Raw genomic sequence first — 64,955 nt, 5'->3', positions numbered from 1 at the left:
TATTGCAAGTAGGGTTTTCATAATTTAGGGTGTCAGGTGTGTGTATATTTGAAAAGTTCTTGTTTCACTCTATTAATTTTTTAATAATTGTTTAAAGTGATTGTGAGTATAGGAGATTGAAAAGATAATGATAAAAGATATTAACAAGTATAATTTAATTAAAAATGATAGAGAATGTGTGAATGCTCTATATAACAAAACACTACACTCCCGTACAATTATCCACATATCTTATACATAGTTATATTTATAAAGCGTCACATTGTGACAAATTAGATTTTAAAACTTCTAGTTAACAAAAATCAAGTTGTTTGGAAAACCGTTTTGAGATAACTTTTACATCCATCCATTCGTGTCCCCTTTCTGATCAAAAGATTTAAAGCATCAGTCTGAAATTCGAAAAAAAAAAACTTAAATAACAGTTAAGTTTTATTAACGGGATTCCAATTAAAACAAATAGTATGAAAGTGTGAATCCAGTAGCAACATTTTTTTCCTGAGAGAAGATTATTATCGCTCAACCTAATAAAGATGGGATCAACAACTTCCAGTTTTCCTTTTCTTATCTTTTTTTCGTTGTTCCTTACAAACATTCACAACACAGTAAAAATAAGCAACCAGTCCCTGAATGTGGGGAAAGAAAAGTGACCCCTAAATTTCATCCAAATTTTGAGAAATATCTTAGTGTAGGAATAAAAATGTTATATATTGTTTCTTCAGGTATAAATATATAGTATTATATGGGAAATGAGATGTGGATTCTTGCAATTTATAGAATCATGCATCTGTTTTATAACAAGTCATATTTATTAAAATGTCACCTCACGTCAAATAATATTCTAATTAATAAAAATATGTTAAAAATTTATGATTACAATTATTTACGTATAATAATATTTTTTGAAAAAAAGAGTATTTTTACATGTACAAAACGCGATCTAGAAAAAAATTTTAGAGTATCTCAATTGTTTTTTCTTTTTTCAATATAAAAGAAAGATTTTCAACTGTTATATGAATACGACGGATCTTAAACTTTTTGGGGAAATGATACATAAAATTGCATTTCGTCAAGGAAATTGAATGTATCACGAGCACACGTGGCCCCCATATAGATCTGCCATTGTACACGGCCACACATATCATATATATTGACCGTACTAACTTATGCAGAATACACAACTGTCGCATATGGCAATTAAAGTCACATCACACACGATTGCATAACATTTTTCACATATCATACATGCTCGTATTCACATATCATACAGGCTCATATAATATTTTCCACACATCATATAAGCTCGTATAAAACCGTATTTTAATTTTATATAGGCCCATATAACATTTTTTTTTCAAACATCATACATGTTGTATAAGGTTAAACGATGTGTATAATATATGCAAAATGCCATAACGACTCATATAACTTGTTTTTACTGCCCAGAACCAGGGAAGGATCAATAGGGTCCATTACCAAAAGTAGAAAAAACCTTCTGATGACCCTCTCACTAAAGATTCTGATTCCGTCATGTAGTTAATTGAATACTATGTTGGAAGTTTTAAGTGTGTGAATGAAGGAAGTGGTAAATGTTTGTCCCACATCGGATTAAGAACAAAATAATGAATGGTTTATAAGGTAGTGATCTTACACCCATTTGAATTATTTATGACATGTTTTAACCACAAGTTCTACCGCGCAGCGCAGGGGAGGTGCAAATTTGGGTTTCTGGACTAGAAATCCATCGAACTCGTGCGTGCCCGCACGTCCCGCGGACACGAATGCAACTCCGAAAACCCGAGCCCGCGTGAGACAGTTTTTGAATTTTGAATTCGTTTTTGAAATTCAAATTGGTTGTCTGGTCAATACTATTATTATTATTAAGTTTCAATTCTGAAATAATGGTGGTCATTAGATGAATATTATTATTCTTTAATGGTCATAAACTCTAAATTGATTACATGTTTATGACTCATGGTTATAAATAGGATGACCATTCTTTAGTCAAGACACACCAACGAAAATCATCTTCTTCCTACTGCAACAATATTATTTCGTTTTCAGGCAAGTGATCGAGTCTCGGCAGAGCAACGATTCTGTTTCAAACCGGAGTTACCCTGGGAACAGACCAGAGAATCTGTTTAAGGGAATTGTGTTAAAACACAAGCCCGGTTTACCGTGTCGATTATTTCTTATTTCTTTATATTTCTGATTATTATTAATACAAGATTTCCACATACTACTAGTCATACAAAAGTACCTTAATTCTGGAGGATATTGAGGGCCATTGATTATCATACTCTATGGTCTCTTCATCCATCTAGCTCATGCGAAACCGGCATCACAACGGGTGCATCCACGGTGAAATCAAACACTTCTCTCCAGTCTCTAACATCTTAGTATGCTCAGTATCATAATATCCAAACGGATTCTTCTCACCTCTTTTCACCTGCCTCTTGTCCTCAGTCGGCTGTAAAAAACCTCTTAGCAGCCAACTGTATCTTTTCGCGGCTCTCGATTGGAACCCCGTGGTTGATCACTTGGAAAAAAACCCCAGTTTTTGCATGCATCACGGATTTGATCAACCAGATCATGTATTGCTTCAGGGTTTGTGTTTGGAGATGAGGTTATGTAAGGTGAGAGGTCGATTTGTGGGATACCATCGGCTTCGATGACTGCGGGTTTAGGACGGTGTTCGGGTTCTTGGATGAAGGCTGGATCAAAGTCTCCCATGGCTGATGGTTGTTGATGAGATGATTGGAAATTTGTGAGTTAAAAAGGATGCTAATTGTCTGAATTTGGCTGCACTTGATGTTATGAATCTGCACGTCTTTTTGTGCTGTGTACGTTGATGATTATCGGGTTGTTTCGAAATGTGACTGATAATAATTGTATATAATTATAACTACAATAAAATAGTTAATATCGGATGTATAAGTCAGGGTGAATGTTAACAAAATTGATTACAATCGAGTGGTTTTCACTATGAATATTATAGGGATTATCAACTTTTCTTAGTAACGTTATAATAATCGCCGAATACGAATGTGTCCAATTAATAAAAAGTCTTTGTCAAATGGTATCATCTTTTAAGGTTACAAGCAACAGTACAAATCCATGTAATAAGAAAAACACAGGATAAATTTGTAGTCCCCGAACTAATATGAAAAACTATTGTAAATAATTAGGGGTGGCAATCTTTATCCAACACCATTTTAAAATAGTTAATTTGGGTTATTTTAAAAATTATATGGTTAGGTTTGGGTTATTAGATTTTATCTAAATGAGTCAAAACGGGTCGTTTGAAATTTCATGCACTTTCTTATTTTCGGGTCAAAATGTGTCGACAATTTTAAATAAATTGGCCGATATGGGTTAGTGTCGTAAGAAAAAGTTGTGGGTTCGGGTCAATACGGGCTTTGGATTGGAACGAGTTCGGTTTAGGTTTTGACTCGGATCAGGTTTCAAGCCGACACGAACTTTCGCACTGGACGGATTGGGTTGGTTTCATCTGTTTCGTTTTGGTCGATTTCCGGATTCGTTTTCAGTTTTTTGCTTTCATTTTCGTCGACTTTTCAGTTTCGGTTCATTTCTCAGGGTTTTTTTTGTGAACGGGGACAACAGAGGAAACATTTTAAATTATTTACCATTTTTTGTTTTCCATTTTTATTTTGAGTTATGATTTTTTTTTTATTTTTTTGAATTTTTATGGGGTTTTTGATCTTAATAAGAGCCCCTAAAGAATTAAAAATAATCATAACCCAAAATATAAATAAAAAAAAGTAAAGCAAAACAAAAATGTTTTCTTCGTTATCCTCGTTCAACAAAAAGAAAAAAAATGGCCCAAAACCCGTTTTGACCCGTACCGACCCCAAAGTTGTTGACCCTAACTCGTTCCAACCGGAACCAAAACAACTTTTTTAATGAACTCGTTCGACCACTAACTCGTTTCAACCTAACACAATCCATTTGTCACCCCTGTTATATATATACAACACACGAATTACAAAAATATAAGAGTCAGGTTTACTTAAACAGCATGCATTGAAGTAGAAAAGGATAACATACGCCAAGAAATGTAAACAGTAAACCATCCTAAATTTTACCCACGTTGTGGTCTGATTCACATGCAAATCCTCAGAAAAAAGAGTTGACTTTATCTTGAATTGACTTTTCTAACAAAACCTTAGAAGAATCAGATTTGATGGCTGATGCATAAGCTTTTGCTACATCTAATATGCATGTTTATCATATTCATATTTAGACTTAAACTACACCTGAAAAATAAAAGTTAAAACCTTGTGGAGCATAAAACAAATAATAAAACATCTTTTTATTAATGACCCAAATCTTGGATCCTAAACAACTTGTGTCATTACAACACCACATGGTCCACGACAGCTAATTTACAACAAGATAGCACAAACTTTTCTTACTTATACAACATTCTCGATACAAAAAACAACATTAAACAACATCCTTGATCTTCCGCTCATACCGGTTTTTTTAAAATGATAAATCTGTAAGTTTTCAACATCAAGTTTCTTGAAATTACTATACTTCCTTGCCACAAAGAACTTGCCGCGGTTATAAGCCTTGTATTTGGCCGGACTTTGCTCATATCGTCAACTCCGCTAGTGGCTCCACCATCGTATAGTGTGCAGGATTCATAAAAAAAAGGGATTGAAAATCTTTCTCTGGTGGAGTTAACTCTCACCCTATGCTCAACACTCTCATATGCATCGTTGCTCCCCATACCTACAAAACAAGAAGATCACAAATCTTTAGTTGCTCCATACCTACAAAACAAGAAGATCACAAATCTTTAATGCTGACCGACAAAAAAGTTAGCCGAGCATAGTTAACAGAAAGGGATCATGAACACAATCCGAACGTAATCGCATTCAGGTGAGTTTCTAGCCCCTTTCCTTTTAAACGTTTTGGGGTTGTATACATATTCGTAAGTAAAAAGGTTAATATACATGCTTTAGCATAGCATATGGTATGGGAATCTTTTATATAGTATTATATATTAAGTGTTTGTATAATGTATGTATGTTAGGGTGGCAGACCCTTATAATATCTATGAAGGTTATGGTGGCAGACCCCTTATAATATTTATGACGGATAGGATGGCAGACCCTTATAAGTTCTTTGAAAGATATGGTAACAAACCCTTATAATATATGTGAAGGTTATAGTGTGGCAGACCTTATAAAAATCTGTGAATGTTAAGGTGACAGACACTTATAAAATATGATGTACATAGAAATAACATTTTTTCGGCATCAAATAATCTCTAAAAACTGCAATTTCTATCTAATAACATAGCATAAAAGACTACTTATCATAATAAAACATAATTTCAGGTGAAACCAAGCCTCAAACGAAGAAACAAGCAAAAAGACGAAGAAAAACAGAAGAAAACACAATAAAACAAAGAAACAACGCCCCCATCGCTTCTGAAACAAGAAAAACAAAATCTGAAAGCAAAAGCATGGGGCCGTGCTCAGCATGCACGGGGCCGTAGATGGGAATGCAGAAAAAGACAAAGAAGAATTGAGCGCATGTCACTAAACAACACGGGGCTGTGCCTGCTAACCACGGGGCCGTTGCCACCACCCTCACACAAAAAACAAAACAAATCTGGCACATGTCATAAAAATACACGGGGCCGTGCCCTCATCTTCCAGATTTCCTATAAATAGTTGCTCATGTTGCATTCATCAAGTGTGCCTTGAAAAGAGTTCTCTCTGGTTTTCACTTATAAAAACACACACTAACACTCACTTTGAAGATCTAGTGAAGAGTTTGAAGGCTTGGAGGTCATTACCACTAATCATCATCATCAACCATCATTACCATCATTAAGAAGAATGGATTCATCTACACTTGGTTAGATTGTTCTAAGTTTAATCATGTATTTGTTGTTATCAATTATCTTAATGTCTATCACTATGCTCATTATGAGCTAAACTCCTTTTATCATCTAAAATCTATGAAGAAGCTTTGTTTTACTTGATAATTAATCAAGACATGTGATGTAGTCTAGTAAAGTACATGGTTATATTACAATTATCTTTTGATGAGAAATGTTTCACCATCTTAAGATCACTAAATTCAAAGTTGGTGGTTGTCAATATCATTGGCAATCGTTCATGATCGATTCATGTTCTTGAAAGATAAAATACTTTGATACATTATCGAAACACGGATCCTTATATTTTACTTAGAAATGATGAGATATAAGTTATGGTGAATTTTTCTAAACCTTGGTAATACCGAAAATGGGCTTTGCTTAGGATATCAAATTAGTCAAGGAAACCATATGTTAACGGAATGTGTAAATTATAACCTACATAAATCAACCAAGGGGGAGGTTGTGTGATGAACTACAACCACCCAAAGTTGTTAGAATTGGTATTTGAGAAATCGAAATCAATCCTAATCTTTCTACCTTTACGAAACTACTTGTCAACTCAAATCGACATCATTGAGATGGTATGACATTAGGAAAGGGGTGGACTTTAAAATGCGCATACCATCTCCTTGGTGCCGAAGATGCTCACTTAAGGTTTAAGAAGCTATCTATCATATATTGCTACGGCAAGTCTATCACATGTCTACATATTAATTATCAATGCTAAAAATGGAGTGGATTCTTGATCTTAGATGGTAACATTCGCATAATTGAACAACCCGTTTAGAATCTCTTGTCTTCGCGTCACCTATATTATATATATATATATATATAAGTATTTTATATTTTATAAAAAGCTCAAAAAAATTATTAACCCCCCAAAATGATTAAAACATCCGATTAAAGTAAAACAACGATTTAATATTAGAAACCTTTCTGTCCACGGATCGATATTGGTTCTTACCAATATTATTCTACATATACGATAGGTACACTTGCCTATTTGGTGTGTGTTTAGTCTTTGTAGAAATCACCTTTATAAATTTAAAACACGATCTTGTGCAAAAGCTAGATATCCAATCCATCATATTTTTACAAGTCGAGCACACAGCACATCAAAGTTTTTGGCGCCGCTGCCGGGGACACGTTACGTTTCTAAGAACGATCCAAGTTTTAATTTAATCATTGTCTATAATTGTACAAATTTTTAACTTCTATTTTATCTTATATTTAATTTTATTAAATATTAAACTATATAATTTTACGGCTAGCCTAATTTTTAACCTTTATTTACCTTACTTTTGAAATAGTTTAACTAACTTAGACATTAGTTTAGTTTAAAATAGCTTAACTTATAGTTCAACCTAGACTAACTTTAACTAACTTTTACTTTAGTGTAATTTTGATTTAGCCTCATGTATGTCCTCTACTTTTGAGCGTGAGCTTGTTTCTCCAATTTCTGAACTGGAACGACTCTTTCGTCGACGAACTCGTACAACGGGCTACAGAAACCGCAGAAGCAATAAAAGGCTAATCAGTGGACGCCCACCACATCAGAGAAAATCAACCCGAAGAAATGATGGCGGCCCAGAACAATGAGCCGAACATGAGCCAGTATGCCAAGCCGACTCTCGAAGGCTACGACAATGGATTGGCTCCTCCCGAAATCACCGAAAATTTCGAAATCAAATCTAGCACCATTAATTTGGTAGAAAATTCAGTTCAATTTCATGGTCTCATTCGATGAAGACCCTCTTTCTCACATATCTCGATTTCTACGAATTTGCGGAACCTTTAAAATTCAAAACTATTCAGAAGATCAAATCAAGCTTAAACTCTTTCCTTTCTCTCTAAGGGGCCAAGAGCTAGAATGGATAGAATCTCTTTCCTCTGGGTTCCATCACCACTTGGGACCAGATGGTTGAACAGTTTCTCCTCAAATATTTTCCGCCCGATAAAACTGCCAAATATCGAGCCAACATTACCGGATTCCGGACCGATGATGATGAATCGTTACACGCAGCATGGGAAAGATACAAAAGTCTTCTAAGAAGATGCCCACATCATGGACTGAGCGTATGGTTACAAGTCCAAACTTTCTTTGACGCACAATCCAGTCAAAACAAACAGGCCATCGACCAGATCGCTGGTGGAGACCTGGGATCCAAATCACCTAACGAAGCATTTGAAGTCCTGGAGAAGGCCACAAAGAAGAGTTTCCGCTTACAACCCACCAAGATCTACACCTACCCATAAGGGAATACACCACGTTGACTCCAACACTCTTGTCACAACCCAGCTTGAAGCCCTTTCTAAAAAATTTGAACAACTTCAAGCCGAACTATCAAAAACCAGACTTACCTGTGACACTTGTGGAGGAAGTCACGAGACGAGTGATTGTAAACAAGTCGTTATGGCCATGGAAGAAGTCGATTTCATTGCTCGACCAGAACAACGCTTTCAGCAATAACTACAATCCAGGATGGAGAAACCACCCGAATTTCAGCTGGAAAGACGGAGGTAACACTCAACCTTTATCCGGATTTGAGAAAAGACCAATGAATCAACCATTCCAACCTAAACCTCAATTTCAAGATCAAAGTTCTAATAGCCATCAAAACCCAAACTACTTGAAGATTGAAGAAATGTTAATCCAATTAATGACCAAAACAAATGAAGCCTAGAAGAAAGCCGACTCAAGAGCTGTTGATGTCAGCGGAGTATTACTGAAGCATGAGGCCGATCTCAAAAGTCAACAAGCATCACTTCAGAACCTAGAAACCCAAATCGGGCAAATTGCTCGACAATTATCCGAAAGACCACCTGGCACTCTTCCAAGCAATACAATCACCAATCCGAATGCAACAGCTAACGCCGTTACACTCAGGAGTGGTACAACCACTGTTGTTTCACCAACTTTGGAGAAAAAGTCTCCTGATGAAATGCTGGAAAGGCTGACCCCAACAAGCACAGTACTAGCCTAAGGGAGCTAGTTCGAACCTATGTTCCACCTATTCCATACCCTGGAAGACTGAAGTAGGAACGATTGGAAGCCCAGTATGGGAATTTTCTAGAACTCTTTAAGGCAACTCCATATCAACATCCCTTTTGTCGAAGCTATCGCTCAAATGCCGAAATACGCCAAGTTTCTCAAAGAAGTACTGACCAACAAGAGGAAGCTGAGAGGAGCTCTCACATGTCACCTTGAGTGAAGAATGTTCAGCTGTTCTCCAAAGCAAGCTACCAACAAAAATGACCGATCCAGGGAGCTTTACTATCCCTTGTCTCATAGGAAATTTATCTGTTAGCAATGCCCTAGCTGACCTAGGAGCTAGTATTAATTTAATGCCTTATGCGGTTTGAAAACTAGGGATAGGAGAACCAAAACCCCCACCCCCGCATGAGCATTCAGTTAGCTGACCGACTCCATTAAATATCCTCAGGGGCATTGTTGAAAACATGATTGTCAAAATTGACAAGTTCGTTTTTCCCAGTAGATTTTGTGATTCTAGACATAGAGGAAGACAAAAGCGTACCTCTAATTTTTGGAAGACCCTTTTTTAGCCACTGCAAAGCCTATCATTGATGTTTGCACCGACAAACTCACTCTTAGGGTCAATGACGAGGCAATCACTTTTGATATAGGGAAATCTATGCAATATCCGCAACAACACGATGACACTTTTATACTGTGTTGACATCATAGATTCCATCGTAAGTTGCTATATGTGAGATTCCTCCATTAATACTCCCCTTAGAAACACAAGTCTTAGACAAAATACTCAACAAACCCATCATAGAGAATGAAAATTTCAATAACAACTACCACGAAGAATTAGAAACAGCATGCGAAGCCATTGAAAACAATGAAAAATCAAAAACATCAATCGAAGAACCACCTGTAACATCCCGAAATTTCCAAAATGAATATTAATTATATTACTTAATAATAGAGGGAAAGTTGACTCGGGTTCGGGAAATAAATAATAGAGTAGGAGTTGCTATGAGTCGGGCTAGTGTCGGGTAATGGACGTTGGTTATGGATTTGGATTAATTGAGATGGGTAAATGAAAATGGGATTTCAGGGATATAAATACCCCCAAAATCCCAAAAATATCTTCATTTACATCTATTTCTTCACACACTCAAAACACACACATTCTAACCCGATCAAAATTCGAAGCCGAGACCCGAGATTTTGTTGATGGATCTGAGTTGGTAAGGTAAGAACAAATCCTCCAAAGCTTATATTACTGAATATGGTTAGGATTGGATGGGTTAACCGGACCCCGAAACCCAAACTGCCCAAAATCGGACCCCTAAAACGTCGATTTTAGGCCGATTTGATGGTTGGGATTTGTAGGCGCCGATCATACTCTACGATTCCGTGGGTACCAAAATCGAGTTATTTGGCTAAGAAACGAAGGAGTTATGGGCAAACAGATCTGCAGCGCGATAACTTCGCCTGCAAGATTAAGTTCGCCTGATGAACTTCGCCTTCAAGCGTAACTTCGCCTTCAAGCGTAACTTCGCCTAAGGATAACTTCGCCTACGGCCAAGTTCGCCTAAGGATAACTTCGCCTGAAGCTAAGTTCGCCTAAGGTTTAACTTCGCCTGAAGCCAAGTTCGCCTAAGGTTTAACTTCGCCTGAAGCCAAGTTCGCCTAAGGTTTAACTTCGCCTGAAGCCAAGTTCGCCTAAGGTTTAACTCCGCCTGAAGCCAAGTTCGCCCGAGGGTTAACTTCGCCTAAAGCCAAGTTTGATTAGAAAATAAATTATAAAGCGATAAGTTAAAGTAAGCTAATACTAGGCCACCAGATTAGATCAGGCGAGTATTGATTCGTGTAACTTGTACAGTCAGCCGAGCTCAAATAGAGAAGGGATTTACAGCTATCAGAAAAAGAAGCAGAGTTCAGGTGAGTTTCTAGCCCCATTTATGTGTTATGTTTTCGGGGCTGTGTGCATACTCAATATGTTTGTTAATACGCTTATCCTAAGAGATAAGTGTATGCCTTATGTGAATGATATGATATGTATGTATGATTGCTTGATGGTACGTGAACGATCTTCGGATATTGCACGTACTGTCAGGTTGTAACGCTATGTGTAAGGTAACTATGATATGTATGTCTATGTGTATGAACGTGATAAAGATAATAAAAGAAAGAAATGATAATGTATGGTTGTATGGTTACGGAAAGGGTACCGAGCCCTAATAATACTCGAGGTATGATGTATGGTTGTATGGTAACGAAGAGGGAATTGAACCCTACTAATATTCGAGAACTAGGGAACCGAACCCTACTAAAATTTGAGGAAAGAGGGTACCGAGCCCTAATAATACTCGAGAAAAGAGGGTACCGAGCCCTAATAATACTCGAGGTATGATGTATGGTTGTATGGTAACGAAGAGGGAATCGAACCCTACTAATATTCGAGAACTAGGGAACCGAACCCTACTAATATTCGAGGAAAGAGGGTACCGAGCCCTAATAATACTCGAGGAAAGAGGGTACCGAGCCCTAATAATACTCGAGGTATGATGTATGGTTGTATGGTAACGAAGAGGGAATCGAACCCTACTAATATTCGAGAACTAGGGAACCGAACCCTACTAATATTCGAGGAAAGAGGGTACCGAGCCATAATAATACTCGAGGAAGGAGGGTACCGAGCCCTAATAATACTCGAGGAAAGAGGGTACCGAGCCCTAATAATACTCGAGGAAAGAGGGTACCGAGCCCTAATAATACTCGAGGAAAGAGGGTACCGAGCCCTAATAATACTCGAGGAATGTAGGGCGGAATGCTCTTTATAACGTAAGATATGAAAGTAAGTTAATACAAAAGAAAGTAAGAAAGTATGAATGTAAGAAAGTATGAAAGTATGAAAGTATAAAAGTATGAATGAAAGAATATAATGTTATGTGAATGGTATGATTATGTGATTAACTAGAACTCACTCAGCGTAGCTGACTTTTAGTATGCACGCAGGTGAGCTGATTACAGAGCTAGCATGAGGATGACACACGGCATGGATTGAACGGCTGGCATCTGCAGAAAGAAGTAAAGATGTTTTAAATATAAGTTTGTGTTATGGTATCAAAAAAAAGATTTAATGTTTTGTAACAAATGATTGATGTTTTATATTCCGCGAAAAGTTTTAATAAACTCTGATTTGAAGAACTGTGTTTATGAGTAAATCCGACGCTAAAGTAGGGCTACCGGTTCGGGGCCTTACAAGTTGGTATCAGAGCATAAGTTCGAGAGATTTAAGCATCCTACATGCTTAGACTCGAACAGAGAATGGGATTTAGGTAAGAAAAGAAAGAAGATGCCAGTTCAAGAATGCCATGTGTCGCTCAAGCAAGATCAGTAAAGGTAAAGTGTATGATTAAATGATATATGTTAATGAGAAAGAAAAGATATGTGAACGATAGGGATAGGAATAATTGATTGTTTGATTTGACTAATTGCTTAAGTAGAACCAGCACAAATAGACTCATAAAGGGGAGTGTATAGGACACGGGAAGCAATGTGATCAGCTAGTCACAGCTGGCCACTGTTATTACCTGTTAGCCTTGCTATCCTTGTACTAAATAGTTCCTTGAGTGAGGATGTTTGTGTTTTCCCTTTTAGAATACTAATGGCTGGAGCAAAAAGGTTTGTTGGTAAGGGAGGTCACACTGGACGTCCTCTTGGAATACGCGTTGTCCGAGAACCTTCTGAAGAACTAGTTACTACCACGAAAAAGGATAAAAGTGAAACCTTGCAAGGACCAAGCAGTAATGAAGGGTATCAGCTGGATCCTGTTACTCAATTTGCCATTTCTTACGCTGTAGCTGCTGCAGAGAAGAAATTTCGTACTGATAAGTCTGCCGAAAACCATGCAAGGGCCACTGAGAAGGCAGGAGGAGACGAGAAGAAGGGTGATGATGATAAGGGAGGAGCGAAAGGAACCAAAGGATCTGTAGATGTCGTGGAGTATGCGGGGAAGAAGATACCAAAGGTCACGGGAAAGGAAACATGCAAAGTGTGCGGGAAGATGCACCTAGGAGAATGCAAGGCTGGTCCAAATCAGTGCTACCGATGTGGGAAGAAGGGACACATAACTCGTGATTGCACCGAGGACCAGAAATGTTATAAGTGTGGTAAGTCGGGTCACTTAGCTAGGGATTGTGGGGGAGCAAGAACGGTGGGGGAAAAGAAGGAAAGGAACCCAACCCCAGAACCAGAGGAAGCCAATGAGGTGGATCCACGCAAAAAGAAGGCAAGGCAAGAGGGGTTCACTGCTTGTGAAAAATGTGGGAAGAGACACCCCGGAGAGTGCAGAAAGGGATTAGGTGTTTGCTACAGGTGTGGAAGAGCAGGACATTCCTCTTGGGAATGTGATGATTACCATAGGTGTCACAACTGTGGAGGACGTGGGCACCTAGCAAGGGATTGCAAGAAGCCAAAGGGAGGACATGAAGGAGAAAAGAGTGCTTGAGGTTTAACAGATTCCTCCGTATGCTTAGGGAAGACATTCAAGAAGGCTAGATGCTAGCCATAAGTATTAAATCTATGTGTAACTTATTGATGACTCGATGCGTGTTGTTTTATGTTGAAATTTAGACTGGTGTTTATTAATTATGGTACGAATTGTCTGAATGCATGTTAGTCATGATAAATTGACGTGTTGTGATAGAGTGTCGACTTAGGCTTTGGCATTAATATGATATAAGACAAAGCCTCTTAAAGATCGAAACGAGACTTGGTACATCGAGGGCCTCATGGACAAGCTACCTTAAATAGCTAATACACATGACCACCATTCGATGACTGCAAAACCGGAAGTAAGAAGGGTAACATAGAAAACGAAGGCGATTCAATAAAGAGTGTAAATATAAGAAGTTTTCCTTTTTATAGGGAATAAGTTAGGTTTCGGGGACGAAACCTCTTTAAGGAGGGAAGACTTGTAACATCCCGAAATTTCCAAAATGATATTAATTATATTACTTAATAATAGAGGGAAAGTTGACTCGGGTTCGGGAAATAAATAATAGAGTAGGAGTTGCTATGAGTCGGGCTAGTGTCGGGTAATGGACGTTGGTTATGGATCTGGATTAATTGAGATGGGTTAAATGAAAATGGGATTTCAGGGATATAAATACCCCCAAAATCCCAAAAACATCTTCATTTACATCTATTTCTTCACACACTCAAAACACACACATTCTAACCGATCAAGATTCGAAGCCGAGACCCGAGATTTTGTTGATAGATCTGAGTTGGTAAGGTAAGAACAAATCCTCCAAAGCTTATATTACTGAATATGGTTAGGATTGGATGGGTTAACCGGACCCGAAACCCAAACTGCCCAAATCGGACCCCTAAAACGTCGATTTTAGGCCGATTTGATGGTTGGGATTTGTAGGCGCCGATCATACGATTCCGTGGGTACCAAAATCGAGTTATTTGGCTAAGAAACGAAGGAGTTATGGGCAAACAGATCTGCAGCGCGATAACTTCGCCTGCAAGATTAAGTTCGCCTGATGAACTTCGCCTTCAAGCGTAACTTCGCCTAAGGATAACTTCGCCTACGGCCAAGTTCGCCTAAGGATAACTTCGCCTGAAGCTAAGTTCGCCTAAGGTTTAACTTCGCCTGAAGCCAAGTTCGCCTAAGGTTTAACTTCGCCTGAAGCCAAGTTCGCCTAAGGTTTAACTTCGCCTGAAGCCAAGTTCGCCTAAGGTTTAACTTCGCCTGAAGCCAAGTTCGCCTAAGGTTTAACTTCGCCTGAAGCTAAGTTCGCCCGAGGGTTAACTTCGCCTAAAGCCAAGTTTGATTAGAAAATAAATTATAAAGCGATAAGTTAAAGTAAGCTAATACTAGGCCACCAGATTAGATCAGGCGAGTATTGATTCGTGTAACTTGTACAGTCAGCCGAGCTCAAATAGAGAAGGGATTTACAGCTATCAGAAAAAGAAGCAGAGTTCAGATGAGTTTCTAGCCCCATTTATGTGTTATGTTTTCGGGGCTGTGTGCATACTCAATATGTTTGTTAATACGCTTATCCTAAGAGATAAGTGTATGCCTTATGTGAATGATATGATATGTATGAATGATTGCTTGATGGTACGTGAACGATCTTCGGATATTGCACGTACTGTCAGGTTGTAACGCTATGTGTAAGGTAACTATGATATGTATGTCTATGTGTATGAACGTGATAAAGATAATAAAAGAAAGAAATGATAATGTATGGTTGTATGGTTACGGAAAGGGTACCGAGCCCTAATAATACTCGAGGTATGATGTATGGTTGTATGGTAACGAAGAGGGAATCGAACCCTACTAATATTCGAGAACTAGGGAACCGAACCCTACTAATATTCGAGGAAAGAGGGTACCGAGCCCTAATAATACTCGAGGAAAGAGGGTACCGAGCCCTAATAATACTCGAGGTATGATGTATGGTTGTATGGTAACGAAGAGGGAATCGAACCCTACTAATATTCGAGAACTAGGGAACCGAACCCTACTAATATTCGAGGAAAGAGGGTACCGAGCCCTAATAATACTCGAGGAAAGAGGGTACCGAGCCCTAATAATACTCGAGGTATGATGTATGGTTGTATGGTAACGAAGAGGGAATCGAACCCTACTAATATTCGAGAACTAGGGAACCGAACCCTACTAATATTCGAGGAAAGAGGGTACCGAGCCCTAATAATACTCGAGGAAGGAGGGTACCGAGCCCTAATAATACTCGAGGAAAGAGGGTACCGAGCCCTAATAATACTCGAGGAAAGAGGGTACCGAGCCCTAATAATACTCGAGGAATGTAGGGCGGAATGCTCTTTATAACGTAAGATATGAAAGTAAGTTAATACAAAAGAAAGTAAGAAAGTATGAATGTAAGAAAGTATGAAAGTATGAAAGTATAAAAGTATGAATGAAAGAATATAATGTTATGTGAATGGTATGATTATGTGATTAACTAGAACTCACTCAGCGTAGCTGACTTTTAGTATGCACGCAGGTGAGCTGATTACAGAGCTAGCATGAGGATGACACACGGCATGGATTGAACGGCTGGCATCTGCAGAAAGAAGTAAAGATGTTTTAAATATAAGTTTGTGTTATGGTATCAAAGAAAAGATTTAATGTTTTGTAACAAATGATTGATGTTTTATATTCCGCGAAAAGTTTTAATAAACTCTGATTTGAAGAACTGTGTTTATGAGTAAATCCGACGCTAAAGTAGGGCTACCGGGTTCGGGGCCTTACACCACCAGCCTTGGAATTAAAAGAACTACCAAAACATCTCGAATATGCCTTTCTAGAGAAAGATTCTCAACTCCCAGTAATTATTTCATCTCACCTTTCTAAAGAAGAGAAAGACGAACTCCTTAAGGTTCTCAAAAACCATAAGAAGGCTATCGCGTGAAGATCATGGATATCAAGGGCATTAGTCCCTCCTTTTGTACTCACAAAATCCTCATGGAAGAAGAATACAAACTCGTGGTCCAACATCAAAGACGTCTCAACCCCAACATGCAAGATGTGGTGAAGAAGGAAGTAATCAAACTGCTTGACGCCGGATTAATCTACCCGATCTCAGATTCACCTTGGGTAAGTCCCGCTCAAGTAGTACCCAAGAAGGGAGGAATGACAGCCGTAATGAACGAGAATGACGAGCTGATACCAATGAGGACCATCACAGGCTGGCGAGTTTGCATCGATTACCGGAAACTTAATAATGCCACAAGAAAAGATCATTTTCCACTTGCTTTCATAGATCAAATGCTTGAACGATTATCTGGAAAAATGTTTGATGTGGTCTAAAATATGCATAATATTATATTAATATTTCCTATACTTTTAAGTACTTTTGAGCCATGTTTTTATTAAATATATTTCTATTTGACTTATATTTGATTTTAAAGGTTTCAAGAAACAACGAGCTTAATAGAGTGTCCACATTTTAGTTAGACAAAGCGTATCTACTAATAATATAATAGTTATTAATAAATTTTAATGATGATTTAAATAATCAATTCTCTCTACTATATGTTAAATTAACAATGCATGCCTTAACAAACGTTTTATTGGTCTTGGCAGCGAATAAAGGGATCCTTAGGTGGGCCATCCATCATTTGATATTATTTAAAAGTTTCATGGAAAAATCCACTAATGAAGACCGCTCACGATTTTACAAAAGAAAATCGTAAATGGATTATTCAACATAATAATATTGTTATTGAGATTAAAAGGTATAAAGAAGGTGGGCTTATTTAAAATCATGGTGAGAATTAATAATTGAGTTACGTGGGCTTCAACAAGACCGATGGAAGCCTGGAACGACCCACTACAATGATCCATTAGAGAAAAAAAAAGGTTATGCCGGCTAGTGGGGGAAATATAAGGAATATATCAAGGCCGCAAGAGAGGGGATTTGAAAATATATATTATTATATTTCTTGAAAGGTGAAGAAGGCAGAGGGCAGACGTAGAAAAGGCTGCCAACAAGAGGAGCAAGCAGGGTTTTATCTACTCAACCAAACATTGTCTTTCGGTTTGAATTTATTTTGTTTTATTGTTGAGTATGATTGTTGGCTAAACCCCATAGTTACCTAGGTTATTGATGACTACTTTGTGATTTGCGGATTTTTATTGGTTTTTGGTTTCTAATGTTGAATTAATACTAAAGTAAAGAATCTTTTTACAATTGAATTGATGTGTTTGCGTATTTAGTTCTGATTTATTATTAATTTTTGTTCCGCATGTGTCTTGTTTAATGTTTTCAGTTATAGATGCATGTTTAGGTCGCTTACTGTGTGTTTGTGATTATTTATGGTTTTACTAGACGTAGTAATCCATAGGAACATTGGTTAGTAATTTGTTAGAGATTTATATTCTACCTGTCTAGAGCCTAAGAGGTTATAGATAGTCGGGTTATCCTTGGGATTAGGTGTTTAGGCTAGAACGCTCTGACAGGAGGTTTCCTAGATTCCCCTAGTTTCATTGTAATTTTGTATCTTTTTGTTTGTTCTAAGGTTACCCCTTGCACTATAGGGTGTATTGAGATAGTGAGACTGACGGGTGATCTGTCTTTTTGGGTACTTTAGTATTGTTGGAGAGACTGACAGGTAATCCAACCAACCAGTAAGTTTAAACGCTCCTTAGTTTCCTTGTAGGTCACACCCGGAGAATGATCAGGGATCCACTAGGTTGCTTAAGGGTGTCGTATATTAAGATCCCGGTTCCATCATAGATTCCATAGTCGAGAGAGATTCAAGATTCACAAGTAGGATTCTAAACCTAGGTAGTGCTTCTCCTATCTTTGAGTTCGTCTAGATAATCGAATTAAAGTATGTTTGTGTCAGTTTCAGTTTTAATTTATAGTTAATAAATAAAACAAAAACAAAAAAACTTATTATATCTATTTATTTAAGTTCTTAGTCAGAGTCTAGTTTAGGTGTCGCTAGTGTCTCGTGGGTTCGATATCCGGACTTCATTAGGCTTTACTACAGTTGATAGGTACACTTGTCTGTCTAGTGGTCTAGCATTAGGATAGTCTAGATTTATAAATTTAAAACTAGAGTGTCTAGGTTAGGTTAAGTTTTTATAGACCGTTTCGCACATCAACAAGCAAGATGCCAAACCTAGACTCATCTGATGGATCCTACTACACCAAGAATTCGACATCGAAGTTAAAGACAAGAAGGGAGCAGAAAATGTAGCCGCAGACCATCTTTCACGTTTAGAATGTCCAACTTCCAAAGAACTCCACAAAAAAATTATCAATGATAATTTCCCACATGAAGTTCTCATGCACATTCAAGAAGAGGAAAAAGACGAAAGTCCTTGGTATGCCGACTTCGCTAATTACTTAGCTTGTAGGATCCTCAGAAAAGGACTTACCCACCAACAACGGAAGAAATTTTTCTCCGACCTTAAGTTTTACTTCTGGGATGATCCATATGTGTTTAGAATAGGTGTGGATCAAGTCATTCGTAGGTGCGTAGCAGGCAAGGAGGCTGATGTGACCTAAAATATACATTAATAATATAATATTTCCTATACTTTTATGGTCTTTTGTGCCATACTTCATAGAATATTATTCCTATTTGGCTCATATTTCGAATTTTAGAGTTTAAAGAGATAACGAGCTAAAATGGAGTATTTTATCTAAACTTGAGACCCGCAACGTTTATTAAAAATTATTTATCTAAATAATAATATTAGTGTGCTAATATAAACAAATAAATAAATAAATAAAAACAACAAAAATAACGTCACTGCATTTGACTACATGATGACGTTCATAATATCTAATTTTATTTTAATAATTTAATGCTAATATTTGATATCTTTTAAAGTTGCAGTAACTCGTGTGAATTTATGTTAATGGGTCATTCAAGAATGAAGTAAACATTAAAGATTATATTGGCTTACGTCACTTGAAAAATGGGCCGAACCAAGAAAGCTAATAAATCGAAAAAAAGTTTTTTTGTATGTGGAAAGGCTATAAAACATAAAGAGGAGGAGGGCAGAACCCTACGGGAGAAGAGTCAGACGCCAATCAAGGGGCTGCCAGGGGGATCTGAGGTCACGAAAGTCAGCCAGGGGGGCCACCCCTGTTACTTGGTGTTGGTTGTGAGTTTGGAACAGACTATTATGCTTGGCTAAACTTTTATACTGACTGGGTTTAGATGAATAATTTTTAGCTCGTTTTACTTTTGGTTTATTTATTGATTGGTTTATGTTTTGGTAAAGGTTTTATTGTGTTTGGTTGTGATACATATGTAGCCCTGCTTGCGGTGCGCACATATGATGTATATATGTGTGAACCCTCGGGTGGGCAAAAGTGAAATTGCACTAATTTTGACGTTATTTTACTAATCTCGTGAAAATAACGTTAAAAGTGACGGACGGTTAATCAGGCATCATGTAGTGGCGTTGATAGCCGAAAGACAAGGGTACATGCACCGATCAGCCGGTCCCGATGATTGAGTGCTATGTGCCTTATATCCAAGGCTTGATGCAAAACTACTATCGAGCCGGGGGTCTCACCGGAAGCAGCCTCTCTATCCTTATGGGGTAGAGGTAAGGCTGTCTACATATTACCCTCCTCAGACCCTACCATAGCTTTGCTATTGGTGGGATATACTGAGTACGATGATGATGATGATGATGGTTGTGATACATATGCATATTTGGTATTAATTTATAATCAATTTACTATTCCTTATGCGTCTTTGTGAACGTCTTTCATGAATGGATGCATATTAGGTTGTTTACTGTGTGTTTTCAACTAGTTTATGGTTTATTGTTAACGTATTCCATATGAACGGTAATTAAGAGTTTAGATATATGATATGGTTTAAAATATACATGTTATTATATAGATATTTCCTACATTTTCTAGTATTTTGAGCCAGTTTTTATTGAATATATTTTTATTTGGCTCATAATTGAATTTTAGAGATTAAATTTTTAAATGAGCTAAATTAAAGTATTTATGCTAAACTTGAGACCACAATGGCATCAAAATAATTACTGGTGGAATAAATGGCCACATATTTTGTGGAGTTTCATGTTCAGATGCCTATTAAAATATAAAATTCCACGTTAACCATGATTCAGTTACTTATGAGTTTTATTTTTTACAAGGTGCAAGAGAACTCGTTGAAATATGTCAAATGGGCTGATGGTTGGTGGTAGAGATGGTCAAAAAAACCGGTCCGGGAACCGGTTTGCCGGTTTAAACCGGAAACCGGTTTTTACGAAAACCGGTTTTTTAAAAACCGGTTTGACCGGTTTACAAACCGCCGGTTCGTATTTCGGTTACAAGTTTTAGAGCCAAAACCGGTTAACAAACCGGTTAATGGAAAAACCGGTTTTTTTTAAAACCGGTTATTATGAAAAAAACCGGTTATTAACCGGTTATTTTAAAAAAAAAACCGGTTAACCGGTTATTAACCGGTTCTAACCGGTTTCTAAACCGGTCCTAACCGGTTAGACCGGTTAGGGTTTTGACATACAAAAACCGGTTATTAACCGGTCCGGTTATTAACCGAACCGGTTTTTTTCGGGCCAAAAAAAACCGGTCCGCTTAATAACCGAACCGGTTTTTTTAAAAAAAGCGATTTGAGCACCTCTAGTTGGTGGGCCCACAAGAAAATGAAAAGAGAAAATGGATTCCAAGGCTAAGCAAATAAACAAAAAGAGAAAGAGAATTGGGCCTATGAAATTAAACTTGTTGGTGGAGTTTGGAGTGGGGCTCAAGTTTTGTTTATTAAAAACCCTACCACAAGAAAGATATATAATATATTGAGAGAGCGGCAGAGACGAGAGGAAGATATATATTATATAGAGAGGGGTTCGAGGGTTTTGTATGGTGGCGTAGAGAGAGGAGGTCAAAAAGAAGAAGTTATATTATTATTTTGAAGTTCACGTGGAAACCATCACGTGCGGCTACTGTTTTGTTTTGGTTCTGTCAAAGCACCACAATTTAATTGATGGTTCTTGGTTTTTTATTGTGAAGTTCACGTGGAAACCAAAAAAAAAAGAGAAAGCAAAATAAAAAAAGAAAAGTCAACCTTTTGAAGTAAACAAATCCCATCAAGAATTGAAGGTAGTGTACGCTACTGTGTAAAACAAAGCATAAGGCAATTGGCAAGAGGTCCGAAACTATTATTATTAGTTATATATTTTGCTTTATAATTATTGTCATGAACTCATTTATTTTTGTTTCACACTTTATTATGAGTAGCTAAACCTTTATACTACCTAGGTTTTGGTTGAGTACTATGTTAGATTTAATGGTTTGATGAACTATTATTTGACTTTGGTTGATTTAGTATTGTGGTAAAGTTTTTAATTGGTTTGGTCATAATATTGTTGCATAATAGAATCTAGTTTATTACTTTAATATTTATTCCACTTGTGTTTAATAGTCTTTGGTGATTGTTAGGCGCATGATTAGGTTGTCTACTTTGTGTTTTCAACTTGTTTGCGGTTTATGGTCGAAAAAACCGTAGGAATTATTTATAAAAGTTTACTAGATTTTTATTATTCTTTCACTAGAGAGGCCGGGAGGCAATTTAGTGCTGTGTCATCTTTGTCTTTGTGGGTTTGGGTAATAATTGCACGGGAGTGAGTTATCCTAGGTCCCTTAGATTATTGTGATACAAGTTTTGTTCAAATTAATTAAAAATACCCTCTTTATATTAATATATTTTGTATCCGAAGAGACCGGGAGGTGATTTGGGTAGTGGGGTACCATATTATTATTAGGTAAGGTGAGACTGGGAGGTGATCCAACCCTTTAACAATTGAGCTTCACATGTCATTAGAGTTTTAGGGTGTCGTTGGTGAGGCCGGGAGGCGATCTAGCGTATTTTAGTGGTCTTTAGTGTCATATTTTTTAAGATATTGTTTTTCAACCAAGTCAAGTTCGTTAGCTATTAAGTTTAACTAGTAAGATTCCATTACCTAGGTAGTCGTTTCTCATATTTGTTTTAAAACCCAATTTTTATAAAGTTTTATTTTTAGTTTAATTTTTAATTAGTTAAGCATTATTAGTTTAAGTAATATAAAAAGAATTCTAAAAATCAAAAGAAAGTCTAGGTTAGTAATCTTTTAGGTTTAATAATTAGAGTTTACTCATAGTGTTCTAGGTTCGATATCCGTTTTTACTTGCTAGCTACATTGCGACCAGTACACTTGCCGATTGTGTGGTTTTTTAAGTGAATTCGGTAAAACTTGGTTATTAATATTATATACGTTTGTCACACATCAATATACCTTATATTCTTCCGCTTGAGAGACCGGGAGGTAATTAAGTGTCGTCTGTTTTGGTCTTTTATGGGTTTGGGTAGTGATTGCACGTAAGTGAATTACCCTAGATTCCCTTAGATTCTTGCAGATACGAATTATAACCGAATTCAATAAGAATACCCCTTTACGCCTTTGGGTGTTTTGTGATTAGAGAGACCAGGAGGTAATTTAATCTTCGGGTACCTTAGCATAATTAGGTAAGGTGAGACCCGGAGGTGATCCGAACCATTTAAACCGTTGAGCATACATGATATTTAGGGTTCTTATGTATTGTTGGTGAGACCGGGAGGTGATCTAGCTTACTTTAGTTATTCCTTAAGTTTCATATTTTTAGAATACGGTACCGATCATAAATCCAATTCCGAGGGTTTACGAGTTGACCAGTAGGATTCCTTGCCTAGGTAGTTGTTCTCCCTATTTGAGTTCCAGCCCGATTTATTCGTGTTTAATTTCCGTGTCAGTTTTTAGAGTAAGTATTATTTAGTTTTATTTAATAATAATAAAAAAACCCAAAAATCAATTAAATCTATTTATTTAAGTTATTAGTCAGAGTCTAGTTTAGGTGTCGCTAGTGTCCTTTGGGTTCGATATCCGGACTTCATTAGGCTTTACTACAGTTGATAGGTACACTTGCCTGTCTAGTGGTCTAGCATTAGGATAGTCTAGATTTATAAATTTAAAACTAGAGTGTCTAAGTTAAGTTATGTTAGGTTTTAATAGACCGTTTTGCACATCAGAGGCCTTAGACATTCTCAAACACTGTCATGAAGGACCAACAGGCGGACACCACGGTACTGCCACCACGGTCAGGAAAGTGTTTGATGTAAGATTTTTCTGGCCCACTATATACAAATATACACATGCTTTGATCCAAGCATGCGATGCTTGTCAAAGAGCCAGGAACATCTCATCGAAAAATGAGATGGCTCAAAAAGGCATTCAAATTTGTGAAATCTTTGATGTATGGGGGATAGATTTCATAGGACCATTTCCTAACTCATTCGGAAATAAATACATCCTTGTAGCAGTCGACTACGTGTCTAAATGGGTGGAGGAACAAGCTCTTCCCACCAACGATGCTCGAGTAGTTGTACGATTTCTGAAAAAGATATTCTCAAGATTCGGTACTCCAAAAGCTCTCATCAGCGACAGAGGTACTCACTTTTGTAACACCCTGATGGACAAGGTCTTAGCACGATATGGGGTTCGCCACCGACTAGCAACACCATATCACCCACAGACCAGTGGGCAGGTGGAGGTCTCAACCCGAGGAATTAAGAGAATTTTGGAAAGAAGTGTGGGGATGAATCGCAAAAATTGGGCAGAAAAGTTAGATGACGCATTGTGGGCCCTCAGGACGGCCTACAAAACTCCTATAGGAACGACACCCTTCAAGCTCGTTTACGGGAAGGCATGTCATCTACCAGTAGAATTAAAACACAAAGCTTATTGGGCTCTCAGAGCAGTGAATTGTGATCTAACGCCCACCGGAGAAAACCGGGAAGATCAAATTCGAGAGCTCGAGGAGCTGAGAACAATGGCCTACGAAAATTCCTGGCCCTACAAGGAGAAGACTAAACGCATACACGACGCTCATTTAAAAGGAAACAAAAAATTTCAAGTCGGCGATCGTGTACTGTTATACAACGCTCGTTTACGTCTTTTCCCAGGAAAACAGAAATCCCGATGGACAGGTCTATACGTAGTTGAAACAGTTTTTGACTATGAAACCATCGAAATTTCAAGTTCAAACGGCCAAAAGTTCAAAGTCAATAGACATCGATTAAAACCATACATCGACGGTCCACTTAAAGAAGTTTTAAAGGTACTAACCCTCCAAACTTTTTTAATAAGACTTTAAGGAAACAAGGTCTGGCCAAGACCTTCACAAAAGTAGGCCTTGTAAATATTGTTTTAAAAAAAATCAAAAACCACGGGGGCGTGCTCCTTAAAGCACGGTCTCGTGCCTAAAAATGCGGGCCGGCATCTATGCTGCAAAAATCTCAGTCAGACTGGTTTGTAACAGAATTGTCAGAGCAAAAACACCGGGGCGTGCTTCTAAAAGCACGGTGTCGTGCTCGGTCTCCTGTTTGGTTATAAAAGGCACCTTGTGTCATTGCATTCCTTGCACAAACCAAAACCAAAACCAAAAACCTCTGATAATTCAGCATGCCAACTGAAGTGAGTGATGCAATTCCCGTTTCCCGACATCCGAGAAACGATGCCCGCCATGTTTCCAAAACCGAGCTTCTCTTGAAACTTCAAGAACTCGTGAGAGAACTCACCAAAATGAATGTCCTCGCAGAGATGCGTCTCATGCAACTCACCGAATCAGTGGAAAACATGAAAATGGAACTCCGAGACATCAACGAGCAACTACGGTTTCAAGTTCTCGGTTTCACGTATTTTCCACCAACAGGACCGTTCGGAGGAGGAGAGCCTTTCAGAGAGCTCTAGGATACTTAATTTTATGTTTTTATATGTTAAAAAGTGCATTAAGCACAATGTGTTAGGACTTCGGGCTTAACCCGAATATTTTCTTTTCTTAGGAAACCCGGGCTTATCCCGTAACTGTTCTAGGATCTTTATTTAATGAAAAGTAATCTTTAGATGACCAAACTTCCAAATTATTACAATAAACGTCATTCTAAAAAAAATTCCGGATCGTGAATCATGTTGAAAACTAAAAAAAAAAATACATTGTGACAAAAAGCACGGGCCGTGCTTTACTAAGCACGAGGCCGTGGTCACCCAAAATCTTCAGCATGATACACGTTGACTCTGTACAATTCTCTGACTCAGAAACATTTATTCTTCTAGCAGCACAGGGCCGTGCTTCAAAGAACACGGTGCCGTGTTCAACTTTCCACTCTCTATATAATGCATGCATAAATTCACTATTCCATTCACACCAAACAAAAACTACCTAAATGGAAGGAAAACGGGTTGAATGGAAACCAGTGAAGAAGGGGAAACAACATGAATCTTCCTTCCTTGAGGAACAAATCATGAGACTCCAATGCATCGTAAGAGACCAAGTTGAGAGCAACATGCAAACCGAGGCTCGAGTGGTCGAGCTGATTAACAAAGTCGACCTGCTCAGGTTCGAGAACTTCCATGTTGTGGATGGCCACAACAAAGATGTGACTTCCAAACTTAACTTTCTCAACCGAGAACTCGTCACGCTCAACAAAAAGCTTGACGAACTTTTGGAAGCCAAACGAGCACCACCACACATCTAGGACTTGTTCGGGGGTGGTAGCCGTTGAAGTTCTGACTTTGTTTCATGTTTAAGTTGTTTCCGCTAGTACTATGTGTTAGGACCCGAGAATTGTTGTTGTACTTTTCGTTTCATCTATCTTTAATTATGTCTTTAATTTTATGTTTTAATGAAATCTAGGATTTTTAATTACCATGTTAAAGTAACCAAAAAATAAAAACCCAGTAAAAACAAACCAATCTCGACAAACAAAATAAACAAAACAGTACTGTCTGCACTAAGCAGCACGGTACCGTGCTTCCAAAAGCACGGGGCCGTGTTTTTGGTGTCAGGGCAGTTACGAGTTTTAACTTAACAAAATAACTTTCTCCAACTACCAACCCTATTTTTCACTGCATTCTGAACCGAGAACCGCCGACCTTCAACTATTTTGCTAATTTCTTCATCTAATCTTCGATTCTAAACCTAAGGTATGTTAATTTAACAATTGCATTACTCAGATTCGTCATTCTAGGTTTATATTAACCCTAAAATTGTTCAAATCGACGAAATCGGGTCAAACCCTGAAAGGGGTATGGGTTATTATGCTTGATTATGTTGAATAAATTGTTGAATGATTGATGGTTAGGGTTTAATTGAAAGAAACAAATCGGATTTTGGGTCTTTGCATAAACACCCGACAAACCATTAAACCCAATTGATGTAACCGGTTAGAAACGAAGGTTCGAGTCTAAGTAAGTTAGAAATCGGTATTAGGAACACGAGCCGTGCCCAAAAACAACACGAGTCGTGGTCAACAAAAAGTCAAACTTCAAAGAAAACTGAACCAGAAGCAGCAGCACGGGGCCGTGCATCTGAAAACACGCCACCGTGCTTTGCTCTCTGTTTCAGAAAATTGGAAATTTTTTATGAATTTGGACTAATTTAAGTTTAAATTGCAGATGATCAAGTATGGGGAAGAGTTTCACGCATTCCTAGTCTTCGGAAACCGGAGGACTAAGGACCGATCGGCAAACGAAAGATTAACCTATCTCAATAATAGATATCCTGAAGCTCACTTCCGTGCATGCGAAGAAACCCTCAGACAAGTTAACCAATGGGAGCGCTACCAGAACATCGTCACAAGACCGTGGAAACGAGTTTTTGAGCAGACAGGGGATTCAGTAACCGAACTTACAAAGGAGTTCCTAGCCTCATTCAACATGAAGAAGAAAAGGTTCGACATGTGGGATACCAAGGCAATAGAGTTCCGATGTGGGGGTATCTGGCATACAACCTCTGTCACTCAACTGGGAATCGATTTGGGTATCTATACAACCGAGGAAACTGACACAGATATCTGGTTCGAGGCCAAAACGACTTTTACAGATGAAGGTGATGATGACGAGGCTGAAGCAGGTGCCATTAGGGACGAAGCTTGGGAACAGTTGAGTTATGGAACAGCAAGCTATAGGCCGAGCGTTTCAAAGAGCACAGCACTGCGTGACCCACTCATGAGGTACATCCACCGTTTGCTGAGTCATACCGTCACAGCTAGAGGTCAGAGCGAAGGGGTTGTCAACCTAGGGGATCTTTGGGCATTGTACTGCATGAAAAACGAAATACCATGCAATATCACTATGCTATTCTGCAAGATTTTCATGTCAAATGCCACTGCCCGAGGAAATACCCCGATCTTTGGTGGTCCCTAGATCTACAACCTCTACAGAGCCTATGGTGCAGACACAGAAGGAACCCCGAGCCCAGACTCGATAGCTCTCAACCTTGATTACTGTGAGATCATCCAGATGGTTCAGCAAATCAGCCCGGGTGTGTGAAGATTTTGTGACAAGTACAATCAGGTTTGGGACCCAGAAGACCCGTCAGATATGATGATACAGGATGTGCATGAGAGACGACAATCACCGCCCAGACAACACCGCCGCCGAACCTACCATCAGACAGGAGGCCCATCTTCATCAGGGGCCGGCCCCAGTTCATCACATGATAGCCGATACTCTTTGGAGGGTATATATGGACTAATCGATCAATTCTCAACTAACACTACCGCCTCATTTAACAGGATCAACGAGCAAATGGTTGCCTCCGATGCACAGCGAGCAGCCGAGTATGAAGCAACGAGGCGAGAGATTGAGCGATTGGGCTATCGCATGGACAGGCAGTGGAGACCGTTTGACCTGGATACGGGTAACTGATGACTAACGGCACAGGTAGTTGGGCATGGGCACGGGCATGGGTTGGTGTTATTTTATGAACTTATTATTATTTGTGTTTGAACAATTTACTTTTCATCGTACTTGTTTATTTGTGTTTGTGTTGGTTTGGATATTATTATGGCCATGAGTGCCAAAGACATTATGCTAGGTACTAATTTAGTCCGATAGGGCAAGGGATGGATGATTTCATACCCAATTTTCAGCAGTTTATGCTTGGTTGTTTGTGGATGTTTGCAGTTTTAGATTATACAGGTACAAAAACAGGAAAACGGACGAAAAACAGGGGACGCTCTGTCAAAATTTCGTTAACCCGTAGGGAAGTAACTCTCCATTTTACCCATAATACTCAATTAGAATTTTTATATTTCCATGAATCTTATCACATTGAGGACAATATGAGATTCAAGTGTGGGGAGGGGAATTACTTGACCAATTTTTTGTCCAACTAATTATAAAAATTCTCTAAAACAAATATTTTTGCAGCAAACGAAGATTATTCTAAACCTAAAAATAAAACCAAGAAAAAAAAATTGCAAACAACCAATCATTACATAAAAGTGAAAAAAATAAGAAAAAGTTTTGTAATATTGAGAATAAATTTATGCAAAATATGGCGTTAATACCCAATTCCTCCTTTACTGTGAGACAAACTCATGCCATATAAATATTTTTTCGGAAGCTTTGAGTGAGTCATATGTTTCGTGTGACTTAGAACTTGTCTCAATTATTCATTTCAAGACCGCATGAAGCGTTGTATAAAGAAGAAGGTAATAGTTACACAAACCAATTACCAAAACCACAAAACCCAAAACCCCGATCACCATATCCATTTCCACCGGTAAAATACAACACTGGTCTTTTACCGGCAGACCCTAAAGAACTGGAAATGCATTCTTTCGATTTCAATTTCCTTTGCTGCATACACTTCACAAAACCTAGGTTGCCTCCAGAACTTAGGGAGAGAATCTTTCTCTTTAGCAATGAGGTGAGGAAAAAGTGGCGCCAAAACGAACAAAGGCCACCATTCTGTGGAATTTCCAAAACGCAATGAAGAGAAGAGCAAAAAGATATGAACGATGCTTAGGTTACGGAAACTGGTCCCACAAAGGAAGATGTAGAAAAAGTCAAACTCAGTCTCAGCATGAATATACCGAACTAATGAGGGTGGGGGCTATTAGGCTCAAAGCCGAACGATCCATTAGAGTTGGAAGTTATATTCAGAACAGGATTGAGGAAGAATTGATCCGCATACTCGATAAAACTGGTCTTGACGATCTGACCTTAAAAGAGTCATTAGGCATCTAAAAAAAAGAGAGAAAAGGAGCTAACCAATGAAGACATCTCAAACTCCCAAAGAACAGTAGAAGATGTATTTACCATTAACCCTTAAACCACTACATAATACCAATTCCTACTCACACTAAACCAAAACCCCTTTTTACCTTCTGATCTATGCGACCCTTCAAAAGGTGGAGATTTGAACTTGTTACAAGCTTATTTATCACAGGTTGCATTTTGGCTAAGAGTGTTCACATACCTACATCACATGTATAATCAGATATAAAATCGAGTGTGAGTGAACATTGTGAGAACGTGACGTTTTGCATAAACGGAAACTCATAAAAACAGAAGTTTTTCTCTTTTATCACTAACATAAAGATTGGTTATTTTGTTTCATCTTCTTGGAGCTCGCTTAAGGAATAGCTATAAACTAAATTTTCTGTTTTTAGAGAACATTTATAAGACGATTGCTTGAGGACAAGCAATGTTCAAGTGTGGGGATGTTTGATGTACATAGAAATATACATCTTTTCGGCATCAAATAATCTCTAAAAACTGCAATTTCTATCTAATAACATAGCATAAAAGACTACTTATCATAATAAAACATAATTTCAGGTGAAACCAAGCCTCAAACAAAGAAACAAACAAAACGACGAAGAAAAACAGAAGAAAACACAAGAAAACAAAGAAAAACGCCTCCATGCCTCAAGAAACACGCCCCCATGCTTCTGAAACAAGAAAAGACAAAATCTGAAAGCAAAAGCACGGGGCCGTGCTCAGTATGCACGGGGCCGTGGACGGGAATGCAGAAAAGACAAAGAAGAACTGAGCACATGTCACTAAACAACACGGGGCCGTGCCTGCTAACCACGGGGCCGTTGCCACCTCACACAAAAGACAAAACAAATCTGGCACATGTCAAAAAAATACACGGGGCCGTGCTCATCATGCACGGGGCCGTGCCTCATCGTCCAGATTGCCTATAAATAGTGGCTCATGTTGCATTCATCAAGTGTGCCTTGAAAAGAGTTCTCTCCGGTTTTCACTTATAAAACACACTAACACTCACTTTGAAGATCTAGTGAAGAGTTTGAAGGCTTGGAGGTCATCACCACTAATCATCATCATCAACCATCATTACCATCATTAAGAAGAAGGATTCATCTACACTTGGTTAGATTGTTCTAAGTTTAATCATGTATTTGTTGTTATCAATCATCTTAATGTCTATCACTATGCTCATTATGAGATAAACTCCTTTTACCATCTAAAATCTATGAAGAAGCTTTTTTTTACTTGATAATTAATCAATACATGTGATGTAGTCTAGTAAAGTACATGGTTATATTACAATTATCTTTTGATGAGAAATGTTTCACCATCTTAAATCACTAAATCAAAGTTGGTGGTTGTCAATATCATTGGCAATCGTTCATGATCGATTCATGTTCTTGAAAGATAAAAATACTTTGATACATTATCGAAACACGGATCCTTATATTGTACTTAGAAATGATGAGATATAAATTATGGTGAATTTTTCTAAACCTTGGTAATCCGAAAATGGCTTTGCTTAGGATATCAAATTAGTCAAGGAAACCATATGTTATGGGAATGTGTAATTATAACCTACATATATCAACCAAGGGGAGGTTGTGTGATGAACTACAACCACCCGAAGTTGTTAGAATTGGTATTTGAGAAATCGAAGTCAATCCTAATCTTTCTACTTTACGAAACTACTTGTCAACTCAAATCGACATCATTGAGATGGTATGACATTAGGAAACGGTGGACTTTAAAATGCGCATACCATCTCCTTAGTGCTGAAGATGCTCACTTAAGGTTTAAGGAGCTATCTATCATATATTGTTACGGCAAGTCTATCACATGTCTACATATTAATTATCAACGCTAAAAATGGAGTGGATTCTTGATCTTAGATGGTAACCTTCGCATAATTGAACAACCCGTTTAGAATCTCTTGTATCGGTCACCTATATATTATATATATATAAGCATTTATATTTTATAAAAAGCTCAAAAAGATTATTAACCCCAAAATGATTAAAACCTCCGATTAAAGTAAAAAACGATTTATTATTAGAAACATTTGTGTCCACGGATCGATACTTGGTTCTTACCAATACTATTCTACATATACGATAGGTACACTTGCCTATTTGGTGTGTGTTTAGTCTTTGTAGAAATCACTTTTATAGATTTAAAACACGATCTTGTGCAAAAGCTAGATATCCAATCCATCATATTTTTACAAGCCGCGCACACAGCACATCAAAATACGTGAAGGTTTTAGGGTGGCAAACCCTTATAAAATCTGTGAAGGTTAGGGTGCAAGATCCTTATAATATTTGTGAAGGTTATATGGCGGCAGACCCTTAAAAAATCTGTGATGATAGGGTGGCAGACCCTTATAAAATATGAGAAAGTTATGGTGGATAACCCTTATAATATATGTGGAGGTTATGGTGACAGACCCTTATAATATTCTGTGAATGAATAAGTACTAAGTACAATAAGATAAGAAAGCGTGTATGTAAGAACGCACGCATGCATGCATGAATGAATGAAAGATTGAAATGTTAAGTAAGGAATGTGTATCTCCGGATACGTATGTGAGCGAATGTGAATCTATAACATGTTGCATGTTAAACTAGAATTTACTCAACGTAACTAACTTTCAGTATGCACGTAAGAAAATAGGATGAGGCAATTGGTTTGAGAGGGACACATGGCAATTGAAGAAGGTTTGGCATTTTAAGAATGAAACTTTTATGTTGTTTTATTTACGTTTGAATGATTGAAGACATGGTTTAAAGGTTTGTTAATGCAAGAATTGAATGTTTATTAAAATAATGGTTGAAGTTTTAATAGTCCGCGTAGAGTTTCAATTAACTATTATATCTAGAATTGTGTTTATGAGTAAATCCAACATTAAAGTTGGGTACCCGGGTCCGCGGCATTACAAGTTGGTATCAGAGCATAAGTTTGAGAGAAATAAGCATCCAACATGCTTAGACTCAAACAGAGAATGGAACCAAAGGAAGAAAAGAAAGAAAGATGTCATTTCAACATGTCGTTCAAGAAAGCTCGAGAATGGAAAAGTACATGATTAAGTTTATGTAAAGATGTAAGAATATATGTATATGCATGTTAAATGAACGTTGAAGAGTGTATGCATGTTAGCTTAATTGCTAGAGATAAAAAAAAGTATGCTAACTTAACTGCTGGGGATAAGAATGTATGTTATATGCATGTTTTCATGATTGTCAAGTAAATAGTAGAATCTAGCACATGTGAAATCATAAAGGGAATTATGTGTCATGAGCTAGGGATAAGAATGTATGCTCTATGTATGTTTGCATGATTGTGGAAGTAAGTAGTAGAATCTAGCACAAGTGAAATCATAAAAAAAAGTATGTAGGACATGCTGAGTAATGTAAAGGGTTAATTACAACTTGTCACTGTCATTAACTACTTACGTTACTAATCATGTGCTAAATAATTTCTAGAGTGATAACGTTTATGTTTCTTTAGAGAATAGATACGATGACGGCTGCAAATGGATAAGGAAGTCATGTTGGACGCCGTAGTAGGACACATGCTAACCAGACACCTTTTGAAGAAATGTGTGACAACACGATAATCAAAAGTAGTATGACTCCCACTATTGAAAGTAACGAAGGATGATCCCAATTGGAGCATGTGGTCAGAGATGTTATTACTTAGAGAGTTGCTCGCTTGTTCTGTATTGTAACGCCAAGAAAGCTAGTTGAAGCAATAAAGGTTACCCATACGGGGAACCCAAGTGGAAGCAACATGAAAGAAACTGAGATCGGTCTGTCGAAAGAGTTAAAATATGTAGTATGCCTGCAATAGTTAACTCCACAAGGGAACTAGGGAACTTGCTGGGACCGCGAGTGACGAAGCGAATGTTGAGAAAGTAGATATGATCAAGAAGGAAAGAGTGTCAAGGTATACTAATTGAAAAAGGCATCAAAGAATGAGGTTACCTTTTTTAGCGAATGTGAAAGGAGAATACTAGGAAGAATGTAGGTGTGTACCCGAGACCTTTATTCTAGAAACCGTTAGCGATACTTCTTTTAAAATTATGAGAATTGTAAGATACAGCTAGAGGGGCATGAGTTCCCTGATACTCTTTATGTTATGGCCTTAGGAGGATTCGATGTGGTTTTGGAACTGGATAAGGTATGCTATTAAAATAATATTTTATTCATTAATGTTGTTGTATTTTTTTAACCACCCGTGTATCATATGAGTTCTAACATAGTAACTATAATAAATACTTAGCTTGTATTAAAGATAAGTATTTTTAGAATACTACTTAATTTGTATAACTTATTTATGATTAAAATTTCCAAAAGCTACTATTGAATTTCACAAATATTTGATTTCAAATACCAATATTTTATGGTTTATGATAAAAATATAAACTAACAATACAACATCAAATGTAGCCTACAAGAAAACTTTTACTAATTTGTAATTTATTACAACAATGTCTACTTTTTTACTTTTGATAGTAATATAAAATGTATAACTTATTAATAATATATGAAAATATTTATTATCTATTATATTATCTTTATTTTTAATATTTTTTATTAATTTTAATTGTTTATATGTTGTATTTTCCTTAAATACGTGGAGTAGTACATTAACCAAAATAACTACAAATGTAGTAGCTTATTAGCATATTGGTTAATTTTTTTAAAAAATATATATATATATATTTTGCTTAATTATTATATATTATTTTTTTCATCAGTTACCTATGTAGTAAACGAGCCTCAAGCTAGTAAATAAATAATTTGTTAGAAACGCAAACTATTTTATAGACTCAGTCACTCAGTCTAATCTTTGTGGGCTATAGATAACTAGAGATTGGATCTAGTAGAAACCATGTTTTTATAAGGTATGGTTTTGTGTAACAAGTTCTTCAATAATAATTAATGTTTCCCAACTTTCATCTTATATAATCGTTATAATCAATCATCTTGATACATTATTATCTGAATAACGTCCCCGACATTGATAATGAAAGCATTTGGTGTAGGCTTGACAAAGATCCACTCTCCATCGGATTTCCGTTTAACTTCTAAACCGCCTACATCGTCTTGAGCCAAAATGGTTAGAGCACCGCCGTCCTTGTGTCGACCAACACCAAGGGCTAAATCAGGTGCGAGACAAGGTGGGTAGTAGCTGAGCCGAACGTAAGAGCCTTGGTCCTTGAAAAAAGGCTCCAACCGGTCCTCGGGGAGGTTCAAGCTCAAAGAGATCAATGCCAATAATTTGTACGATAGTTTTTGCACATCTTTAACATACTCCTCACAAACCTCCCTTTTGTTAAACAACAAAAACTCAAGTTAATGATTACAAGTTTTCAACTCGCAATATAAGACTCGGTCATTGTTAATAAACTTCGCAAATCAGATTTTAAGAGCATTCACAAACCTTCCCTTATATGTTGTAAGTAAGGGTGTGCATAAAACCGAATTACCCATTCATAACTGTATTAACCGATATAACCGAACCGAGATAATCGAACTTAGCCAAAAACTGATGGGTTGGTTTTTAACTTTTTAATTAATCTCAAACCTAAATCGTACTGACTCAAATAAATTTCAAATCAACGAGGATAATGTTAAATGTTAAAAAAATGTAAGGTGGATAAAGTTAACTAAGAAGTTAACCTAGTTCTTTCTATGCTTCCAAATCAATTTCAATGTTAATTAAGAATAATTATGTCATGTCATTTTTTGTGTAGTATTCTAATATATATAAAGGTGAAATAACAAAACACAAGTCTAGACTTTTAAGCCTAGTTACATTGTTTTGGTCACGGGTAACAACTGATCCATAACCGACCCATGCACGCCCGTAGTTGTTGTGAATGGTCTAAATAACAAAACCTACAGTCCCGTACAATTATGTCGTTAATGAATACTAGTCATACAAAAGTACCTTAATTCTGGAGGATATTGAGGCCATTGATTATCATACTCTACAGTCTCTTCATCATCGGGCTCGTTAGATGCCGGCAAAACCGCAGGAGCATTCACCGTGAAATCAAACACTTGTTTCCAGTCTCTTACATTCTTTGTATGCTCGGTATCAGAATAACCAAACGGATTCCTCTCACTTCTTTTCACCTTCCTCTTCTCCTCCGTCGACTGATCAAAAAACCTCTTAGCAGCCAGCTGTATCTTTTCGCGGCTCTCGATTGGAACCCGTGGTTGATCACTTGAAAAAAACCCCAGTTTTTGCATGCATCATGGATTCGATCAACCAGATTGTCTATTGCTTCAGTGTTTGTGTTTGGAGATGAGGTTATGTAAGGTGAGAGGTCGATTTCAGGGATACCATCGGCTTCAATTACTGCGGTTTTAGGACAGTGATCGGGTTCTTGGATGAAGGCTGGATCAAAGTCTCCCATGGCTGGTTGTTGATCATGAGTTGTGATAGGATATTTGTGAGTTAAAAGGTTGTAGTGAAGATGGATTTGTGTTTGAATTTAACTGCACTTGGTTGGTGTTATATAAATCTGGACGTCTTTTTGTGCTGTGTACATGGAGAATTATTGGTTTGTTTCTGAATGTGACTGAAGTTATATAATTAATTATGATGAATATGCACTTACGTGTGCATAGATGAAACTAGAAACCAATAAACAATGCAAACGTCTTCAAGCTATTATGTATTTTTTATTTTATTTTTTTGAACATCTAATTTTTTTTCCACCTATTTCATTCTACGTCTCAGGTGAGACTCGAACCCACATGCCACAACCATTATATTGTAAGAAATACACATTTGCCTCTAGGCCAAGCTACTGGTTGTCTTCAGGTTATTGAAGATTTTGTAAGGAAGTTATTTTGAACATACAGTATATTTGATTTTTTGAACTGCATGTTGTGAAAATATATAACTAAAAGTAAATGGTTACAACGAATGTACAAGTACGGGTTAACAAAATTGTTTTCAATCGAGCGGTTTTCACTATGAACATTTTTATATACGCGGTTTATAATATTTCATTAATATGGTACTGATCTTTACATCCCATCTCACGAATATCATAGGGATTGTCAGCTTTCTAACTAACATTATAATAATCGCTAAACACGAATGTGTCAAACAAAATGTCCTACTCAAATAGTATCATCTTTTTAAGGTTACAAGCAATAGTACAGATCCATGTATGATAAAAAAATCACAGGATAAATTTGCAATCATGAACTAAAAGCAACAACTATATATATAGTATATACAACACATGAATTTTAATAATCTAAAAGTAGGGTTTACCTAAACAGCAGGCATCGAAGTAGAAAGAATGACATACGCCAAGAAATGTAAACCATCCTGGATTTTACCCACAGCTGTGGTTCGATTAACATGCAGATCCTCAGAAAACGAGTTGACTTTTTCTTGAATTGACTTTTCTGGCAAAACCTTAGAAGAATCAGATTTGATGGCTGCTGTATAAGCTTCTGCTACATCTGATATGCCTGCTTATCAAATTCATATTAGGATAAATAACATCTTGAAAATATATTAAAAAATATATATATAAACTAAACATACCTGTCACAAAACTACTGGCAACTGCCTCTAAGTATCCAGTCATTGATTGTACTTTCATTCTTAATGTTTTAGCCTTTTCAATAGAATCCTTGGGCCACTCAATTTTCAAAATATCCTCATCGTCAGCAGGATCGTGGGCTTTGCTTGCATTGTGTATAACTGATTTCCCTAAAATCAGAAGTTGAGATAATGCAATGCAGCAAATTTCTGAAAGTCTCTGCATGCAGATAATAAAAATTAATTTACTTACAATTTTCATGACTTTGTGTTGTAAGATAATTAGAAAAAATGAATGTATATTCATACATGAGTGCCCTCAGAGTGAAGAGAATCTAGTCTGCCACCAGTTTTTTGAACAATATCACCTGTAGACAGTCCTGCTAAGGCATTTGCAAAGCTGCAAAATGTCATAAATACCCTTATTAGATTATTACTTTGAACATGATAAAAAGATGGATTAAGGTAAGAAGAAACGACAATATTACCCTGCAGCCATTTCTGCAGCCTTGCTCACACTTGATTTGTGAAAACTCTTGATCTCATCATCAATGTCATCAGGTGCATTCTCTATATTATTTCCGTTCGCTAATATCAGCATTTGCTGAACCTCTTTAAGCTTTACATCATATGAAGACTTTTCTTCTGTTGACAGCTTTGCTTTTCTTCTATTAAATAATAAGGCATAATGGTTTGATAGTGCCTCGAGTTCCTGTAAGTCAATATTATGACTCAGGCTTCAGTTTAGGCCTTTATGGTTTAAGGTTTAGGGTTTATCGTTTAGTACCTCCAGCTGCTCTGGTCCTCCATAGATGTAAAAGCATCTGTCAAACGTGACCTCCTCCAACAACTGATCCTCTTCTGTTTCGTGTCCACTTTCGCCTGCATTTTTGTCAATTTCCATGCCGGATTCCGTTATCAAAAGATCCACGGTTTCCTCAAGAACTTGGATGCCCTTTGCGGTAAAAGCTCTTCCAGTCTGTTCAAACAAACCATATCATAAAACATAACAAAAACAGAATCTGTAATATGATGATGACAAGAAAGGGTTTGTGCTAACCTCTAGAACAGATTCTGCTGCAGGTAAACCACCTTGTTGTATAGAGTTCTCTAGCCTGCAGAAATATTAATAAGAATAGATTGAGTAATGGGTTAAACTTGGCTTTAAATGCACGCATCAGGTGCAGATAATGCGCACGAGGTGCAGATGAGATAGCATCATGTGAAGCAATGTATTGCAATTCCATGATGCAAGGATGATACGCCTAAATCACATAATACGAACTCCGCACTATGCTGTCTGATGCGCACAAGTGTTTTTTCTGCACAGGTTACTTGTACCTTATGCATAGACTACTTGTACACATAGAGTTAAAGACTTATTTTGGTTATACATAAAACTTCTATGGTGGTACTAAAGCTTTTTTTTGAATTTATATATTTCAGTCTCTAAATTTTCAGTGTTCAAAAGTTAACAAGTTAAAATATGATCTGTAAAATTGTTTTTAGCATTTTTGTAATAACAAACACCTCGCATACGTGACGCTTGCGCATCACGCATTGGCTTTTTGGATCAAAGCGCATCACGCATTTTAAACCAAGGGGTCAAAACAGGATTGGGTTGAAATGGGTCAGAATGGTTTATAAGTTGCCTTGGCCCACAAATGCTTGTTTTGTCCATTTTATTAGACTATTGACAAATAACTAATGCTTTAGTTAATGTTACAAAAAGAATATTATTACACTAATAACATAGATGCTACTATGTTGACTTACTTCTGAACAAAACTGGAACCACCTTTCCAAGCTTTACCTAAAGCTTGCCAAGCTTCAGAAGCAAAGTTCTCAACAGAAGTGTCAATAGCCTTTATACCCTGTAACAAAATTCAACGACAATTGAGATAATAATGATAATAACAACAATAACCATAACAACAACATCATTAATAATAATAATAATAATAATAATAATATAATATTAAAATTATGACTGTATGTTTAAAAGAAATCAAGAAATTGTGCCTAGGTGTATTTTTCTTAGTAAACTACTCTTTGAACTTGCCTGGCCAAGAAATGTGTCCTCGCTAGCTTTCTCAAGTTTTTCCAAAGTAGCCTTTCGCTTCTTATCATCTTCATCTTCACTTTCCTGATCTTTATCAGAAACTTCTGGAAGATCCTCCTTAGAAGATTCTGAATCTTCAAACTCATGTTGCAAATCAGATATACTATTTGCAGCTGTCTTTGCAACCTCAGCAGCCTGTAAACACAAAACAATTGTTTATAAAAAATAAATTAATGCAGAGCCAATGGCAATACAAAAAACTACTTATCACGAGAATATCATGTGTAAAAAACAAGTAATTGCACATCGATTTGTAACCAATCAAAGCAAATACTATTGACATCTAATGTACAATTTAATCAAGCAAAACAATCACGGATAGCCTCGTGATTCGTTAATCATTCTTAGCAAGCCGATCACATATTGGTTAGATTTTGACTTTTAAAAATGATACTACCTTTCTTCCAAGTGAAGTCCTACTTTTAGCTTGTATGATAAACATAACATGTAAATGCTTCAACAGTTAATTTAAATTTCAGATTGTGTAATTTCAGTTTTTCAGACTTCTTTTATAATATCTTCACTTACATTAGACAGCATAAGTAAATCATCAACAAAATCCAAATGTCAACAATGGCTACAACATATAAAATCGTAGTTCATCAAAAACATTCCAAACAGGTTTAATAGTGCTTAAACTAATAACGGTCAAAATCGTATTTTAATAATCCATTGGCCGATAATTATTCCTACTAATAACGGTCAAAATTGTATTTTAATAACACTCCTAACTTATACTTTTGTTACCTAAAGCAATCTTAGTAAGAGCATTCTCAATCGGTTCCCCATCTCCAAATCTAAAATTACACTAAAAATAACTTTTTTTTCTCTCCTTTTTTAAATTAAACAATACATTTTTATACCTTTATTATTACATTCTCTCTTCTTCACTCACAACCAATTTAAAAAAATATGGAGGATTAAAAGTATTTGTAACCAGTTGATGAGCCCTGCCCGGTTTGCCGTAAGGTTTGTTTAAATAATTTTGGTGAACACGCGGTTCATTGCAAAGAACTCCCAGGGTTTAAATATAGACATGATTTGGTAAGGGATGTCCTTTGTGATGTGTTAAAACGGGCTGGAATCTCGGCAAGAAATGAGGCTCCTGTGAATTTCTTGTCGGATCCGCTTGAAGGAAGGTCTACTCTCCGACCAGCGGACATTCTTGTGTTTGGATGGACGGGGGGAAAGCATGCTTGTGTGGACCTTACTGGGTGTCCCCTCTTGTCGGGCTTAGGGACACCGGGTTTGTTGCTAGGAAGGTCGTGCTAAAGGCAGAAGCATGAAAAATTGCTAAGCACGAGAAGGCGTGTATGGAGAATCAACACGCTTACACGCCTTCATTCCTTTTGCTTTTGATACATTTAGGTCTCTTGCCCCCGATGCTGCTACGTTTCTAAAAAGAGTTAACTCAACGACGACGAAGAACGATAATTTTGTTTTCAGTAGGATTGGTTTTGCCATTCAAAAGGGGGTGACGGCGCAGCTTGTTGCCCGCTTACCTGCCTCTTTATTGTAATTGGATCCTTTTATTTGAAATGAAGTAACATTTCTTAAAAAAAATATAGTATTTCTTCAAATTTAATCATGAACATTTTCTCTCTATTCCACTCGCAACCACTCCAACTACGCCCTAAAATGGGGAACATAGAATGCTCTAACATAATCATCAATGATCTAGATTCTATTTCCACTCGTAATAATGATTTTAAACGATAAATATGCTACTAGGATTGCTCTTGGTAACTAAAGTAAAAGTTCAGAGTGTTATTGATCAAACCGGCGGTATGGATTATTATCGGCCAATAAGTTTGGATTAATAAAATCCAATATACCAAACCTAAAACCTATTAAACGGTCTCTATTTAGGGGGTGTTTGGGATTGCTTATTTTCACTAACTTATAAACATTTTGAAAAATAATAAGGTGTTTGGGATTGCTTGTATTGTGAGAGGAAAAGTTTCATAAGTTACATTGTTGTAACTTATTAACTTATGAGGAGGCAAAATAAGGAATCCCAAACACCCCTTTATTTGCATTTGAGAATTAGTTAATTAGACTGCATAAACAATCGAAGTCTCAAACTGAATGACATTTGACGTTGACTGATGAAAACGAAACCCTAGATAGTAATAAATAATAAAATATGATTAATTACATTGCGAGAGATCTCTTCGGCTGCTTTCTGAAGATCCGAAAGCACAGAGAAACCCCAGCCCCAACCACCGCTTGCATTTACTTCTTTGGCCGCTGCTGGTTGTTCTTCAACCGGCTGTTGAATCTCATCGTTTGATGGTGATATTATGGTTCCATTTGGGAATCAATCTGATGATGGTGGTGGTTAAACAAACAGTTACTGTCAATCGCGTGTTTGTTGGAATGGATCTTCAACGAGACTTGTATTTATCAACTGCCAAACGTCGTCGTTTTGCGTAAACCTGAAATATATATTATTAAATCTGTTAAAATAAATGAATTTAAACAATTTACTTGTGGGTCAACTTTACATTAATAGTGAATTGTTTTAATTAAGTTACTCAATTTTTATATGTTACTAAATTAAATGTTTTAGCATGTTTTTTTAGTTTTTCGTTATTTGTTTCATATAGGAAATCTTTTTATCTTTTTTTTTATGCTGACGTTGAGTATCGACGTGGATTTTATTTTTTATTTTTAAATTTTAATATAATTAATCTTTTTAAAAGTTTTTTAAATTTAACTGGTATTGAAATTTCGACCGCCACATCTTATCCTCTATTTCTTTCTTGACGCACAAAATAATCGGTGGGACTTAATTTAAAGATTTAGTGACCCGATTTGAGTAAAAATTGCATGAGTGAACTAATTGGAACACTTTTGAAACTTGGTTACTATTCTATGAGATATTCTCTTTATCTGCCAGTGTTTAGCAAAAAATTTCTCCACTTACGTTATGAGAGGGCTTACGCAACGTAGGCCACGAACCGTGGGCGAGCAAGGAAGAAGAAGTGTTGTCGATGGCGTGGGATCGTGGGTCGATAAAATCAACGGTTAATTAATCGGTCACAATCTTTGGTTTTGGTTAAACGTTCGTGATAACTTTCACACTTGTATGAGTCGAAAAAATATCGCTGACGCGTCATGATGAAGTAACCGACCCATTGAATGGACGGATGAAGAAGTTATGAATTTTACGCTCAACCTTCGTCATTTTATGTATGACTCGAAGTTCACAAAACTTATTTGTTAGAATATTTATTACTGAGAATTTGTTTAATCAAGTTGTACTTTGATGGTTTTTAATAAAATAATTTTCATTAGTGTTTTATTAAATTTTGAACCTGCATACATATATAAATTGAACCTCACATATGTATTAATGTATATACTTATCAATACATACACCTCAAAAAACATAGCTACATACACATCAAGAAATGCACATACATATTCAAACTGAATCTGCCATACCTCTGTATCAAACCATCAAGAAACATATTGTAATGTGCCAAACCATTAAGATCATACAAACCATTAACATACACATAAAACTATTAGGATTTAGTATACACATGCACAATGGTAGACGGGCGCATTCATCTCTTCAACAGGAGCCACGAGCTAGAGCCTTTCTGGTAGCTTGAAACTTGCAAGGCTCGTCACACCGAGATTATGGGTTCATATCCTCTCTCCACAATACTTTTGGTCAAAGAGGAAAAAATTATAGGTTTTACTCTATAGAATCACTGCATTATATGTCTATATTGATGAGTAACTATACCAAATCTTTTAGCATTCTAATTTATAACTTTAGGTATAAAATAACTTAACTTTAGATATTAAATAGGATAGTGGAATTGAACAGATGTCTTATTACCTTATACTTAACAAAGAAAATGATGCTCGCAAACCATTAAGATTTATGATATACATACAGTGATACAGATAGTTGCAGACCCTTTTTCAGTCTAGAATTTTACCCGGTAATTGGATCTGGTCAGTGGTCACTAAGGAAACTAAAGTTCAGATTTCTTTACCAGGTTGAATCGGGATAACAATAGCCGAATAGGACTAGTAAATTAACCTTTGATTAAAAAATCGTTAACCACTCCAAAAAAAACGATAATATATGAGCCTTTTAACTAAAACCATAATTTAGATGCTTGCCTATCATTGCATGTATCTGGTAAAGGATGACTGAACTGACCTTACCTGATCAATCAAACATTGTGAAAATTAATCTTAAAACAGCCATCAACTTATGCATTATAGAACGTAAAAGGGTTAAAAGGCACGCAACAAAAGAAGACTTTCCAAAAGAGTAACTGTACACTAGTGACACTATATGTTGCTCTGCAACATTAACTTAGACAAAGATCCTAAAGAGTACAGAAAATAAAAGATTAAAAAAAAATTTGGTGTCTGCTAAAAAAATCCAATACCCATGCTGATATTATATGCATGATTAAAACAATAAAAATAACACTGCATTATTTCTAAATATACCCAAAGGAACATACAAGTATTGGTAACAACCAAGTTTTAAGTGAACTTAAAAACTTTATTAACAACTCACTCAAAAAAGAGCATATTCATCACATGTTTTTGTTACAAATATTTGATTTTTGATTTAAAAAAAAAGAAATACGAGAAGATAAGTCAATCTTAAACCAATGAAAAAATTCCCTTATCCACGCACCCTATATTCAAAAATTATGTGATTCTGTAACTAACTTTCGAATCATCTATATTACAAGACTGGGGTTGACTCGAATCATCTATAGGTTTATAGGCAATTGAAAATAATCACAGACGACCGTTCTCTTGAAAAGAAAGTCTTACCTTAGGATAGGTTGTACAGCTTTTTAAGATCTCAAGATTCTTCGGCTAACTAGAAAGCCGTCAACAAGTGCCTTCTTTCCTTTTCTTGAGTTACATACGCTCAAAAGATCATTTTTCCAAAAACTCATCAACGTGTTCTATCCCTTCGATTAAAGAATAATATGTACTGTCATCGGGACTAATGCCTTTACTAACCATTTCATCAAACAACTCTTGCGCAGCACGCCCTTCATTATTTTTGCACAATCCTTGTATCAGCGCGTTGTATGTCAACCGCGTAGGATTAAAACCTGAACTCAGCATAACATCTTTAACCATTAACGCCTCCTTCATATCACCTCTCCTACTATAACCACTAATAAGCGTATTAAAACTAATAAAATCAGGCTTAATCCCTCTTTTCTTCATCTCATCAAAAACCGTAATCGCTTCTTCAACATTTCCTTCCCTGCAATACCCCTGCATCAAAGTATTATACGTCACTTCGTCCGGGAAAACCTTTAATCTATCCATTTCGTTTACATATAAAAGAGCCCGTTTTATGTTCTTGTTGGCACAGTGACTGAAGTTTGGTGACCAGGATCGATAAACACAAAACCGAAAAGTTTAGATCATAAGCTCGATCTTGTAATTCTCATAGCTCAAAAATTACAAATACTTAAACTCCTAATGATATAACCCACAAGCTCGGGTATATATACTAATTTAAACATGAAAACCTAATTAGACTAGAATACAAACTCCTTATAATACTCAAATACTAATTAGTAAAAACATATTTAAATAATAATTAATAAATAAATTCCTTGTTGTCCAAGTCATTGGCTTGACTTGTTCACCAAGTAGTTTATTCCATGTAAATCAAGTCACGTGCTCAACTTGATAAACAAGACACGAACTCATCATAGGCTCGATGAGTCGGCCCAACCCGCCTCATTGACTCGAGGACGGAAATTAAGTCCAACAGTGACCGTCAATCAATGCATTAAACATTACAATATCCGGTACCACCCCTCGCTCAATAGCCTTCGCAAACAAATTATCTGCTTCGTCCATTCTATTTCTTTTGTTTAACACGTTTATAAGCGACGTGTAAGTTACATGCGTTGGCTTAATTCCTTTACTTATCATCTCATCGTGGAGGTTAAACGCCTTATGCGCGTTACCCGACCGACAATATCCATTTATCAATATGTTATATGTAATATCATCCGGAACCAACTTTTCATTTTCCATTTCTTCTATCATATCTTCAGCTTCCGACTCTTTACCTTCAAAAACCAATGCATGAATCAACGAATTATACGTAGATACAGACGGGCGTATCGCCTTTTTAACCATCTCATCCTTGTAACGAAACGCCATTTCGATATCCCCTTTATTGCAATACGCGTGTATTATCGCGTTATAAGTAATAGCAGTCAGAACCAACCCGAGTCCCACCATTTTGCGCAAAAGTCGAGTCGCCTCATCAAATCTCCCTTCTTTACACATACCACTAACAAGCGCTCCGTAACTATAACTATCGGGCCGAACGCCTTTCACTCTCATTTTCTCAAACACCTTACGTGCGCCATCAACATCCCTCTTCGCACAATACCCATTAACAATCGTGTTATACGTAACCACATTCGGTTTCAACCCTACCGCCTCCATACTCGCAACAAACTCCTTAGCTTTCTTTAACTTCCCTTCTTTACACAACAAGTTAATCATAATATTATAAGTATACGCGTTCGAACTAATCTTCAACCTAAACATCTCCGCAAACAAAACCCACGCGTTATACGTATAGTTCAATCTAACAAACAAACTCAACATATCATTACACGTTTCGATTCTCGGCAAAACCCCTATCTGTTTCATCAAGTAAAAGCATTTAATCGCCTCATCGGGTTTTTTCAGCTCACAAGAACCTTTAATGTATAAATCGAACATGACGGTACTCGATATCGCTAACCGGTCACGGGTTTTAACTAACTCGTTGAATAGTTCAGTGTAAGTGAATCTTTGTGAGTTAATTACTAATTTGATGAAGTTTAAGGTCAGTTTGGTGTTGTTAGGGTTTGAATGTTGTGAGATAATGGCGATTGATAGGGAGTAGCATTCGAGATTGGTGTTAATGGGGTTGAAGTATTGGGTGAATTGGAGGACTAGAGGTGGGTGTGATCGGAGGTTGTGGAGAACGGTGGTAATGGTGGTGGGTGTGAGTGTGTCGGCCAAGTGTTCGACGAAATGCCACTGAGAAGAAGTGATGGATTGGTGTAGGGATGAAGGGGTTATGTTTGGAGGTTGAACGGTGGTGAAGGGTTCGTAGATTGGAGAGCTTCAAGAGTCTCATGGTGGCTTCTGTTGAGAGATTGCTAAGGGGTTATGGCAGTGGCGACCAAGGTTGCAGAAGATATTAAGAAAATTTCTTTTTTTTCTCGATACTAACTTGCAGTCGCCTCTACGTTAAGAGTTTGAGATCACATGTTTATTAACTCGTCGTCTCCCCGTCATGTTAGCTCAAAATTCGTTGTCTCCCCGTCATGTTAGCTAAAAAAATTCTATCTTATCTTTACTAAAAATATGAATCCTAAACTAATTTAAAAAATGTTTAAATATTTTTAATTTTATTGGTTTTAAGTTCTTAAATATTAGATTTTGGATAATAAAACGACTAGGAAAACTAATGCATAATATCAAAATCATTTTATGTGTACTTTGTTTAGATATAAATTTTTAAATAACAAAATTTATTAAATTTAATGTTTAAGCTAACATGGTGGGGAGGCGACGAGTTTTGAGCTAACATGGGGGGAGGCAACGAGTTTTGAGCTAACATGAGGGGGAGGCAACGAGTTTTGAATTTTATGGGTATATATTTGGAATCTAATTCTAGAAAATGGACATTTTAGGAATTTTTCATTATATTTATGGTAGTTTTGTCTGACAGATAGGGGGCGTAGGCCGTTTTTATTTTAGTGTTATATGTTGATGTATTTTGGCATCGCAACTATAGAAATTTCGATATCGAACACGTAGAAAACTTTACATCGAACCCTCAAAAGCCTTAACAACGAGTCTTAACACACATTTCAATTACAAAATAATTTATTAAGCTCATAGGATCACTTTTTCAATTAAAAATATTAAGTTGATAATTTAAAAGAAGGTAGGTTTACCAATTTGAACACTGTATTACTATTAGTCTTGTGCAATTACTGGTTGAAATGAAACATAGAATCACATAAATTTTACGTTAGTTTACAAACTAACTATTAAAGTTTGGCTCATGTTTTACGTGTCATGACTACAATTATTGAAAGATACTTTTCATCAATGAAGTATGTCAAATCTTATTTGCGTAATATGATTGGTGATGAACACTTAAGTGATAGTTCATATGTTGTATTAAAAGATATTTGCTTAGAAAAGTTTCAATAGATGTAATGGATATCTTTCAAAAATTGAAACCCCATAAAGTGCAAATTCAATGAATTTCTATTATTGATTTTTGCTACTTTTATTATGTGACTCCACCCGAACCGTTTAACCAGATCAGACAAAAAAATCCAAACGTTAATGATAGTAAAACAATCATTCGTCCCTCGAAAATTTCTGAACTCGTACGAAAAAATCCTGGCTACCCCATTGTTGACAAACGAGATTGGAAATTAGTTATGTTGGAAATAAAATGATGACATAGATGTAGAAAACATTAGTAGAGATAAATAAGTGTTACAAACAAAGCGGCGCAGCGGAACAATACACGAACAAGTATACACGATTATACACGCAATAAACAGAAAATAAAAAATAAATGACATAAGAATTTTACGTGGTTCGATCCCAGCAGGGGACTACACGTCTACACCCACGGGCTGCAACTATGTTATTTCATTATTGAGGTGCAAAGATTACAATTACATGATATGGATATAAATAGAGATGGACTAGGTTAATAACTTAGTCAACAAAATAAACGGGCCTTTAATAATAGTTAGGCCCAATGCTCTATCTTGTTGACCCAAACCAGAGTTCCAAAAGCCTTCACAAATCCTAAAGATAAGCTTTTTTTTTAGCATTCATACTAACTTTATAATTGTTATTGCTTCTTTGTAACACAATCTATTCACTTGAAGTAGATGGGTATGTTCCTCATACTACATGCTGAATTCTAACGTCTTGTTCTTGAGTTTTTTAACCAAGGAAAGAAAAGGAAATGAGATGGAAGGATAAGAATGGGAAGGGGAGGGAAGGGAAGGAAATTTTTTTTAATTAGGTATGTTCTTGAGTTGGAAGAAAAATTAGAGGAAATAAAAGGATAACTATGTTAAAAAATAGTTATCCTTAGTAATCATCCCATTTTTTGGAGGATATTTTTTGGGAAAATACATTAATTTAATTCATCCTAACTCCTCCTACTCCTTTCCTTTCCATCCTAAAATAAACTCAAGAACACATATTTTTTAACTATCCTAATTTTTCCTTTCATTTCCTTCCTTTAAAAAAACTCAAGAACAGGGCGTAAGCGAGCCTTAGAATAAAAAAGTGCACTCTTCCAATTTGTTGTAAGTTTTTGAAGCAAAATTAGAGATACGTTTGTATTAAGGATGAAGCAAGGACCTTCGAAAGGCTTGAGAAAGCCAATAAATGGCTTCCATCCAAGAAGTATCTCATAAGATGTGACACCCAGTATCTTTTGACCGTGAGATACATGTTCAGAACAAATCTTATTGTGTTAACAGCCTCTAGCCAGAATCATGGGCTTTCAATATTAGTAACCATTAGGGGTGTACACGGACCGGACTGAACCGGACGAGAGCATGTCCGTGTCCGTCCGTTAAGCTTTTGACGGACAAACGGACGGTTCACGAACACTCTACCGAACGAAAATTCATGCCCGTGTCCGTCCATTAAGAAATTGAGTTTGTTCGTGTCCGTCCATGTCCGTCCGTTAATATTTTAAACGGACGTTAACGGACAATAATGGGCAAACGGTCACTAATGGACATTAATGGACAAACAAACATGTGAACATTAATGGACAACGAACACTAATGGACAAATATAAACGGTTACATACTAAAACCAAGCATATATCTAAACAACTTCACATACAAATTAGGAATTACACCATATAACATCCAAATATACTTAACACTTAATATATTAACATAAAGTGGATCACTATAATATAAGAGACATCAAACATGTGTAGTAATATAAAAGTGTTATTAATAAAACTAGAAATTCCGCAGTTAAATTACAATACTGGATAGATATAAACACTAACGATGCCTGACGGACATGACCGGACGTAATCAGACGAACGTTACCGGACATTCACGAACACTATCGAACAGACTTGGCTCTTGTCCGTGTTTGTCCGTTAAGCTTATCGAACGAAATTTTTGTGTCCATGTCCGGTTCGTTTATTAAACGGACGAACATAAACGAACTTCTTGCCGAACGGACGCCCGAACGTCCGGTTCGTTTACAGCCCTAGTAACCATGGTTCTTGCAACCTCGATGGGTGTTCCATTCCTCCTCTCGGCAACTTCAAATTTCTAAGGAACACTTAACTATCGAGAAATACTTTTCTCGTCACAAAATGTGATCATAATGTGGTTCTTAACTTTGTACCGTGATCATTTCTTAGCATTTTCACATGATGGTCATTCTGCCTCTCAATGTTCTCTATGAAGATGACAAAAGATTATCCAAACTCTCATCATTTGTTTTGTTGCTAGGAAGAACACCAGAGACTCAACCTGATGAAATCATTAGTGGTCCCAAAGCTCACAATAAGCAATTATAATCAGTTTCATCTATATGATTTATATGTGTAGAATAAGATATTGAAAATAATCAAATGGAAGATAATCTTCGTTGTATAATACTATAATCAAGATTGTAATTGAAAGATTATAAAAATGAAAGAACAATTGTCACCTACCTATAAGGTAAAAGACAAGTGAGTGGTTAGAGATTTAGGTTCTCACTTTTTAAAGGCTCTAAGCCATTTTCACGTCTTTTGGTGTTCTTCACACTTGGTCTTTCGAACTCAATAATTTGTTTTTTTATAGGTAAAATGTTTGCAGTCTGCGGACCGACCACATCTGCAGACTTCTGTAGAAAAAGATGTGGACCAAATATTTGCAGTCTGCAAGAAGAAGATTGTTTGTTTTTATACGTCTGTATATTGTTAAAATAAACTGGTGGTGATGTACGAATTGTGGTAGTGGGTGGTGGTGCTGCTGAATGATGATAGTGGTAGTGGTGGGTAGTGGTAACGGATGGTGGCGGTGGCGGTAGAAGGCGGTGGTGGACAGTGGTGGACGATGGTGGTGGTGGTGGTGGCGGACGGTGGTGGTGGCGGACGATGGGTGGGTGGTAGGGGTAGGCGATGGTGGTGGCGAACGGTGGGTGGTGGTGGTGGTGGACGGTGTGGGTGGCGGACGGTGGGTGGGTGACTGAGTGGTGGTGAATAGTGGGTGTAGGTAAGGTGTGGTGTTTTAACCCTCTTCAAACCTTAGAATATCTTAGAAGTTAATGCGCCAAGTTTGCACAAAAAAGAGTTTGCGTGAACGTTTTTTAATGAAACGTATTCGAGAAAACAAACAGTCTGCAGATGACAATGTATGCGCTTAGTATCTGAGGAGCAAACAAAAAAGTCTGCATAGACCTTTTTTTCAGAAAAACAAACATGTTACTGGAGTTTGTCATTCAGTAATTTAGATTTGTACATAAGAAGCAAAATGGGAACTAAACAATTATTTAAGTATTGAAGAAAATTAAGTAGAACAAAAAACTTGTGATTTACAAGTAATTTTCTTGTAGTACAATTAGATCAAATTCTTTTATCCAAGTGGGGAGGGTCTTGTCACTTGTGTTAAGTTTACATTAGTCTAATTCATGTTGGATTATAGAATACTCTTCCATCTGTTTGTTGTTGTAGACTTCTACTTTTTATAAGAAACAATCTTTGACAAACTCACAAGAAGTTTTGTACACTTGTATAATACTATTTTGATTAAACAACTTATTATTAGAGATCATTTTCAGCTTAGCATCTTTAAACTATTTTTTTCATTAAATTAATCTTTTATAAAACTTGAACCATTTATTAATACGTTGGCGTAGTTTATAAAGATATGTTTATAAGTTATATAAACATGTAGTCATTGTTAAGTGATCTTAAGTTTAGGGTTACACACCCATTGCTTATCCTTAAACCGGTACCTCTTGTATACTCATGAATTGTAGACTCATTTGTTGACTTGTGTAATTGATATTTAACTTCTTGTGTTTGCCCAGACATGGTGCAATCCATATCGATCCGCCATCGTTTGTTTGTTTATTAGGTCCTCAAAATTTTGACCATGACTTGGCTTGATCGATACATGGTCGGCCCACCGATTGATGGTGTTACTTATGTTCCCAAATACATTAGTTATCGACCTTAATCATCCTTTATACCGTATTCTTAAGTTTTTTATTTAAGGGTTTGTAAAAGAAAAAAAAAATTATTTTTTCATTCTTGAGTTTTTATTTTTTTTTAAGAAAGAGAACGGAAAGAAAAGTTAGTTTTTTTCCTCCAAAACTTTCCAACCAAATATGCCATGATTATGAAGAAAAACTTTATAGCCCATTACAATATTACTAATTTAACATATCTCAATTCTATTTTCCATGTTGTTATGAGGACATAATTGTAAAGTTACAATTTTTTTTCTTTTCTTTTCTTTTATTTTAACTCGAGAAGGTCTTTTAAGTATATAATTACTTTTCTTTTTTTCCCCTATCCAATCTTATCATTTCTTTTTCTTGTATTTTAAACACGCTAATGCAGTGTAAGACCGTCCATAACCGTTAAATAATTATCTGCTTTTAGTAATTTTCTCCTATAATTTGAAATTATATACATTCTTGTTTAGTGATTTAAAAATGTATAACATACATTTCTATTCAATATCTGCATTAGATGTTCATATTGTTATTGGTATGAAAATAATTATATGTGTAACTAGGGCCGTCCAAATCGCTCGTCGCTCGCTCGAAAATTGTTCGAAAAATGCTCGCTCGTTTTTTCGCTCTATTGAAAACGAGCCGCTCTACTCGGTTCGATTTGTAAACGAGCCAAGCAACGAGCAAAGGCCTGCTCGGTTCGGTTCGGCTCGAATATTTTTAATTTATTTTATATATAATTTTATATGAAAAAATATATAAATATATAAACAAAATACATAAATTAGCTTACAATTATTTTTACCCATTTAAAATTTTCATATTCCGTCAACTTTATTGTTTTATTTGTTCGATTCAAGTTTTTGGAATACTAGAAGTTTGTTTATATTATCATATATCTCACTTCAAACTTATTTTTAATAAAAATTTACAATATATTACACGTTTTCTAAAAAGTACTAATTTATTCATAAAATATATTGTTTACAACCTTCAAGTTTGTTTATTATTGAAAATTTTAAAGTGAAAAAGAAATAAATAATGCTCGAAATCGCTCGATGTTCGATCGACAAATGCCCGATTCGATTTTGGCTCGTTTCAGTTTTCGCTCGGTTCGAATTTCAACCGTTCGGTTCGGTTCGATTGGAAACGAGCCAAGCAACGAGCAAGCCTTCGCTCGGTTCGGCTCGGCTCGTGAACAGCCCTATGTGTAACCATGTATACAATAAAAGAAGCCTTTACATTGTTTTGGAATACTAGTCATTTCACTCTATTTGAATAAATTGTTAATAAAAAGATCAAAAACTAATAAGGCATTAACAATAGATGTGTATTAGTTATCCATGTAAATATGTACTAATAAGTAATAAGTGAACAATATAATACGTTTGTAAAAGTAAATACTTTTGACTAATAAATTGTAACAAACGGAAAAAATGAAATAACTTCCAATATGTATATCTATTTTCTACATATGTTAAATAGATACTTTACGTCTCATATCAGTCACTAACCCATCACCCATGCATGGCTATGCTTACACCTATACAATCACCACATCAATCCATCGCATATATACCCATCATTCGAATACTCCAAATCCAATTTATTTCATCCATAAAATTTTCAACATTTTGGACCTCTTTAGGAAAGGTGGTCACCACAAATGGGACCCACATGCCGCGTGTACTTCACGACGGTTCTAACACTCGCCATAGCTTCACCGACTTATCCAAACTACCACTATACACCACCCATTCTCGACCACCACCATAGTCCTGGTTCAAGTTCAGATTCTCCTGAACTGTCAAACATTTGACCGGTCCACTATGACCAGTCAAAACTAACAGACACGAATGGAAGCCCCCAGCTTCCCATCTCCACACACAAATACTTTTATCTGCGGACCCACTAAACAACAACCGCCCCGCGGAAGCTAGACAAAGCACCGCTTGCTTATGCCCTCGCATAACCCCGCCGTGAACCAACACGTGCTTCCGCCGTTCCCAAAAGTTGACCAACCCGTCCGAAGACCCAGCGTACACGACGGCATCACCAACATTAACCGCCACCGACGTCACGGCCGTCTCTTGATTCAACAACGTGTAAACCAAAATATGCTTCGTATCATTCTTAACCAACTCCTTCCTCCACACCTTCACTGAGCCGTCAGCCGAACCGGTAAAAACCAAGCCGTCGAACCCGACAACTACCGCATTAACCGAGTCATCATGGGCTTTAACATATTCCAAACATTTGGAATCCGAAAGCCTCCAAACTCTCAATGTTTTGTCCCATGAACCCGAATATAATATCCCATGTTGTTCATCCAAACTCATGCATGACACAACATCGTAATGCTTAATCCATGGAACATTACGATGGCGTCGTACTTCGACGTAATTATTCGGGTTCATAGAACATTTGATGAAGTCTCGAGTAGTCGGTAAACTACCTACCCGTTTATGCGCCTTCTTATTCGAATTATTCGAGTCCGAATACTTCCATACCCGGATTTTACCGTCTTGGTGACCCGTAAATATCTTCTCACCGCAAATAATAATCGATTTCACCAACCCGCTACTGGATTTAAACCCGGAAAACTCGGCTAAATCCTTCCATACCCGAATGTTTCTTGAATCCGAACCCGCGTATAACAAGCTTCCAGATGAAGCTAATGAATAGACATGCCCTTCTTCTCGTACCAACGACCCGATTAACCCGCTTGCCGAGAGGTTACCTACAAGAATGGGAAATTAAACATATATACCGCAATATTCAGAGACGGATCTAGAAGAAAAATCCAGAGGTATTAAATAAACTTCGGACCTATGGGTATCTTAATATTTGCTCACAGACCAGTATCGATACATAAAACAATTAAAATAAAAAAATCATATTAATTTTGTACTTCGTCAAGAAAGTTGAGATTCAGAGGTATTAAAAAAAACTTTTTGGACCTATGGGTATCCTAATATCCGCTTAGAGGTATCGATGCACAAAAAAATGAAAAGAAAAAAATTACACTAATTGTGTACTTCGTCAAGAAAGTTGAGGGTTACACTAGCACCACACCTGACAATATTACAATATGTAAATATATTAGAGTTTATTTTGTTGTATCATATATTACCGTGTGAATTAAACAAAGAGAAGTTCCATGGGGACTTCGAAAACGGGGACATGAAGTAATTAGCAGGAGATGAGTATGGAGACATGGAAGGGCTTGGAACCGTGCTACGGCGGTCATGTGAACTGGTCCCGATGACTTCTAGTTGTTGTTCTTGATTAGAAGTCGACGGCGAACTGATTGGCTCGGGGCTGTGTAAAAGTACCCCGAGCTTGGTTCTCCGTAAGGGAAGGTTATCGGTTTTGTGGTTCGACATGTTTGACCAATGTGATTCGGGTATAGTATTTTGTTGGTAAAGAGAAAGATAGATACAGTTGGAAGTGGAAATTGATGGGAAGAGAAGAAAAATAAGGCATTTATAGCACCTTCTATCAAAGGTGGCTTGAATAATACCCCGCGTTTGCGTGTTTAAATTATGGTTTCCAAAGTTTCAAAAAAAAGGTTTTTGTTGTATTTTCGTTGACATTTTGGTAAATTATAACAACGTTCATGTGTTAATATTTATATAATAATAGTTTTTATCCCTGTATTATGAGGTTATTTATATTACTTGTTTTTAATATTTATTTATTTTTAAAATTTTTATTTTTTTTATTGTATGAAAGGTAATAATATTATTATGGTTTGATGATAAATTGTTTCACAAATATATGAGATGTTATAACTCGGTTTAAAAGGTATATGGGTTTGATGAGCCCCAAGACCCGTTTATTTTTTTTTTCTACGGGAGTTGGTTTATATTATTGTTTTTAATATTTATTTATTTTTTGAACTTTTATTTTTTTATTGTATTAAAGTCAATAATATATTTATGTTTTGATAATAAATTGTTTCACAAATAAATGAGATGTTATAACCCGATTTAAAAGTTATATGGGTTTGATAAGACCCAAGACCTGTTTATATTTTTTACTATAAAATCGGTTTTTTAATTAAAAATTATATACATCTTTTTTTAAATAAATCAGATATTAGTATATCCCTACTTTATAGGACTTTTATATCAAATATTTGGTGAGATTAGTTTTTAATTTAATGAGATGTTATAATCCGTTAAAGAAATATCTGGGTTTGATGAGACTTATACCCGTGAATTCGGGTCAAATGCTTGAGAAGCTTCCATTTAAAAATCAAGCAAATCTGGTGACTCCAAAAAAATAGGGAGCGATCACATCACGACACGTGGGATTTTTATGCTTTCGTTTATATATATTATAGATATAGATATACATCTATCTTTTTTTAGAAATTATATATAGTCACTCGTACATATCACATATGGCTATTATTACTTATTTACACTACTACACTAGTGAACGTCATAATTTATCTTAAACTTTCACTAAATAACCAATGTACTTTTATTTTCCTATTGAAAAAAAAAATACATACACAAAAACCCTTAGATAAGTACCTTTTACGTATATGTGATGAATGGGTGGATACACTTTATAGTCCACTTGCATTCCTAACGTTCTACAAAAGCCTCTATTTTTACTAATATTTTTTTAATTAATAAACATAAGTACATATTTAGAAAAACATTAATATAAGAAACAGAAACTCGAAATTTAATCACAAATTATTATATTTTGTATACTGCTACTCAAAAAGAAATATATATATATATATATATTTTATCCATATATATATATTAAAACAATTGAGTTTTATTAACTCTATTGTTTCCATATATAACAATCACTTCTATGATTTTTTTAACAATTAAATAATTCAAAAATTAATTAAATTAATCAATAAACCACAATTAATTCACATACTAAGATATTTAAATTATCTATAAACTAGCTTCTAACTATAACCGAAAATTTTAATATTCAAATTTAAATTTCAAACTTAAACCGAAACTAACACAATGAATGTTCAATTTTAATATTCAAATTTAGACCAAAACTAACAACATAATTAATTCATATCCTTACTAAATGTATTTACTCTAAATCTAAATCATCTATAAATAAAAACCGTGTAATAACTATTGTCAAACCCTCAAGTATTAGATGTCCAATTTTTAAAATTTCAAATTTCCACTACTTATTTGACTTCATCTTATACTTCGAAAACTATTTCAACAATCATTTCAATAAATTCTGTATTCCATATTCATTTGTTTATATCATCATTTTCACTCTTCTAAAGCTGTTATAATTTATAACTACAACTTTGTATTTAAATTTCTATCGTTTGTTATTGTTTGTTAGTGAAATTCACATATTAATTTAATTATGGTGTCCTTATTTGGTCTTTTAGTTGTTATGCAGGCAGGTTATCTTGAGAATTGGATGTATGCAAACTAGTTAAGTGAATGATTCATGTTAAAATTCCGTATTGTCAGTTCTACTTAAATATATTTATTTTGTTCTTATTGTTGGTGTACCTTGAATGAAACTTAATTATTTGAATTGCTGGTATTATTTTCAGTTCATCTTATATATAGATTTATTTTTGTTTTTAAGAACCGAATTTGATCATTCTTTTTTATTTTTAATATTCTTCGATCTCAATAAACTTTACATCTTTTATATTTGACCAATTTTTAATTAGGCATAAATGTCAAGAATTACCGATTTGTTTAAATTGTTCCGGCCAAATTAAAAAATAAACTAATACTAAATAGAAAATAAAAACTTTCCATATTTTATATTTGACCAAATTTTAAATAGGCATAAATGTCAAGATTAATGTGTAAAATTGAAAAAAGAGTTATCTAATGAATTAATTGTTAAATAAGGTAATGATGCTAAAGTGTTGACAATAATTTCGTGATAATTAAAAAAATAATAGCATATTGTTTAGTTATTGAATTTTCAAAAAAATGTAAAGTGTTTTATAATAATATTTCCATTTATTTATTTTTGTTTTCACAAAACCGAAATTGACTACTTTTACAACAATCTTTTGTAGTTCTTAATAGTATTCAATGTCATTAAACTTTCCATCTTTTATATTTAACCAATTTTTAATTACGCATAAATGTCAAGATTAATGTATACAGTTGAAAAAAGAATTATATAATGAAATTGATTTTAAATAAAGTAATGATGTTAAAGAGTTAGAAACATAAATTACTGCAGATTGCAATCACTTTATGTCACACCCTCAAAATCCACTAACGGAGTTTTACCGTCAGAGGGTGTGAACTAACAGGATCGGAATCATTAGTTATAATCAAACACCATAAATAAAGTTTTCAAACCACGAAACATTAAGTTTAAATAAGCGCGGAAGCGTAAATCATAAACCAAGTGTTGCGTCACGCAGGACGACTTAAAAACCCAATTAATAAAAGTTTAAAACAAGTTTTTCAAAACGATGATATTCAATGAATGCATGTTCCTATACCGCGCGCCCGCCTCGGCTACCTGAGAATAACATACTAAAAGTGTCAACACAGGGTTGGTGAGTTCACATATATAAATAAAGGAAAATGTTTGCGTTTAAGTGTTTGCGTTTGCGTTACCAGATAATGTTAACTCAATTATATATCAATAGGTAGCTAGCCTATAAAACAAGTATTACTAAGTGTTCGACACCGAAGCTGACTGTTTATCAATTGCCTTGCCACCATGACTACCACGACCATGGAAAACGTGTTAGCCAAGATTACACCCACTCGACCTACAGTCGAGTTTAGAGTTGGGTGGGGTTTGTCAAACCCAGTAGTACTACTCAACAGTGACTCGCTATTATACAAATACTAAACGGTTCGATGTTATGAATGACTTTAGTTGGTTTGTTTGCCACTTAGCCTTACAAGTGATATATAACCAATAACAAAATCTAACGTGTTTGGAGTATGTTATCTCCCCCAAGTAAAAAGCGTTTAAAAGAGTAAAAGGGGAACGTGAAACTCACTGTTTGCGAAGAATTCAAAAATAAGTCAACCGAGAGATGTGAGTCACAGAAAATCCTTACTAGCGCTCTAAAACAAGAATGAGATTTTCTAAGTATTGGAACTATTATTGAGTCTCTAGACTCGGCACATAATACCTATGCATGAGATACGTTTCGTGTTTCGTTTGTGAATTATGTGTGACTCGACAAACACATTGGTGACACGTTACATGTGTAAACAACTACATAAGTATCAAGTACTAACATTGTACATTACTAGTAATTATTCCCCACAAGGGCAATTTAGTCAAAAACATAGCAAATATCGCTCAACAAACAAGTTTCATGTATTTTCACATAGTTCAGCAGCTAGTTTTATCAAGACAGAATTCTACTTGGAAAGATTACTCAATTCAACAGATCATAACATATCAATTAATTTACCAAAAATCGTCACAGAAGCACACGTGAGTTAGGTTTCCAGAAATATTTTTATTGTATTTTTATTCCACATATTTTTCTCAAAAAGACCAAAACATTACAGTAAACTCACGGCAGTCAAAATCGTGCGCAACAGAATGATATTTGTTATTCCCGTTAAATGGTAAATTCAATTAATGCAAGACCAATTTTGTTAGATTCTTAACTCAATATTTTAACTTCCAGAAGTGGAACTAACCCATTTGGTCTTGTATTTTATGAGATATGATAATTTCAAAACATCCTAACAGCAGACCCCACAATTCAGACTTGCACTACGTTTTTGTAAAATAATAAAAGTTAACTTTTACACGTCCAAAAATTACAAACTTGGACTTTTTAGAAACTAGACTCAACCTAGTATACTGTAGTGTTAATAATTTTGACCAAATACCACATTAACATTCAGTTACAGTCGTCTAAACATAAATTTAACAATCTGTTCAGTACCAGTTTACATCAAAACTCAACATAACAACAATCTATGAATCATAATCCATGCATATAACACTCTAGACACAAGATTAACCAACCATGCATATCAATCTCACATTACACACATAGTTAGGGTTTTTCTTGAAAGTTTAAAATCAAAGAACAAGTGATTAACAAGCAACAATAACACAACTGGTTATCAATTTCATTAGCAATTCATCATCAAGCATATAATCAAACCCTAACTCATCTTAATCATCAATTTCAAGAATTAGGGTTTTGATTAACCCGTTCAATATCAAAATTAAACACATAGAATGCATAGAGTAGTTGTTAATTACCTATCTAGCACCTTAATTCTTCAACAAAACTTGAAAATCCTTGTATGTATGTATGTGTGTGTGATGTGACGGCAGCCAAGGGAGAGGGAGAGGGGGGGGGGGGGGGGGGGCGATCGGTTGTGAGGGAGAGGGAGGGAGGTTAGGGTTTTTGTTAATATTAAATATTAACTTGTTACACTTAAGTCCCTCTACTTCTTGTTATTCAATATCTAGTATAATTAATAACCCTTGTCTCTTGTGTTTAGTATTTCACATACTTATCAAGTAACATATAGATTATAACACATACTTATCAAGTATTTATTGTTTTGATATTTGTCGTTTGTTCACCAATGGTTTGAGTCGACTCGTGTGCGTTTCGGAGCAATCCCGAAAGACTACATGTGTAGTGATTGTCATGCGTCATTTAAAACCCTAGTTTAAATGTAATGAGATGTGCGTTATAGATCAAGTGATCTTAAGTTTGAATTGACGGAGTTTGGATTAACGGAGTTAACCTGAAATTGACGAGTGTCACACTTTAATTAGATTTTAATCAGGAAATGACCTCTATGTAATAAAATTAAAATTAGCCGGTTTAAATTTTAATTATCTATATATTATTTCAATTAACTTAATTAGTGAAATTAGTAGAATAAAAATTTATTACTTCGATTTAACTTAATACATTTAACTAAAAAGTGTTTGAATCGAAATAAAAAAATGTTTAATTACAAAATAAATAATAATAAAATATACCTTTATTTATTTATTAATGTTGAAATGAAACTCATAATACATTGAGACTTTAATTGTATATTTAATCAAGTTGCTATAGTTTATTTTGTTTTGTAGATTGTGAAGCAAAATGATTTTTATTTGTGAAATGTCGAAGAAGTTGATAATGGGCTAATATGATTATAACATGTTCATGCCTTCGTTTGGTTTTTTAATTTAGGTGTATAGTAAGTTTGTGTAAGTATTAACTTTTTATTAAATGCTTAATATTTTGGTTACAAACTTATGTTAACTATTTTTGTTGGTTTAAAATGTTAGTTATGAAAGTTATGGTTGTTTATATGCTTTCAACCCATGTCTAACATGGGCCACTATTCTAAAAATATATTGTTGGGTTAGATACTTTTACATAAATGAATTTCTGATCATTTATGTCGATTCAAGTTACCCGATGGTCTACTTATCCAGTAGGGTAAGTTGTGTTATTGATGTTTCATATGTAATATTTTTAATTTCCATGTCTTTAATATATTTATGAACACCAAATATGAATAACCTATAATTGTCACTAAAGTTAATAGTATTTGGTTTCCCAGTTTTTTAATTTTCAGTTTTATGTATTAAAATCATTCATTAAGTCATCAAAATTGAAACATCATGCTCTATAAAATTCTGTTTTTATATTTATGTTGTTCATCGTTTTCATATGCTAACCATATTATATTATGTTATGTTATGTTATGTTATGTTATGTTATGTTATATTATATTATATTATCTTATATTATATTATATTATAGATTTGTTAAAAATTAAAGAAAACGGAATTTTTGGGGTCAATCAACGTCTTCCAATAAAAGGAGTTATTCAAACGGTTAGTCATTTTAATATTTTTTTAGTTACCCTTTAAATGTTTTTTAAGAATGCCTTTTTTTTAAAACGTGCAACTTCAACACCAAAAGAACTACTTATTAGCATTTTGACCGGTAACATTTTATTTTAAACGTGTTAATACACTATATTGTATTAAAATAATTTTTTTATTAACTAAATTATAGTAAATAAAAAATTAATATGTTATTAACTAAAAATTAGGCACTTGTAACAGAAACTTATAAACGATTTTTAATATATTTATTATTAACTACATTATACCTTTTTGATAACACAAAGTTTTAATAACACTGAATGTATGTTTACACATTTATTTTTTCTCTTTTCTTTTTTAAAAATGATATAAAATATAATTTTCAGTTATCCAATACTATTTTATTTTCTTAAAAACCAATTAAAATATGTGTTTTAATTAAGATGTGTATACGAATCAATTTATGTTAATTAGAGGCGCAAAGATATTTCTCCATTATTTTTTTTTACTTATATTTGGTTTACTCAATTTATATTGTTTCCAAACTTAGCAACAAAATTCACAAATTTAGTTGTGGTCTATATAAAAAAACAGTTTTTTGGTTTTTAAGTAAGATCATACCAATTATTTTTTTATATTTTAATTTGAATTAAAACTTTCATAAACACATTATGTTAAATAAAATCAAAAAGACCGAAATTATTTTGACTCATAGATTGGTTTTAAAAGTCGGTGTGCCAATAATGTTGATAAGCAATATGGATCAGAATAACGGTTTGTGTAATGAAATTAAATTGCGAGTAATTAATTTGGGTAAGCGTTTTGTTGAAGTAAAAGTTATTTCAGGTACTAATACTGGTTATCGCACTTATATAATTCGTTGTGGTCTAACACCTTCAGATAAGAAACTTTCGTTTAAATTGAAGAGAATATAGTTTTTCCAGTTGTAGTCTGTTTTACAATGAACATTAACAAAAGTCAAGGTCAATCTCTAGCAAAAGTTGACATATATCTCAAATACCCGGTGTTTACATATAGACAACTCTATGTAGCTTTATCAAGAGCGAAGAGTGGTGTTAAAATTCTTAATTAAACAAGGAAGACAAAGTTACAAATAAAGAATAAATATGGTTTATAAGGAAGTATTTTTTGTAGCTTATAAATTTTACATTTTTAACCTTTGATTATGTTTTCAAAGATTGTAATTTGAATGTTATTTGGGTTTATCTTTGTGTTTCACAATCATTCGTTTTCGTACCAATATCATTTACAACTTTAAGTATGTTGGCGTCCCGAATAACATATAACAACTTATGTTGTCCTTTCAAATAACATGTGTTTGTTCGAAAATATCAATATTTCCACCCGTGTCGTACACGGGTTAATAACCTAGTATACCACTATACATTTATCACTTATCAAACGAAACTCTTGCCACATATGTTAAAAGATGAAAGAAAAATTAAATGGTTGAAATGGTTTATAGGAGAGAGAAATATTTTTGGGTTTCTAGGTGTTCCGGTTCCGCCATTTCAAATGGCGGAACCCACAATGGTTGCAGAGCGTGTCATGTGACAATCGTCAATTTCAGGTTAACTCCGTTAACTCAACTCCGTCAATTCAAACTTAAAGATCACTGAATCTATAACGCACACTTCATTACATTTAAACTAGGGTTTAAATGACGCTTAACACTTACTACATGTGTAGTCTTTCGGGAATTGCACCGAAACGCAAACGAGTTGACGCAAACGATTGGTGAATAAACGAAAAACGTCAAAACAATAATTATGTGATAATTATGTGTTAGACTTATGTGTTATGTGATAACATAGTATAAAACGCTAACTCAAGATGCAAACTAGTTAATTTAGGCTAGAAAAGTACAAGTTAGAAGTTGAGGGACCAAAGTGTAATATATTATTATTAACAATATTAAAACCCTAACCTCCTTCTCTCCCTCACAAACCCGATCGGCCAGCCCCTTTCTCCCCTCCCTCTTGCGACGGCAGCCTCACACACACACATATCACACTCGTTTAAGCTTGATTCTTCATAATCGGAGCATCCTACACTCGTTTCTAAGCACCCCTCACGTTTCCCTTGGTTTATTTCTGCGTTTTAAGGTATAAATATGAAACCCTAACTATTGAATATCATATTAAGTGTTCTTATGATTGATTATTGCTAGAGGATGATTGATTATGTATTGGTTGTTGATATTGAGGATCATATGTGATTTTGAACGGTGAAAGATTGATGAATCGTTGATTGTTTGTAAACCCTAGAGGGTTGCTACTGATTTTCTATGATTAATTATGTGTATTACATGTTTTGGGTTATGTCGTATGCTTAGGATGCATGTTAGATGATTGTTTAGGCTTGCTGAGTTTTTGACAGTAGTGATTGTTAAGATTGAATGATGTGTAACTTGTTGAATATAAAAGCAAACTGAGAAAATTATGAGTCTACAAGGTAGTACTCTGAGTCTAGTTTTCAGAAAGTCCAACCACGCCAAATTTGGAGGTGTTTTGGTTGGTCAAACGATTTAATTGTGATTAAAGGTCAAAACTAGTACTGGACAGATTGTAAGTTATGTTTAGACGACTGTAAATAAATGTTAATGTGGAAATTGGTTGAGGTTGTTAACACTACAGGGTACTTTGTTGAGTCTAGTTTTTATAGAGTCCAAGTTTGTAATTTTTGGACGAGTAAAAGTTAATCTTTATGATTTTACAAAACTGAAGTGCGAATCTGAATTGTGAGACCTGCTGTTAGGTTGTTTTGTAATTAGCATATCTCATGAACTACGAGACCAATTGGGTTGGTTCCACTTCTGGAAGTTGACTTGTTGAGTTAGGAACCTAACCCAAGTGGTCTTGCATTTACTGGATTTTTCGTTTAACGGAAATTTCAAATAACTTTCTGTTGCGCATGAATTTGACTGTTATGAGTTTGCTGTAATGATTTGATGATTGTGAGAAACCTATGTGGAATAAAAATATAATAAAATATGTTCTGGAAACCTAAGACATATATGCTTTTGTGATGATTTTTGGTAAATTTATTGTGATGCTATGATCGGTGAGATAGACTAGTTTTTCAAGTAGAATTCTGTCGTTAAGAAACTAGTTGCTGAGTTTTGTGAAAGTTGCATGAAACAACGTGATTGCCAATTTATTATCGTGTTTTGACCAAATTGCCCTTGAGGGGAATGATTGCTAATTAATTGTCGTGTTTTGACCAAAATTCCCTTGCGGGGAATAATTGCTAGTTAATTGTTATGTGTTGACCAAATTGCCCTTACAGGGAGTAATTGCTAGTGATGTACTTAATGAATACATGACACGTAAATAATTGCTTACACATGTAACGTATCACAAATACATTTGTTAAAGTCACACACGATTCACAAACGAAACACGAAACATGTTATGTGCATAGGTATTATGTGCCGGGTCTAGAGACTCGATAATATTCCGACACTTAGAAAAATCTCTTTATTGTTTTAGAACGCTAGAGAGAGTTTTTCTGTGACGCGCATCTTGGTGAATTATTTTGGGAATACTTCGCAAACAGTGAGTTTCACTTTCCCCTTTTAAACTTTTTAAACGCTTTTCACTTGGGGGAGATAACATACTCC

At 35.5% G+C, this 64,955-nt stretch overlaps 1 protein-coding gene and 3 pseudogenes across 2 annotated transcripts; all 4 read right to left on the bottom strand.

Moving 5' to 3' along the window:
- Positions 1–4,216: 4,216 nt before the first annotated feature.
- Positions 4,217–36,109, bottom strand: LOC143593826 (protein LATERAL BRANCHING OXIDOREDUCTASE 1-like; annotated as a pseudogene). Its single transcript, XR_013146204.1, has 3 exons — positions 35,470–36,109; positions 34,510–34,845; positions 4,217–4,745 (listed from the first exon to the last, which is right to left on the bottom strand). The product of XR_013146204.1 is annotated as a protein LATERAL BRANCHING OXIDOREDUCTASE 1-like (transcript).
- Positions 36,110–36,759: 650 nt separating this feature from the next.
- Positions 36,760–42,401, bottom strand: LOC143593829 (uncharacterized). The gene is made up of 10 exons (XM_077073321.1): positions 42,393–42,401; positions 41,370–41,483; positions 39,152–39,346; positions 38,866–38,963; positions 38,150–38,204; positions 37,877–38,068; positions 37,578–37,801; positions 37,399–37,489; positions 37,093–37,309; positions 36,760–37,016 (listed from the first exon to the last, which is right to left on the bottom strand). Exons 1-10 carry the CDS (start codon positions 42,399–42,401, stop codon positions 36,814–36,816), a joined length of 1,398 nt encoding a protein of 465 aa, XP_076929436.1. The 3' UTR covers positions 36,760–36,813.
- Positions 42,402–43,871: 1,470 nt separating this feature from the next.
- On the bottom strand, positions 43,872–47,669 carry LOC143593828 (uncharacterized; annotated as a pseudogene).
- Positions 47,670–52,986: 5,317 nt separating this feature from the next.
- LOC143593827 (protein JINGUBANG pseudogene) lies at positions 52,987–54,873 on the bottom strand (annotated as a pseudogene).
- Positions 54,874–64,955: the final 10,082 nt, after the last annotated feature.

This window comes from Bidens hawaiensis, unplaced genomic scaffold (assembly GCF_021521415.1).
Source record: "Bidens hawaiensis isolate Kalapana, Puna unplaced genomic scaffold, B.hawaiensis_p1.1 tig00042837_1, whole genome shotgun sequence".
Classification (NCBI taxonomy): domain Eukaryota; kingdom Viridiplantae; phylum Streptophyta; class Magnoliopsida; order Asterales; family Asteraceae; genus Bidens; species Bidens hawaiensis.
Note: the sequence above shows the minus strand (reverse complement) of the source record. Positions and strands in the feature narration are given on the sequence as shown.

What these genes read in the sequence shown, in the direction of transcription:
- LOC143593829 (XM_077073321.1), bottom strand. An exon ending in GGTTCCAGTTTTGTTCAGAA is followed by an intron (nt 38,205 to 38,865) that starts GTAAGTCAACAT and finishes ATATTTCTGCAG; the next exon opens with GCTAGAGAACTCTATACAAC. An exon ending in CAGCAGAATCTGTTCTAGAG is followed by an intron (nt 38,069 to 38,149) that starts GTTAGCACAAAC and finishes TTGTTTGAACAG; the next exon opens with ACTGGAAGAGCTTTTACCGC.